This window comes from Eleutherodactylus coqui, chromosome 4, assembly GCF_035609145.1.
Source record: "Eleutherodactylus coqui strain aEleCoq1 chromosome 4, aEleCoq1.hap1, whole genome shotgun sequence".
In the NCBI taxonomy this organism is placed as follows: Eukaryota; Metazoa; Chordata; class Amphibia; order Anura; family Eleutherodactylidae; genus Eleutherodactylus; species Eleutherodactylus coqui.
Window position 1 is genome coordinate 18,911,365 of NC_089840.1, and position 72,089 is coordinate 18,983,453.

At 47.2% G+C, this 72,089-nt stretch overlaps 1 protein-coding gene across 2 annotated transcripts; it reads right to left on the reverse strand.

Moving 5' to 3' along the window:
* Positions 1–5,555: 5,555 nt before the first annotated feature.
* On the reverse strand, positions 5,556–59,524 carry CXADR (CXADR Ig-like cell adhesion molecule). Of its 2 annotated transcripts, XM_066599109.1 has the most exons (8): positions 59,420–59,524; positions 28,412–28,578; positions 25,525–25,723; positions 24,511–24,666; positions 24,267–24,389; positions 23,781–23,919; positions 21,522–21,720; positions 5,556–7,636 (listed from the first exon to the last, which is right to left on the reverse strand). In XM_066599109.1, exons 1-8 carry the CDS (start codon positions 59,463–59,465, stop codon positions 7,613–7,615), a joined length of 1,053 nt encoding a protein of 350 aa, XP_066455206.1. In that variant the 5' UTR covers positions 59,466–59,524; the 3' UTR covers positions 5,556–7,612. The 2 variants fall into 2 exon arrangements, with proteins under 2 accessions (XP_066455206.1, XP_066455205.1); XM_066599108.1 differs by lacking the exon at positions 5,556–7,636 and having other exon boundaries at positions 16,993–21,720.
* Between the last annotated feature and the right edge of the window lie 12,565 nt (positions 59,525–72,089).

Below are 72,089 nucleotides of genomic sequence, written 5' to 3' on the forward strand. Positions count from 1 at the left end.
GGAATGCCTCCTGGGATAAAGACCATTCCCCTGGATCTAAACGCCCCCGGCTGAGGAAGTCTGCTCTTTGATTCAGAGATCCCTTCAAGTGTACTGCCGACAGTGAGATGATGCGGCCCTCCGCCCAGCGAAACATTCTTTGTGTGATACTTTGTAAAGCTGGCGACCTCGTGCCCCCCTGGTGTCGGATATGGGCCACTGCCGTGGTATTGTCCGATAGTACTCGTATGTGTTGGTTTTTTACCGTGTCCCCCAGGTGCTGTAGGGCCATCCAGATCGCTTGTAGCTCCCTGTAGTTCGAGGATTGGTGCTTCGTCTCCAGTGGCCATGGGCCCTGTAGGAGCTGGTCTCCGACGTGCGCCCCCCACCCCCAGGAGCTTGCGTCTGTCGTGACCTGCACCGCCGGGTTCAGTATCCAGTGGACTCCTTTTCCTAGGTTTCTCAGGGACGTCCACCATCGCAAGGATATTTTTACCGAGTTCCTGATTTGCATTTTGCTTTCTAGTGAGGATTGCCTGCTGTCCCATGCTGAGAGGACTGCAGCTTGCAGAGGTCTGGTATGTGCCTGTGCCCATGCTACCCCCGGGATGCATGACGTTAGACTTCCCAGGAGGGACATAGCCTCCCGGATTGTGCATGACCGTCTTCGCATGAAGGATTCCACCATGTGTCGGATTTTCTGCCCTTTTGACTCGGGGAGGAAGGAGCATTGGGCCTCTGAGTCGAGTGTTATGCCTAAAAACACCTTCTCCGTGCTGGGGTTTAGGCTGGACTTCTCCCAATTTATTATCCAACCTAGGAACTGTAATAGGTTGAGCACTGTTGCCACGTTTTCTGCTAGGCGTTCCCTGGACTCGGCTATAATTAGTATGTCGTCCAGGTAGGGGACTATCAGAATCGACCTCTGCCTTAGGTATGCTGCAACCTCCACCATGATTTTCGTGAAGATGCGGGGTGCTGAGGAGATTCCAAAGGGCAGGCATCTGAATTGGAGATGTCTTGTCTTCTTGCCCATCTCCAGCGCGAACCTTAGGTACTTCCTTGAGTCCCTGTGGATAGGTACATGAAAATAGGCGTCTTTCAGGTCGATCAATGCCATGTAGGCACCCTTGGGGATCAACCTTACTGCTGATGTGATGGATTCCATCCTGAACTTTCGATACTTGACGAAGACGTTCAGGGGTTTTAGATTTATTATCATGCGTGAACCTCCACCGGGTTTTTTTTATTAGGAAGAGACTGGAGTAATGCCCCCAGGTCTCCTCTTCCTGTGGCATGAGGGACACTGCTCTTAGGCGTTGTAGGTCCTGTACCGCCTGCTGGAGTGGATGCAGTTGTTGTACTGGACCTCGCGTGGTAATGTATCTCCTCCTGGGGAGGGATACCAGTTCGATTCGGTATCCCTGCTGCAGGATCTCCGGGATCCACGGGCTCCTGCAAATCGAGGCCCACCGATCCGCGAAGCTCTGCAGCCTCGCCCCCACTGGGATGGCGTCAGGGCTTCTGCTTGGCTGGCTCCCCCTGGTGTGGGTTGAAGAGGAAGCTCCTCCCTCTGCCTCCCTTGGGGTAACTCCAGCGGCCAGTCTTGCCTTTGCCTCTATATGGTTCCGGCTGTTGTGCTGGGGCCCGGAAGAAGGTCCTCCCATTACGCTGTTTTTCTTCCGGGAATCCCTTCTTCTTGTCTGACGCTTTTTCTAGGATTTTGTCCAGATCCGGACCAAAGAGAAACTGGCCGTGAAAGGGGAGTGAGCACAGTTTATTCTTTGATGTTAGGTCACCCGACCATGACTTCAGCCACAGGACTCTTCTGGCCGAGTTGGTTAGGGCCGTTGCTTTTGCCGAAAGCTTCACGGACTCCGCTGCTGCGTCTGCCAGGAAGTTGGTGGCCATTTTTAGCATAGGGAGGGAATCTATAATTTGTTCCCTCGGTGTTTTGCTCGAGATATGCAGCTCCAGTTGCTCTAGCCACACTCCCAGGGTTCTGGCGACACACGTGGCTGCCACCCCTGGCCTGAGCGTACTGGCAGCTGCCTCCCAGGATCTTCTTAATAGGCCCTCCGCCTTCCGATCCATTGGGTCTCTAAGCTGTGTGGCGTCTTCAAAGGGCAATGTTGTCCTCCTAGCCACCTTAGCCACTGGGACGTCCACCTTGGGTACTTCCTCCCAATTCGCACATACCCCCTCCTCAAACGGGTAGCGCCTCTTAACCCCCTTAGAAGAGAAGGAGCCCGTGTCGGGTTTCTTCCACTCCTTGAGTATTAATTTGGCTATGTTGCTGTGGACCGGGAATGTATGCTTCCTCCTCTCTCCTAACCCCCCAAAGACCTCGTCCTGCATTGAACGGGGTTCCCTGGGTTCTTCCATTTTTAGTGTGGCTCTAACGGATTTGATCAGTTCCGTTAGGTCTTCTCTATGGAAGAGGTATTTTTGGTATTCCTCTTTCTCTGAGGACTCCTCGAGCACCAGCTCTTCTGGTTCCGATCCCGAACTCTCCTCAGAGTCTGAGTGCTCCTCTGGGCTATGCGCCTTCCTTCGGCGTTTTGCCCCCGATGCCCCCTTGGGTGGCGTTTTAGGAGTAGTCAGTGCTGACCGCACTTCCTGACGTCCTCGAGGAATCCGCCCGATTCCTCCTTGACCAGCTTGGCTATGCATGTTTTGCATTATGGTCTCACATGCGAAGCCGGTAGTCTTGCGCCGCATTCTGCGCACTTTTTAGCTTTAGCTCTGGGAGGGGCATCTCTTTTATCCCCCTGGCAGATAAACAAAATTTCGCGTGTAAGGATGCAACATTCATTAGTAACATATACGAATATGCATGCCTTGTTTTGCCCCACCAGCTACTTACGGTTGCCGCCGCGGTTGAACATTCTGCGACCTCTGGTGCTGGAGCACTCATTGCTTTGTCACTGGTGCTGCAGACACTCCTGGGGCAGTAAGCCAATACTCACTGAATGGCTTCTTCGCTCAGCGCCATCTTCTCTCAGGTTCCTTTTTAAATCCTTTTTTTTTTTTTTTTTTGAATTTTGGCGCCTTTAATTTTTAGCCCCGCCCCCTCCGAGCGCCGGCCGTGCCCTGCGCGGTGACGTCATCGCGCTCGTCACATGAAGCGGCGCCACGCCCCCCCCCCCCACTGCTCGTTAAGGGGAAGCCGGAAGTGCCGCGCACGTTCCTAAGCCGGCGCAGAGGAGAGCTGGAGCCCCGCATTGAACCCCCCATGGGCCGCCGTGGGAGGAACCTGGCCCGGGGGAACCACCCCAAGTGGCGTCCCGGGAGCCGCTCTGCAAGAAGGGAGGACTGGCTGGACCACTGCCCTCCGATCTGCCGGTACGTTCTTCGGGCTGGCGTCTCCACCAGCCCCTCTCGGTGATCCTGCCTCCTGGCAGGACAGGAAAACACTGAGGAGGGGAGCTCCTATGGGAGCTGGACAAAGTAAGTCTTACAGGTGCCTCTATGTAGGCATTGGAAGGCACCCCGAGGATTTTTGCACAGTGAGGGTTTTCTGGGGTGCAACATTTTTTCGTTAAAAACTATGCACCTGGCCGTGTGAATGGATGAGAAACACTAGCCGTGAGCGCGGAAAAAGGTTCATTCATGGCAATAAATAGCTTGGACGTGAAAATGTAAAAACACCTACGCTCGTGTGAAAGAGCCCTTAGGATGTGTTCATGCTGAGCAGGATTGGCTGATCAGCATCCCACAGTGGCAGCCAAGGCCATACCAACATAGAGGTGGAGTATGTGCCTGCTGTAGTGTAAGACGAGATCCGCTGACCTGAGAGGAACCCAAACTCATCCAAATAGTTTCCTCCATGCATCATGGGGATGTATCACATAATGTACATATTATATATATTACTAATTATAACCAGATAGTAAAAAAAATCTACAACTAGAAAATGTTTCTTCTATTGTCTGTCCATGACTATGGGGCGGCCATCTTATCTGAGCTGCCGTTAACAGCATTTAGAGATACGCTTTACAGCAGCTTCATGGGCCTATCACTCACAGTAGTCAAGAGCTGACCCACTGACTTCTATAGGAGAATGCTGTGGGCAGGCTCTGTGACCTGTGCAAGGAGGGGGAGGAGGTGAACTGTGACATAACCTATTGTGAATGGTGGATCCTGTGTTATCTATATGTAGGTCTCACCTCTCAGTGTAATCCTGTCTGTGATGATGAGATGACTACTGAGAAGTGTCAGACAATTGTTAGGCCAAGTGGTCAATGCGAGAACTGCAAGATATTTTTTCCATATAGCTCATGCCATCCAAAATGTAAAGAAAACCACACATTCTTATAAACACGTTTAATAAAAAAAAACAAAAAAAAAAACAATTTACACAAAAAGTAATTTTCTGAGGACAGGTCGTCCCTTTAAGATCAGTTTGCAATTTTGTTTTTCAGTGTATTTTTCATCAGTGCACAAATGTTTCGTACGGTTGAGATTTTTGTTGTACCTTGGATGCTTATTTCACTCCTTTTTATTACTTGTCTCGGGTAGGATTACACGTTCTGGAAAGGCTGCGGATTTTACTGCATTTCACCCAAGAACACAAGTCAGAATCTGCATCATCGGTGCGGAATTTGACAAGAAATCAGCTGCGTTTCCACCTGACCTCCTACTTCTCCGTGTTGTCAGCACGGCGCCGCTGATCAGCCAATACGGTAGTGGCAGATGTCTTAACAAATTCTGCATCAATGGGGCAGATTTTAACTTTGTCTTTTGCGTAAACGCTGCAAATTTGCTGTGGGATTTTCAGTTGTGGAAAATCTGCAGCATCTCCACTACTTATACGGCTGGCTTCACACGGGACGGAATTGCGCGGAATTTCCGTGTGGAATGTCCGCACGGCCATTCTGCCCATGGCTCCTAATCCTGGGATTAGCCAGGAAAGTGGAGATTTAGCAAAACTCTTGTCCACATGCTGTGACCAAGCCGTGCGGAAATTGACATGCTGTGCGGAAAACAAAGACGCAGCACGTCAATCTCTTATTCATTTCCGCAGCGGCCTCTCTATGGGGAAAGCTACCCACAGTGGAGGTGCAGGGTTTGAAGCTGCGCTTATTCCGCAGTTTTTCGGTGTGTCCAAACAGCAAGGTTTCCACGGGATTTCTATCCCGTGAGAACCCAGCCTAAGTAGATCTTAAAATCACATGCAGGTCGGATTCAGATGACGCATTACTGACACATTTGTGCCTATTGACTAAAAGTCACAACATGATGGGTATCTGATGCTGCGAGCGCAGGTCTGTAGTGCGGCAGTCGGGATGGGACACAAAAAGCCGGAGCCAGCGCTATATCTCATACTGGTGCCCTATAGTGAAATAACAATAGCGTACTTGACTAGGAAGACATGGGTGCGTTATATGATGACTTTGTGAAATTGGTTTTCGTTTAAAAAAAATATTGTTTTATTTCTACTCTGATCGGTGTTGGGAACAGCTCAAGTCAGAGACTTGAAAGTAGGAAAGTTTGCAAACTAAGTATGAGGCTTTCTAAATGCATGAGAAGGAAAACTCAATGCAAAAAAATAAATAAAACACACAATTACATCATTTCTTTCTGCAGGCACTTGGTAAGATGTGTGTATTGATATTTCATTCACAACGGTTTCTTGACATTTAATTTACAATCTAATTCCCCTTTGCCAGACTCTAGTATTGGAGGAGGAAACTAAGGGAGCCGAACATACAAATATGACACAACTGTTGTCCACAAAGCCAAGACTCCAGGAACATTGTACGTTATCCACTGCGTGAAGCTTCAGCCACAGCCATGTTTACTCCCATCCATCATAACTGCACCAGAAAACTGAACAGCCCACACCTTAGTGAAAGCGTCTGTAAACTGCACCGAATGGGCCGGTGTGCGTCGGATGTCCAATATTCTAGATAGGATTTTTTTCCATATCCGAAGGCACAAGTTATAAAACAGTTCACAAAAGTGTAACTAAAACTTTAAATAAAATTGTTCATTAGTTATTAGATCCTTCATTGTACTCATGATGGTGAATTAGCTAAAAAAAAAAATCAAAAATATCAAAAAAACAGAAACACCGACCTGAAGGCCGCAATCAGACTGCGTACCGTAGGATCCACATTACCGCCGCGGCACCCTGACTCCCGCATTTCAAGTGTTACTAGTGGAGCATGATGGGCGGCTGGGTCTTGTGACTATACTAGATTATTCTCTAGATCCAGTAGGTTCAGGCACTGCTCACATCTACATTCAAGCTTTCCGTTTCTTCTGTTCCGTTATAAGCGCTGTTTGGGTTTCTGTTTGCCTGCGCTCCATTATAGAAGCAGGAAACCTAAATCCCTGCCTGACCGGATCCATTCCATGACAAAATTAAATGGACCCCATTGACTAAAATAGGGGTCATCCATCCTCCATTAAGTTGTCCAGCATCTTCCTGCATTAAATAGCGCAACAGGCTGCACAATTTCATCCAGTATATTTGTATACATCTGTAGTAGAGGCTTCAAATGGAGCGCTGACGCCGATGTTACATGCGCAAAGAAAACACGCAATCATTATTGAAATGGGCAATTAAGTTAATTACTGTTTATACTCGAATATTAGCCAACCAGAGCATAGGCCGAGTCAATAAGTTTTGCTACAAAAAAAAAAAAACAGGTAAAACTTATTGACTCGAGTATATACTAGGTAAAACCCAAAATACTCACCTCCCAGCCGGGGCCTGTGTTCCTGGCACAATGGTCTCCCCGGCGGTGTGGCAAGCTGCTTGAGAATTCTTCCCTCATCTCCCTGCTCAGCTTTGAATTCCCCCGCTATGTAAGTAAGCGCTGTGATTGGATCGAGCTCCAGCCAATCACAGCCGACACTCGATAAACCAATCACAGCCATTCAGTGATATCATTCACTGAATGACTGAATGATCGAGCGCTGTCAGTGGAGAACGGATGCAAACAAAAACCCATCTGTTATTTGTTCCTTATAATGAATCGGGCTCAGAAGAAAATTAAAAAAAAAAAAAATTGTGTGTAAAAACTGATCAGTTAAAATAAATGCCAAAACTGACCCCAGCAGAACTCATCTGGTCATTTTTGGACCGATTCATCTCTCCATGGGGCATCTAGTTTTTTTGAACCTGCTGCTACAATTGTAAACAGATGTGTTAAAAAATGAAAACCAAAACGCAGATGTTGATAGAGCCTTAGTGATGGAGAGGGGACTACCTTGTTCCCTGCAGGTCAGTGCTGCCTGGACAGCTACAGCAGCTCCTCAGGGGTTGGCCTTACTTTATTCCTCACTTCATAAACCCTTCCAAGCATCGCTCCGATCTCAGCTTCCTGGATGGTCATGTTTTAAGAAGTGTTACGCTGTCGGCATTATACATTAATGTGAAGGATCCGTATGGTGATAATGGGGTTACACCCCCCGAGCTGCAGCTGCTGTTACGGGTCTCTGCATAACTTTCATTGTTCCTTCATCTGTATTTGGAAAGGGACAAGCGGTCCAGTCTTCAAAAACTCCAAAAGGGCAGTCAGGAGGCCATGTACACAAGTCTATGTGCAATGTACATAAAAGTGCATCAGTACGAGGAAATTCATACTTCCCATTCTCTGCTCATACGGGAGGAGATCCGGATTTACACCACGGTTAAGCCATGATACTTGAATGAAGAAAAAAAAAAAAGGACGATGTTAGATGGGGCATGCAGAATGAATGACACAATAGACTGAACGATCAAATGGAGCCGGATTCACCATTAGCCATACAATGAGATGGATTTTCCTGCCTCCATATACTTAACTAAGCAAAATGATGTGCTATAAAGTTTGTGAAGCCCCGCCCCTGCTTAAATTACTCAGAGGCACAGCTTCTAAGCTGACTGAAGATTTTCACTATTGCCTGTGCAGAACAATGGACGAACAAGGTCAGATAAAACCCATCATGCAGTAGCTGCTTTGTGTTCCTCAAAAGTCGAGGCTTGGGCCTCATTCACGCGGAGTTATTTGTGCGTGGATTCCATATCTGAGTCAATCTAGCAGTCCGTGAGGGTAACGGAAATCTACGCTGGATTTTTCCACATGCAGATCTGCAATTGATGGGTGGAATCTTAATAGTTTCTAAAACAGGTGGGGCTAAAACCACATGCGATCGCACACTTCTATTTAGAGCACGGTCTAGATATATCTGCATAGCCACGGCAGAAATAGACCGCTCAGCTGCACGTGGGAAGAGGCGGAACCCAAGTGGAGAAATCTGCGGCAGATTCTGCCGCCTGAACAGACTCTGAGGCGCAGTCTGGAATTCCTATTGCGGATTGTAGGAAATGCCCATCAGATTTTTCCAGTGTGAACGATAACTTAGGCTACGTTCACACCAGTGGATTATGCTGCGGATCGGATGTGGCACTTGTGGGAAATCCACGTCTTCAAAGGCTATCATTCATTAATGAAAATCCACTCCATAGTCAATATGGTGGGTGCAGATTTGCAATCGGCATAGTGGGAAAAAAATGACCTGTCACTTTTTGATATGAAATTCACCCCATTGAATTGAGGCTAATCCACATGCAATCTGTCCTAATGCAAATCCTTGGCAGACAACCGTGCTTCACGTGGCCCTCCAGTCAAAAACTACGGGATGGATACTTGCATTAGTCTAAAACACGACACCTGCCTTGACCAGGACTGCCCCCAGGAGGCGTGCTAGCCAGTCAGAGTAGCATGTAGGGTCTCAGACTACCGCTTCATACTATACATAGTGTGTAGTCAGAGAAGCGGCCATCTTTATTTGCCCAGGACCAATGGGTGACTTTAACCATGTGGCTTTCTGCCGTGGTTTGCAGATACAGCCTTTAATCTCGAGAACAACCCCTTATTTTTCCAAGAAACGGGCGTCAACGGTGAAGATCCAGTCCTGATGATTAAAATATGGAGGTTTTTCGTTTTAAACCAAAGACCAGTTTTCAGAATAGACAGAGAAAACACAAAGACTTGGTTGGACCCTCACAACGCCAAAGGGTTGTCTGGGGACAATGTGTTGTGCAAATAGAAGTAGCCATAGTCACCTGGTGGTCCTACGGCTCCCGCTAGTCTCCCCTTCCAGGCGCAAGGAGCTTGCAATGACATCACAGGCACCAGGGCCATGTGACCACAGCAGCCAATCACCGGCTCACAACAATCAGTGATTAATTTGCAGCCATGGGATGCCCTCGTAAGAGAAGACCAGCAGGAACCGGCGGACCACCAGAAGGTGAGGACGGCTTCCTTTAGGTTTGTAAAATATATTGGGGGTGTATCGCCTATATTTTTTACCAATTAAAACAGATAGTGAAACATTTTCCATTTTTCTAATCTGTTTTTATTTTCTTGTTGCAGATTTTATTGTCCGTCCATGACTACAGGGGCAGCCATCCTGCTTGAGATGCTGTTGACACTATTTACAGATCCTTTACACCACAAATTATGGCCCATAGACACATATGACATGAGGGGACCTGTTGACTTCTATAGGAGAATGCGGTGGGTGCGGTCTGTGGACTGTGCTGGGAGGGGTAGGAGGTAAGCTGTGACATCACCTATCATGAATGGTGGATCTGGTGATATATATATATTATATATATATATGTCACCTCTCAGTGTAATCCTGCCTGTGATAATGAAGTTTTCTCTATTGTGTCAGACTATTATTAGAGGATTAATGGCCAGTGTGGGAACTGCAGGATTTTTAGGATTTATATTTATAGATTGTAACACGGAAAATTTAAGGGAAAAAAAAAAAAAAAAAATTACCAAAATTTCTATAAAACAAACCCATAAAAAATAGATTTAGACCAGGGTTCATTTTCTGATGACACTTTGCCTTTAAGTTCTGCAAGATCAACTGCTGAAGATATCCCTTTAATTCCACCAGGTGGCAGCAACATTTTCAAAATGCATGAAAGCAAAATCCTAAATCGAAATGTGATTCATCCGACATAACGAAGATGTCAGACCCCCGAGCCGCTCCTCGCTCAGTGCAGGGCTCTCATTATCAGAGCATTTACACAGAGCCGCACAGTAACTATTCCATCCGTAGGCTGCGATCAGCACAGCAGAGACCCCCCTGGCTGCCGATACCCCTACATGTTTCTACGTACAGTCCGTTGCAGCGCCGAGGTCGGCTCAGTTCACTTCTTAGTCACTGACTAAACAAGCAGCGCTGATACAATTAATCTACGCTGATAACCTGTCGCCTGTTTACTCATATCTATAATAGCTGGAGACTAAGAGAGGCGTCAACGTCTGTCCTGTAACCTATATATGGAGATTAAGAGGAATGGAGCGCAACTAAATATTCTCCCCTTAAAGGCCCCCCCACATGAGGCAGCGTAACGAGCGACGATCGAGGAGATTGGCTAATCGTCACACAGGTGTATTCAGATACGATGTGGGAAGAGCAACCATTCATGCAATGGTATGTCCCCCATACGGTGTCATGGCTGCCGGCAGCACAGCCCCGGTCACGTGACAAGAACAGCGACGAGCTTTGGTGTCGCATGAAACATCTGATCCCCAAAAAGTGTATTCTCGTTCATCGGATGATTTGAAGAACATTCAAATGGCCTAAAGCTAGGGAAAATCAACCAGTCAATGGAAAAATCTCCTTAAAGGGTTTTTTCTACCAAGATAGATATATATTCTCTACCCAATAGATAGGGGATAATTGTCAGATCGCTGGGTTCCGCATTGATCGCGAGATCTACGCACCCCAAATCCTCCATGACTAAGGAGCAGTGACCACAGCTCCCTGCACTTCTATGGGATGGAGGAAGATTGTTTCCACCGTTTAACTGATTTAATCCCGATATTTCCCATTTTGGTGCAACCACCTCCCCCTGGCCGCACACTTAGTCTTGGGGTCATACTTGACTCGCTGTTTCCTGTTTTTGAACCCTTCTGCAAGAACACTATAAAGGTAGTGCAGTATTTTTGGAGAAACTTGCATTTTATTAGTAGCAGCAACACAGGGTAGGACTACAGGAAGTAGTCCTGGATATTCATGAGCTGCAGGCTAGCTCCACCCACCCCGTCCCTCAGCCACTGCCTGACAGCTGTCTGCCTATTACTGTGCAGAGAGCTGTGCATGGAGGCTAGACAGTGGGATGGTGTGGCCAGTGACATATATAGAATAGGGCCTCATGGAAAAAAGTTAAATGGGTCTCCCTTATTATAGTATCCAGTTTTGCCATCCAGGATTGGTGGGCCTACTGTTTCTCTTTCCCTGCCCTTTAAAGTGACCCTTGGACCAATTATCCACCTCTTTGGCAGAAGGTTCTGCATTACCCAGTAGAAAAACTGAGGGGGCAACCAAACCTAGGGCTCCCTCGTTCCTAATGGCGCATGGAAGTTGCATGGTCTGCCTCTGTGGCAAGTACACCCCTGGGTATGGCTCAGCTGTAGCTCATGAACATGGAGGACTAGTTTTGTGTGTCTGGTAGCTACTAATAAAATGCAAGTTTCTCCCAAACTACGACCCAGATAAACACAGCAGACAACTCAATCTTGTTATTTGTATAGTGTCAACTTATTCCGCAGCGCTTTCAGGTAATTTATCATATACCCCCCACCAAGCTGAGTACTCATTTTACCAACTCAGAAGGATGGAAGCTTTGAGCCTGTTACCTGAACCACGCATGGGATTGAACTTGCAACCTTCAGGCCATGAACAAGAGCTTAGGATAGCATGTCCGCTGCTTTAGCGCACGAGGCTGTATCAGTGTGCATGTCGCTACCTTATGATGCTCTCAGGTGGGGACTGCAAAATGGTGACAGATTTCCTTTTAAAACCTCTCCAGAATTCATTCATTCTTACAGGACAGACAGCTAAAACTCTTACTGTTGGCCAACCCCATTCTTGTCCTAGTCAACTCACTACTGAGCGGTCTGCCACTTACTCCCCTCTCCAATCCATCCCAAACATAGCAGCCAGACAACCTTTCTGTCTAACCATTTCACTGATACCTCCACCCTGCGCCAGTCACTACCCTGCTGCCTCCACCCTGTGCCAGTCACTACCCTGCTGCCTCCACCCTGGTAGTGTTTGCACCACAGAATCCAATTTATCACTCTTATCCATAAAGCTCTCCACAGTGCTGCACCTCCCTATACCTCCTTCTTCATCTCTATCTACCACCCTACCCATGCTCTCCATTCTACCAATGACCTTAGTCTACGTTCTGCCACAGTCTGGACAACCTTACCTCTCTTCTCCAAGACTTTTCTAAGCTGCACCACGGCTCTGGCATGAGTTACCCCCTGATAATCAAGTTAATCCCAAACATCCACAATTTTAAGCGTGCCCTAAAACATCTGTCACTCTACCTCTCTCATCTATCACCCCTACATACAAATGCACTTGTGTACAGATGTAGATACCTGCTCACATAGCATTATTTATACTACCCTGTTTATAGAAGGGCTTCTTCACACAGGCGGGATGTGACCTGTGCCCCTATAGTAACCCGCGGCTCACCTCCTCCAGTGTCTTTCTGCTCTGCGATGTGCCGGCTGGCGCACAGCCACGCATGGGCAAAGCACCGCCGATGAGTCAGTGGTGACGTTTCTGGACGGGCCTCCGCGAGGCTCACACAGAAATAGGACATGCTGCGATTTGTTTACCGTGTGCGTTTTTACGCGGTCAAATCGTGGCTGTCTACATAGGATCGCATAAACCAATGCAATCCTATGGCAGCGTGCATTAGCGGAAATTCTCGCCGCAGAATTTCCGCCCGTGTGCATTCACCCTTATTACTTCTTGATCCATTCTGGTTGTAGAATTGTCTGCTCATGCCTCTTTGTACATAAAGTTTAGTCTAGGCGGGAGCTTCCCTGGATGGGCTGCACACACCAACAAATGACACGCCCAATGGAGTATACATCATGTGCAGCGGCACATGGCCGTGATAAGGTTCCAAATGTCATGATGCCCACATTGCATGCCATTTGGAACATTATGTAGCGCTATGCGCTAATAAGTCCTAAGAGCAGCAGTCTCCCCAGCCAGAACATCAGCAGAGACTTAACGCAAGGGCCAAGGAGATGAATATCCTTTGAGCTACGCGTTTCAGCATCGCCCTGCAGGCATTGGCTGGTCTGTTACGGTGTAACAAAGAAACATTTGACAGAAGCAGCTTTACGCGGCGCTTCTACTGGGTAACAAACAGCCAGATGACAGTTCCGGTTCGGTGCTGAACCATGTAGCTCAAGGAAGGATAGTCTTCAACTCCTGTCCAGCACTCCAAGTCTCCTCTTTAAGTCTCTAATGAATTAAGATTTTCTGTCCATCTACAGCTTATGAGTAATTTTTTTGTCCTCCGATGGTCGAGCAGTGATGTTGGCTTTGCTGGGTTCTTGGAAGGGGGTAATCTTTATTTGTATAGCGCCAACTTACTCCTCAGCGATTTAGGGAACTCTCGTCATCTCAAGACTTCAACTACTGAATCACCAAATAGTGTACACCGCTACAGTCACGCCTTAAAAGTTTGCAAAACTAATGCAGACAAAAAGTATTAAAAAGGAGAGAACTTGCCGAACGTTGGAGCCGCACTGCCAATATACTTTCATGGCTTCTTCTAACAGGTCATCAATGGTTTAAGGGGTGGGCCAGATTTAAATAAAGTTAGGTGATGTCCACATGTTTTTATGGATCAGTTTCTTTTTAAAAAATTCAAAAATTGGTCTCTTTTCACAAATCTGTTTAGCCGATCTGTCAAAACAGATGGTTGGGTTTCTCTTACATCCGTTTCTCATCCATTAGGATCAATCAATTCTTCTTCACCTTGATTTCCAGCTATACATGAGCAGTGAGATGTAACTGGTCCGTTAGACTGAAGCCCAACCCAAACTAAGCTAGATGGTTTATCTTCATTCCAATTGAGTACAACCCCCCCCCCCCCCCCCCCACCCACCCCACCCCACCCCACACCCCCATTCTGTTTGGTTTCCTTTTTTGGATGGAGAACAAGTCCTGTACATCAGTCTTGCAGTCTTGGCTTCAGTTTTCTTTCCGTCAAAAAATAAACCCGATGGAAATGGAAGACGAGTCCCAACTCAACCGACTGGGAATTTTACTGGATCCATTTTTTTTTTTAACATTTTCTGCTCTTAAGATGGAAAAGAAAAAAGGTTAAAAACGAAAAAAAAACAAAAACAAAAACACACCGATGTGCACTCTAGCTCACCGGCAGCCGCTAGTTCACCCTACATCTTTATTTGTACTGCGATAAGAATCCAGCCCGCTGTACGAGTCGGAAACCGAGGATTACATTTAGGTCAAAGTTATTCTCTGGTGTTCACAAACTTATCGCTCACCTAAGGGGCATCACTGCAGCATCGGCTCAAATACCTCCTATATGGATTGTGCCAACCAACATGACTTCGAAGGGCCAGAATTTACAGAGTGGGGAAACAAAAGTGAGAAATGAAGAGCAGGTTGGGGTGAATTCACAGATGGTAATTAGTGCGGGTTTCATTAAAAATAGACTAATTGAATATTTTTTTTGCTCTTATATGGGTTTCTGTTAAAGCTCCAATTTCATTTTTGAGTGGGGAGGAAATAAAAACAAAAAAACACTTTTCTACTCCAGTTCTATTTTACTTTAAAATCAGTCTATTTCAGTTAAAAACTCCCCAGTTTTAAAAGGACTTAAAATGCAGAAGTGAGTTCACCCTCACCTGGTCTGAACCCCCAGAAAGTGAGCAGACAGAGGAGGCTGGAAGCGAGAGGTCACAGACACAACGCTGACAGACAGACGGATTTCAGTCATTTTTATTTTAAAAAGTACAATAATTTCACAAAACTATGAAAGTTTTTTTTTGTTTTACAAGTTTAAAAGCCCTTTGTGTACATAAAAAAGGAAAGAAGCAACACGAACGTGTCACTGGAATTAATTAGGAAAGCTGTATAAAAAGGAGACGCGGCCGGATCTGTAGGAAACGGTCATAAAAACAATGGTCCTAGAGAACGTGAGCGCAGCGGCTGCGGGTGACGACCTCAACGGGAAGCTCCACCTTATATCTGTAAGTCCAACATTCTAATATACATTAGTGGTTCCATTTCCTAAAACAGAGCTCCAAACCACCTGCAAAAAACCTAGAGTCACCGACCTTCTAAGTCCCGACAAGCAAAGATGGCCGAACCTCTTCTCTGACTACCTGATAGACTACCGATGCATGTTGTACAAGGCACTATATGCTGCTCTGACTGGCCGGCACGGCTCATGTGGGCAGCACTAGCCAATCTAAGGTGTAGTGTGTTAGACTGATAACGCAGCAGTGGTGCCGCCATCTTTGGTCAAGCGTCACTTTAAATGATCAGTAACTTTTTAAACAACTTGTGCTTCTATGACGGCCGGGGTGGGAACTAGCAAAACTCATTTACCTAGAACAATGGTTTTGTGCCCAAAAAATATATCTTAAAAGAGCTGCCCACTGGGGATTTTTCTCTAACTTGCAGTTCATTGTCTGTTATGTAAGGTTATCTTTATTACTGGAGATGACAGAATAGCAAAACAGGAAGGGATGAGTCATTGTGCTCATTGTAGTCATTGGAGGGAAAGACGTTCACAGGCATCCTGCTGGATGGAGGTCATGGTGAGTGATTTGCAGCAGCTTATTCACATCTCCACTGCACAGTCCTGCATGACACTGCTGTGTGTTAGACAGTTAGGGATCAGAATGTACCTTTTTCCCCATTTGCAGTATATATAAAAGACATCAGAGGGAAAATGGTGATCAATGTAGGATACAAGTTCCTCATGTACACACAGCAGCTTATGTTTGAGAGTTGAAAAAGTGTACCTGCACTTGCAGATGGCTATGAATGACAGGCACCAGATAAAGTTTAATTTTTCGTGATACTCACGTTCCCCGTGGCCTCTCCTGTCCAGGACTGCCGTTCTGGTCCTCGACAATCTAATCCAAGTGGTGACTGCGGCGGTCAGGTGCCGTTCATCAGTCACACGACTGCTCACCAATTACTTGCTTCATACATGCCCACTAAGGGCAGCGGCTGGTAAGTGGTCACGAGTGATGAATGGAACAAGACCACTGCACTTGCTTATAGGATTGACGTAGAGCAGCATCGCGGGACAGCAGAGGCCACTGGGAAGGATCGAGAGACTTTTTCCTTTATTCTCCACTGTTATCTGCCAGGTCTTCTCTTTTAAACCTCAAATGATAAAAATGTGATGATCGGCGGCCACCACTAGGGGGATGCAGGCGATTTGGATCTCTTATCAGAAAGGCTCATACAATTTTGGACCCATGGTTCCAAAAAGAAAAAAAATTGTATTCACTAGTGGACATTCAGGTAGAGGTCACCACATTGCAACTGGGTCACAGTTTTCACTGCTGCAGGCTCTACAGTCTAGTGACAGTCATGCCTATTTCAGCAGTCCGCCACTTATATTGCAGATTCAGAATATTTTCAGCGAGCCGCAGAGCCGAGTCCGATGCCGCAGCTGAATATTCATGTAGTCACTGCTCACCCCACCCAACCCTACCATGGAGACTAGTCTTTGTATTACCATCAGCAGTGGGGAAGGTGGGTTGAGCATTTAATACATTACTGTCCCCTTTGTGACCGGTCAGTTTAAAGTTCATTAGTGTGGGAAGTTTAACAAAATTAAAAAAAACAAAACACACAACCCAGAACTTTATTTTTCTGGCAGCAGAGCTCTATGAGGGCTCGTATTTTGGGGGAAGAGTTGTAGTTTTTATTTGGTAATATTTTGAGGTAAAACGTGACTTTCGGATTGCTTTTTATAATGTTTTGGGAGGTGAACAAAAGAAAAAAAAAAACAACAAATTCTGGCATTTATTAAAATTTCTTTTATGGCATTTACCATGCAAGTATTTTCATCGTCTGGGTCGTTAAACGTATTACGATGTTTACTATGTGCTTTTTTTTGGTATTTTAATAACAATGGGTGGGGGTGGGGGGCTTGCTTGTTCTCTTTCTTTTGAAGGGGGGGGGGGGGGGGGCGGGGGAGAATGTTACAACTGGACTTCTTTCAGTTAAACCTTATTGCAGCCCGTTGAGCCCTCAAGCCCACGGCCATGTCTGGTTCCGACTGCGAGATTTTCGAACGGAATCAGACCCTGTGCCCGGCCGTGACCCCCGCGTACCTGTCACTCTTCTCTGCAGATGTGCCGGATGGTGTGCTGCCACACAAGCGCAGTGCAGGGAATGGCAAGCCGTTGCGTCGGCAATGACGCAGATCCGCAGCGACTCGCCGTGGGATGGATGGCTTCCATTGACTGCAATGGAAGCTGTCCATATGAGGCTCGCTAAAGAATAGGACATGCTGCGGTTTCCCCCCCCCCCCCACGAGCGGCAAATCGCAGTTAATTCCTGCTTGTGGAAAATTGTTTTCTATGTCATGTCCTATGGGCAGTATTTGCTGCAGGATCCGGAGGCGAACGTCCACTCCAGATCCCGAGGTGCAAATATGGCTGTGGACATTGGGCCCAAAACTCCACAGCAGAAGGGGCCTAAAAGGTCGAGTTGCATGGCACACACTGGCCTTTGTCAGTCTTCCAGCTGCCACAGGAAACCATTGGTACTTTGCAATCGCACTGCCGGGTGCTGGTGGGTGACAGAAAGCCTCCTCCCCGTATTATCTGCTTACATGCTGCAGTTATTGAATATGGCATATAAATGGTTAAACTGCCAGGGTTTGATGTTTCTCCTATCCAGAGCAGGAGCCTGGCTTATCAGTCAGCCAAGCAACCACCTTAAAAGATCTGTGTGCAGGTAGGTAAAAGGCCGTCCTGGCAGGCATGAAGGAGTTAATCAGCTCTGGACTCGTCCCTGCGGACCGCTGTAAGTGTAGAAACATCCGCTTCAGGTGATTTGGAAAGCCATCGATTGAAATAGACATCACTACACTGTAAAAGCCCAAATACAAAGTTTTCAGATAAATTAGGCAAAAAACTGTGACCTCATTGCGATGAGCCGATAATCGCCATCATGGGCGGCGACCATTTAATAAAGCTGCTGCTCGCTATCCGCGGCTTCCTTGTCGGGATGACATTAAAGCAGATCCGACGATGATTGATCTCGTATTTACAGATTGTACTTTGGGCGTTCAGCAATCAGGTCTTCCGATTTTTTTTTCACTATCCTAACAAATTTACAATTTGAGAAACATTTGTAACAGAAGAAAAAAAATCGTTGAAAGAAAACAGCGAAAATCAGACATTTACCCAATTACACTTTAGAAAAAGTTTGGCACAGTCCAACATGTATCTATAGAAACGAAATAGTGGAGCCGATCCATCGCCGATAGTGGCGCCATTTTGGGAAATATACATACAACATCCAGTGAAGCGCTGGAAACTTAAAGGTCAACGCAGAGGAACAAAGTGGGTGTAGGGAAAAAAAAGCTGCAAAGCTACGCAGACGCCCCGCTAATCAGTGGGCATGACCAATTCTCTTTAGAGGGGCACTAACTTTTCAGACAACTTCTGCCCATCCACCGGCTTATGTTGCTCATCATTTCTGTAATATATTTGCATTTAAAAGGTTGTTCCTTTACCGCTGTAAATCATGTTTGAAGTGGCTGCCACTAGGGGTCTCCCTTCCAGCTTTCCTACTATCTACGATGTTGGGAAGCGGACTTTCATAGTAATAAGGACATAGCACTATGTTCACAGGCAGCTTCCCTGCACTTACAGGTTGCATACTGACAGATCTGAAGACACTGTGATAACAATCTCCACAATTTCTGCCTCTCCTGGGGGTCAGTGCCTGTCTACGCGCACATTAAAGTGGATTTACTAGCCATATGGCCAGAATGTCTCTAATTGCCTGATCATTCTGGAAAAGCAGAGGAGTGGGCATTCAGATACTTCCTCCCCCTTCTGATTGGACCAGGAACAATGCAATGCAGCATGGGAATTCAGGGCAAGAAAATCAGGACAGTGAACTACTGAAAATTGATAGCAAAACAGAAAAATGGGGAAGACCACCTGAAAATCATAACTAACAGACATGAAAGAGGGTGCAAACAACAGCATGTTAGGAAAACCTGGTGTATCTAAGAAAACTTGTTTAAAGCGTATTAGAGTTTGAGATGCTGATTGTGTCACACCTAGATGTGAATGTGTGTTTAAATATCCCAAAATGGCTACCACCACTTTTTGTAGTAAACTTTACACTTTAATGATGAACTGTGCCAAAATAGCAGGAAAAAAAAAAAAAAAAAAAAAAACATACTAAAGCCATTGCCATACTCCAAAAGAGCTATAAAAGTGGTTTGAAGCCAATAGGAGGCACCGTCCTCCCTGTGCAGTCACGTAGTTTAATACCTGGGTATGAAAACGGCTTTACAAGAAGAATCAAAGAAAGGTGATCTCCCATCTTAAGACCGTGCCCTCACATTTAAAGTACCCGAGAAAGACAAATGTAGGCACAAGTGTGGTCAGAGTTACATTCCTGCATAAGGTTCATGTTAATTAAAAAGGCACCATCTGAGGGAGACAGCAAGACAGAAGATCTGGAGCAGACGGAGAACTGGGTTTATACGGCAGAGACAAAAACCCAGAAACAGACAAAGATAAAAAAAATACCCAACATTTGTGGTGGCACTTCCTAAAAAAGGTCTGTGGTGATATTGGGGCAACCCCGACAATATTTACAAAAATTCATGTACGAGCCTTCATACAGAATAGGCTAACCGACCTTCACTCCCAGCCGAACCAACTCGGAAGTAAACTAATAATGGTCAACCTCATAGACCGCAACTGCATCACAGTGACGTAAAGATGGTCACTGGGAGTGAGAACTCCACACAAACCTGACAAATTTCAGATATGGTAAAATTTAACTTCAAGACTTAACTTTGTGCCACAGTTTATTTGCCCTTTTAATTGCTTTACACCGCCTTAATATTTTGTCCCCAGTCATGAAACTTTGCCAAATCTGTATGTCCTAATGCAGTCTTGAAGACCACAGTTGAGGAGGGGGTGAATGCTTACCATAACTATAAGGACAGCCGTCCATGGACATCAATGCATGGACTTGCAGCCTAGTGGCACTGCCCAGTCCCAAGTTACCATCCTCAGTCCTAAAGCACTATTGGTGGTCTCCAACCCAATGCAAACTGAATTCTCCATTAAGCAATGATTATCAATACATCAAGGTTACCCGCTGGGTTGATGATGGAAAGATGCTATTTGTTCAGGACAAGCCGATTGAACAACCCAGCACGAATGACCAAGGAAGCCCAAGAGTATCTCAGGGGCTTTCCAGACAAACTATTGAAGATCTATTCTCAGGATAAGTCACCAACACCAAATCAGCAGGGGTCCATCTCCCCGAAAAAACTGGTGATGATTAGATGCTGCAGACTGTAGCAGTGGTCCTGTTATTGCATATCTCATTGACTTAGACAGGAGAGCGCTGCGATACCAAGACTGGGCCACCGCCAAACGGGCGCCATTCTGAGCATGCTGGCAGTCCGCAGCATCTTCTCATAAGCTAATTGGTGGAGGTCCTTAGCGGTGAACCCCTGCCAACCTACTATTGTTGACCTAGCTAGAGAATAGACCATTGATAGTTTTTCCTTGGAAAACTCAAGGAACTTTTGCATTGTAGGAACTTTCTTGCCCAGTTATCAGGCAAACACACTTGTCTGATCAGGTTGCCATCGATCAGCCAACAAGTCATCAAGCGCTCGTTCTTCGGGTGACCACTTCAACACGGCACAAATTATCCTCATCGCCAGCACATCTTCCTGTGTGAATAGCATTCTATTCCCAACAGTGATGAAGTTCTATGGGGGACGAACAATCGATGGTCCCTTAAGAGTCTGAAATCGATTCATATGAAGGCCAGAAGCTAAAATTTTCATGCTAGGACATCCTATGTCACCACAAAAACAAAGAGACACTTTAATGTTCACTTACTAACTGATAGCGTTGAAGCAAAATAAATAAGAACGCAACAAGCATCACTCCTGCACTTACACCGACTCCGATAAGTCATGGTCAAAGGCTTCTTTTTTTTTAGAAAACGAGATAATTTTTTTTGTACACTACAATTCATCGAAAAAACAAAAATTATACAACTATACATGAAAATGCTAATACTCAACTGGTACCTCCCGTGAGAGAAAGATGGAAATCTGGGACACACTGTCTCGCTTCTGTCGAGTTGTGTGTCCCCGACCCCCGTAGACCTTAAATTGGTTCAGAGAGTTTCCTGACTACAAAAAAAGAAACTAGCTCCATGTGATATGTCTATAAAACAGCAGAAGTGTGCAGAACCAGCCGTGTGACTGTACAAAAAGAGCAGACTTGTCTGTCCATAAAAAACGAAGCGTGGGGCGTCCTCTATGGAATGTAGGGGGAAGGAACACGACCAACGAAAAGTCTGAAGGACGCCGTGACGACCGCTTATCGTTCGTGAGCTCAAGAGACGACTTAAACTATTGAGCCATCCTTGCTTTGCGCTGGAATCATGACAGGGATGGCTCCCATTCTACTAAGATTTGGACCGGCTACCTTGGGCGGTACGTAGTTTGGCGTTTGGCTTGATGGCCTCTCCGTCTCTTCGCTGGGTACATGGTTGTATCGAGCCTTGGTGTAACCATCCATATTCGACGGGGACAAAGAGCCCAATGATGAGTGATTGCTTCCTATGTTGCTTCCAATGTAGCTACGTGCCGTTGAAGTGCGACTTTTGGGGGGCGCCACGTCTTCTCTGTATAAAAAGAAAAAAAAAGAGTTATGTAGTAAAGTAAGTTTTATCAGTACGTCAAAATCCCATCTGTAGAGATTTAGAAATAGTCGCAAAAATCTGTTTTCTTGCGACGATATCGCGATTGTGTCGCTACAAAGTTGTGCATCTTTGTAGCGCTCTTTTGCTGGGGAGCGTAAAATATAAGCCCTATCTGCATCAGAAAAACACAATACCTAACAGGCGCTGTCTGCTCCACCGTGCATCTCCGCCAGACTTGCATTTAGTTTTCAGCCAGCACTCCTGATTGGAAGGTTCAAAATCCCTGCCTCCAGGAAGCGTTAGCTGTGATTTGTTAGAGCGCCGTGGCTCAGCCAATCACTGCAGTGCTCGATGTACCAATCACAGCCATGGCATTGAATAGCTGTGATTGGTTCTCGAGCACTGCGGCTCAGCCAATCAGAGCCAGTGCTTCTTAGAGCCGGGGATTTTAAAACTTTAAACAGGAAGCGCTGACTGAAAACTACAAACAGGTCTGCCAGATGTGCAGAGGAGACACGGCGGAGCCGGCAGCGCCTGATCGGTAATGTATTATGGTTTTTGTATGCAGATAGGCCTTAGTTTAGGGCTTTTACAATAGGATTTCCTACTTAAAGTTGCATCGCACGAAAACGACGTTTTTGTGCGATGCAATAGAAACGACAGCTTTATAGGGAAACATGACTACGAAACCTCGCAAATCGCAGCAATATTCAGCAACCATCCCAATGTGAAGGAACCCATTGGAAAGCACAGGCTTCACATACATGCGATTTGTAACAATGTCACATCACGAGAAAGATCACACGATTTTGTCACCCGTGTGAAACGGCCTACAGGTTTATCCCATGAAAGCAAGTTATTCCCATCAGCAGAATAGAAGAGAACTTGCTGATTAGAGGGGGACTGACCACGGTTAGCCATAACAATCCAAAGAACAGGGAATCCCTGAAGTAATGGAATAGTGACTGCATATACGTGCTACATTTCAGTGGGACTGCCAAAAATAAGAGCGTCCACCATCTCCTGCAGTCCCATTGAAGCAAGTTGAAAGGCAGCGTGTATGTGCAACTGATGCTGGACACCAAATAGCCATTCTCAGGATTAGCGGAGGTCCCAGTGGTCAGACCCTACTGATCAGAAAGTTATCCCCCCATTATAATGGATTTCCAACCACAGAGCTGCGGAACCCCGATGTGTTAAAGCACCAAAGATGGAGATTTTTAGATTTTTTTAAAGCTTTTTTTGTATGTGTGCCCCAAGGTAATTTTTTTTTATACACCAGGGGTGTCGCAAGCCTAAAATGTCTGAGAAACGCTGCTCTATCCTGTGGGAGTTGTGAATAACTGACTTTCATGGAACAATCCCCTTAAAGGATTTAGCATTAATATGGAAGGACCCTCAACCACCAGTCTGGGTAGAGTGTGGCTACAAAAAGCCTTCACAGGAGCAGCCATCCTGGCCGTGCGTTACACAGGAACTAGAATACCGCTGCTGCAGAGCCCATGATCAGCTTATGGCCAGGGACCCTTCTAACAAAATGACCTTTGACTAACATGGACAACCCCTTTAAGGCCATGGTGAAAAGTAGTCATGCACAAACGTCTTTATTTGGCAAGAACCTTTGCAAGATTCGCCCTCTATACTCAACCATAAGTAAAGGCCCTTTAAATGATAGTCAGTGTAAACACGGCCAACGATTAGCAAACGAATTATCGTTCATTTCATGCAAGCATAATTGTTGGCTCATTCGCTAATCGTTCTAATTCACTTGTACAGCGAAAGTAACCGGCTGAACGATTTCTCGTTTGATCGCGCCAATGTGCCTGAGAAAACAAGCCAGCGATGACTTCATTCTCATTCGCTCAAACTATAGTGGTTTGCTGTAAACTGACCCTAAAAGCACCATTAAACTAATGTTCGTTATCTGATTCTATGGATGTCAATGAATGTCCTGTGAAACAAGCATCCAATTAGCCGCCCGCTGACCCTTGCGGGCTCTCAGCAGCGCCCCCACCCTCCCACTCCCCGCTCCCAACACTTACCTGATTTCATGCTGGATTTCCTTCTCGTACTTTTTCTCCTTCTGTTTTCTACAGCAGAAAAAGATTAAAATCCCCAGTACAATAAGGAACAGTAGCGTCCCGATGATCGCGCCGGCGATAATTCCTGCGGTATTGGCAGCTGGGAAAGTAAAGGGATAGCGGTTGTTAAACGTATGATTTATCCTCATATGCCGGCATGGTCGTCTCCCATCCGTGTAATCCCCCCCATCGGCATCGCGGTAACCCATCCCCATCTAAGCCGGCAGCTCTGCACGGGAGGGGGGAGCTATGACTATGACACATGGATGCACTCCAAGTTGCCACTAAGTGGTCATCAGCCAAATCCACTTAAGCACATCTGCTATGAGGCGACACGTTCTGCCTAATAACACACGATTGGCCAAATCCAAATCTGGTGGCGAGGCCGCATTAAGGCAAAATGTATTAAAAAGGTAAGGGAAAAAAAAAAAGAAGTGTAATACTTACGAGGTACGACATTGAGGATGACGAGGCATTCGTCGGTTCCGATGCGGTTTTTGGACGTGCACCTGTACGTGCCGCTGAACTCGTGAGAAGCGTTTTTTATGTTCAGTGTCCCTCCAGTTGCGTCTGAATGAAGCAAAGTAGAATAAAGTCAACAGCTTTCGATATCTGCATATCCCGAAGCGGTATACAGTGCGACGACAGATGCCGAGCCAAAAAGGACCGGTTCTTATGAAGACGGACTTACCAGCAACCGCATTTGGCGGGAGTTTTTCCAGACCGCTGATTTTTTGCCAGGTGTAGGTGAGCGGGGAGGACCCTTCCTTCGCATTACACTTCAGGCTAAGATCTTGGCCGATCTCCTGCCTTCCTTCGGTGTAGCACCGCGTGTTCGCGGGCTTGACTGTCAAAACACAAAAACGACACCTTCACATCGGAGGCCAGCAGGAATCATTAATTGCTTGGCAGTTCGAGGGTTGGGCGTGTTAAGATGGGTCGTCCAGGGAGGCGAGATTCGTCACTGAACTTAACAGCGGTGAAGTCTCCACTTCTGGTCCACAGAGTGTGCAATCTCTCTGTATCTGCAGCATCATCGCAGAGGCGAAAAGATACACATGTCCATCCAGTACAGCCCATTACCCTACAATGGTGATCCAGAAGAAGGCACATAGATATTTCTTCTTGACTCCCATCTGGCAATACAATTAAACTTCGTAAAATGAGACAAATAGGTTAAAATACTAAAACAAAGGGTACTTTATTCTTATAGCCCTGTGATGCAGCACCGCCATTCTGCTGGTCTTGGTAGTCATCTGACTACTGCCTGCCAATCAGAGCTCCTGTTATGGCACCCAGGATGTGAGCACGGATGCCAGGAGAACAGTCAGCGACGCTGTGGCCTCTGACAGCAGAAGTTAGGTGAATGCCACTTGCCTGAGACCAGGAGAATCAATCAGCCGACCAATGATCAGCTGGTGAAGGAGCGTTCATTCACTTGTGGGCTGTTATTGACAAGCATACACATGCTCCCTGCTCCGCTATATAAACTGTTTATCTCATTGTGTAACCATGGAGACGTTCAGTTAGCTTTATGGGGACAAAATTGCTGCAACAACCGTCCACCCCCATATTAAAGATTCTTGGCCCATGTAAAAGAATTGTAACTACAGCTCGTTACATCGGGCCGAGAACAGTCTGATGTAAAGAAATGACCCTTACACGCAGTATCCGTTATTGTCCTGTAGAGGTCGGCCTCACTTACTGTAGACGTTGAGAATCACTTTATCGTTTCTCACCCCCGGCAACTTCTTTACTTTGCACTGATAAGAACCAGAATCTGATGCCTTCAAGTTAGAGATGATGATGGAAGCATCCCCGTCTTCAGGAGTGGGAGATACAAAGTCAACTCTGCCCTGCAGCGGACTCCCCAGGGGATATGATTTACCGCTGTAGACAATTATCTGAAATAAAAAAGGGGGAAAAAAGGAATTTAGAAAATCAAATAAAAACTGCAGATGTTTATACGAGTCAATACAGAAAAGCGTAATCTACCTATGAGTGTATACCGCCTACTACTGTCAGAGACTGGAAGGTGGGCTTGGTGGGGTAGTATGCAGCGCATGAATATGGAAGACTACTTCTGTGTGGCCGCTACTTGCAAAAAGCTGGCGACAGATTCCCTTCACCTAGCAGATAATGGTCCACAAGGACGCCCCCAGACCCCACGACGTCACCTTATTTCTCCCCACATTTCCAGCAAGTTGCAGTGCGAGGGAGAAAATGGAGGACATGGATCAAAAGACTGAAGCCTTGAGCGTATATGTATTAGAGACAGGCCAAAGAGACGGCAACAGCGGAATCCATGAGTTAGACCCCCATGAGGAGCTAGGCTATAAAGGGCATTAGTTTTTCGTTTGAAGGTCTCTGGACCTCACCCGCATGTAGAGCTCCTGTCTCACCACCCAGTTAAAGTACCATAAAAATTGCCTTCCTTAGTACATTACAAGCGAGGAGTAAGAAAAATAATTTTATAATTTTAATAAAATTATATATATATATATATATATATATATATATATATATATATATATATATATATATATATATATATATTTTTTTTTTTTTTTAAATAGCTTTTTGATGTCATCTTTTTCTGATCACGGGGCTGTATGGGGCTCATTTTTGTGAGGTGACCCTTAGCTTATATTGATACCATTTTGAGATACACACAACCTTTTAGTCATTTTTATTTTTGGAGTCAGGGTGACCAAAGAAAAAAAAAAAAAAAAAAAGAAGAGAACTCTGGCACTGCATATCATTTTCCGACGACGTTCGCCATGCAGGATTAACAACGTGATATTTTACTGGTTTTTCGCAGACACAGTGGGACCGTTTTTTTCTCTTTATTTGTTGAATGCAAAAAAGGAGAAGTTTAAAAAAAACAAAAAAAAAAAACAAACTTTTACTACTTTTGTCTAATAAATTAAAAATGTAAATCAAAAAAAGCAAAACAAAAAAAACAGAAAATGTATTTATCTTTTAGTCCCCAGAGAGAACTTGAACTTGCTATTACTTGTCTGATCACTTATATAGTCTTGCATTCTATCTACAGTGTTGTGCCAGGGTTCTTAACAGGCGATCAGTTGTGGCAGAACTGGGGGCCTTCAGATGGCCGCAGGCTTCCATGGCAACCAGACAGCACCAATGCCCAATGATTCCTTCCCTCGCCTCCTTACCTGCCTGGTCTCCAAGCAACCCGAGAAGTATCTGCCTAGAAATTCGCAATGCATCCGCGCTGAACTGATGAATTGCGGATTGAGTGCTACCATAGAGAGCAATGGAGCCCGTCAGCGCAGAATCCTCGCCAAAACAGAGAATGCTGCGATTTATTTTCCGCTTGCAGTATTCGCAAATCAGATATGCACATTTGCATATAAATAAAGGGGGGGGGGGGGGCTGTCAGCTTTAACATCCTGTCCGAACTGCAGGCAGCATGTTGTAGAGCAGGAGGGGCTGAGCAGATTGATATATGGTTTTATGGGGAAAGTGTCAGTATAACTTGTGGTTCATTCATTTATATCCTAAATAAGTGAGATGGAATAAATCCTCCACAGCGCCACCTATTGAAGGCGGCATTCTTTCAAGCCAAAGTCAGACTTTTTATACAAGCCTTGTAGCAATAACCGGGAATTAAAAGCAAAGCCAGACTCCATGTACATACAGTTGTTTCAGGCCTCATGTCCACAGGGAAAATCAGGCCCGCCGTGGATTCTTCATGCAGAATCCCACAGCGGGTCCCTCCTTTCCCGCGGAAGTGAGGCCTTAAAAGAATTACTTACCTGTCCGGACGCTGCAGTCTTCCCTCTATCGCGGCCGGATCTTCTTTCTGCAGCCGCGCGCATGCGCCGTGCACTTTTTTTTGGAATTCCTGCTCTCCCATGCCAGAGAGCAGGAATTCAGCTGTGGGTGTGCCGCGGATCCGGACGGCTTCCATAGGCCTCAGGGGTAAATGACATCCGCAAGTATTTACTTACCTGCGGGTGTTTAAAGCATCCCTATGGGGCGCGGATCACGCGTGCGGGTGATCTGCTCCGGATTCTAAATGTTATTTTAACCGTGGAAATGAGGCCTCAGGGTTTTTGCCCTTCATCAGTGTACAGTAGGAGTCTGGCTTTGCTAGTGAGAGGCCTGGGACGGGGGTCAGAAACACCATCTTTAATAAGTCCATCTCCCTTATTTGCATATTACCCATATGCATATTATTTGCATGGCCATTTGAGTCTCCTCACTCACCGTCTAGGTGCTCTCCCTAAGGAGAAAAGATAGCGTTTCTGACCCCCATTTATATCCCTGCTTATTCTGAGCTGAAGAGTCCAGTGGGCGGAGCCATGTTTTAGCTGACAATAGTTTTATATTTTGCACCAGTTACCAAGTGGCATACCTCTGTTCTGTGGGTCAGTACATACTCCTTTCACGCAAGAAACAAACATCTAAATTGCATCAACACTTTCTGAGAGTCTAACAGGCTTCTGTTGATTGGTTTCTATGGCAGTTGGAGCCACAGCAATGGTCTCCCATCACCATCCGGCGTCGCGGGAGGCAGATAGATATATATGAGCTAGCTGTCAGCCTATGTCTCGTGTACGTACCGGTTTATCCGCTTGTTGGTTATCAGGAGCCACTAGGAACCACTCGATATCCAGCGTTCCCGTATCTTCCGGCGCCAGAGTAAACTTGCAATCCAGAACGATTTTATCACCTTGAATTCCTTCATACTTCTTTCCCAATGAAAGTAGTTCTAAAGCGTTCAACAAGGCTGAAAAACAGAATGCAGGTCACGTCAGACGTACACCCATGAGGAAGGCCTATCGACAGGAGAGGCACTTATGTAAACAGCAAGTAAACAGCTCGCGCTCTTTGATGAACTTTCAGGCAGTGTTCAGACTAGAGGGGTTCTCCACTTCTGACAATTCCTTGCCCCCGAAGATAAGTTGATCCTGAAGTGTCCCCCAGTGATCCGCTGTGATCAGTGGTGAAACCAAGCAGTAAAAGGTCAATTTCCCTGCAGCGCCACCACAGGGGAAGTTAAAGCATTACACCCTACCCATTCATATCAGTGTGTGCGATACAGGACATGTCCTCCAGAACTAGAGACACTCTTTGTAACCCTATAAAAGGAGTCTTCAAACCAGCGCCATTCATAGTGTCAGTAATATACACTATCCTACCAAAAGTAATATGACACCTGAGCGAAAACCACTAGTATTTATTTCCATATGGTAATACTTAGTGGGGCTCCTTTGGCCCGAATGATCAGATACTCTCCGTGGCATACTTTCTATTAACATCTAACATATTTCAGCTGGTACTTCCCTCCATTCATCCTGCAAATGTCTTTAGAGTACTTGTAAATAACTTAGTTGTCCAATTACATTTGGTAGGATAGTGTACGTCAATCGTGTCACCGCGGAGGTCCTGCCGCCTCGGAGATCTCCACTTACATATAAACAGATTGGAAAGATGTATATTTAAAATCAGATGAAGTATTTTCCATTTCCTTTAAGGTGAACAAGGTCACGTGATTATGAAGGTTTGTCTCATTTTAGAAGTGGGACACTAAATAGGACAACAGAAGGAGGCAAAAAGACTGACCAGTGCCAAGAAAGATGGAAGCCATTACAGAAAACATGGAGTCCGAAGACCAGAGAGATTCCTTACTTCTATTTATGCCCCTATATACCCCATGATCGTATATGGGTGTGTGATAAAGCAGATCTCGCCATCCTGGGAGACAACTTCTGTAAGGACTCTCTCATGCAAACCTATCGTTATAGCATATTTCGCGCGAAACCCGCTGTATCAGTCAGCCATGAGCTGCCATATTGGCGCTCACACAAATTGAGAGAAATACAGGCTGAAGAAAAAAAAAAAAAACATTTAATTTTTTTTTTAAAAACTGCATTTTGCATCTTGGCACATATTCCTCACGCATACATGCCAAGGTAGTGCATGGTGATTGGCGGTCTGCAGCAAGTAGGCAATGTGATTGCAGTCTTGTTGCGTGGCACGAGTCTCCCGGGTGGCCACCAGCGAATCCTGGCCATCTGAGCCGGCGTACATCAGCGGCTGCCAACACCCATAGAAAACATTGAGACGTCTCTATTTGTTATTTTGAGTCCCCGATTATGTACACTGAAAGCAGTGAATGAGAAGATCTGGGTAATAGCAGGTGACCTGTATAATACACAATACACCCCAGGCCGAGTACAAGCAGTACAATACAGGTGCAAGAATATATAGTACAAGGCTTAGAAAAAAGAAACAGTAGACCCCCATAGACGTTTCACTAGAGAAATCTAGATATGAAGCTTGGGGCTTTCCCCTTACAATGTGGTGAACCTATGTAGTAAACAAAACCATTCCTCACGAGACTCATGAAGGGGTCATCAGGGATGTTCATTCAAAAAGCAGCTCTGCCTGCTATTCAAAAACTAACGATACTCGCCTCCTTCCCCGTCAGCCATTACTACTGCCGATCCCCGCTTCTGGGTGCATACGGCCAGTGATCATTGGCTGCAGTGGTCGGACGGCCCCAATGTTAATCCCCAGCTCTCTTCAGCCGTTGATTAGCTGCCGCGGTCAGCAACTCCGGTGTCGATGGCATCATCGCCGGAAGTGAAGACCAGCAGGAACCAGGTGTTAGTGACTCAGCAGCGGCAGAAGAGCGGAGAAGTAAAGTATGAGCGGTTTTCGGTGCAGACACTATTGACGCAGATTTTGCCCTATCAATTGAAAGGCGAAGTCTGCTGCCGATCTGCGGCACAATCTGTGACACTAGGTCGTTTATGTGGAATCTCCGCTACATGTAAAATACCCTTAAACTGTTTCTACTCAAGATCCCTGCTGTCACTCATTCAGCCTACAGCGATTCCCTCAGACGTTGACTTCTAATGGGAGTCACCTTCCAACAGGTGGCGCTGCAGAGGTGTTGTACCACCTCCCATGAGTTTCTAAGGGGAGCATTACAAGGCCTACAAGTCTCCTTAAAGGGGTTGTCCCGTGCCGAAACGGGTTTTTTTTTTTTCCAACCCCCCCCGTTCGGCGCGAGACAACCCCGATGCAGGGACTGAAAAAAAGAACAGCACAGAGCTTACCTGAATCCCCGCGCTCCGGTGACTTCTATACTTACCGGTTGAAGATGGCCGCTGGTATCTTCTCCCTCCGTGGACCGCAGCTCTTCTGTGCGGTCCATTGCCGATTCCAGCCTCCTGATTGGCTGGAATCGGCACGTGACGGGGCGGAGCTACACGGAGCCCCATTGAGAAGATAAGACGACCCGGACTGCGCAAGCGCGTCTAATTTGGCCATTCGACCATTTTAGACGGCGAAAATTAGACGGCAACCATAGAGACGAGGACGCCAGCAACGGAGCAGGTAAGTGAAAAACGTTTTATAACTTCTGTATGGCTCATAATTAATGCACAATGTATATTACAAAGTGCATTATTATGGCCATACAGAAGTGTATAGACCCACTTGCTGCCGCGGGACAACCCCTTTAATCCCATCTAGTAGTAGCAGTATCCTCCCGCTGAATGGCGGGGGCGAACCGGAGATATTGGCAATTTAGTAAACCTCTTTAAAATGTAATTTCCCTTTAAATAGCACTTGAGTTTACGCAGAGCATGAAACAGAGCCAGGCTTATCTGGAAAGGCACTGAACACCCACATGTTAGTTTTTGAAGCGAGTCGTAAAAAGATTTGCGCAAGGACTCCAGATCTCCATTATCAGAGCAGTAAAGTGAACACAACAGGCGCTCAAGTTAACTGGAACAGGAATAGTTTCAGCAATGAATCACATTAATCCCGTACTTAAAGCAGAGCCTAAAAGTTTTACTAGCTCAAGTAATCTTAACTCCTTCTCCTCCAGAGAAGCAAATGCACTCGCAGTTTTCACTTTCCGATATCTACTAGATCTTCGTGGTTCAGAGGCGACTTCACTGTGAGAAGACAAAAATCACTGACGGCAGAAAAGAGTGGCGAACAAAAAAAGAAAATATACCAATACACTGGTAACTAAAGGGTTAAAACTGCTCATCTACTATCAATGACCTAAAAAAAGGCCTCACAAAAAAGTTAAGATGTCTCTAAGGCCTCCTTCACACGGAGCGTTTCATACAGCGTTTAGCGCTGCCTTTTCAGTCCAGCGCTAAACGCTGTACAAGGCTCCCATTCATTTCAATGGGGCCGCTCACACAGGGCTGAAAACGCAGCGCCTCCCAATGCTGCGCTTTGACAGCGATGCAAGTTCTATTTTGGGGCGTTTTCAGCCCTGCGTCGCCCATTGAAATGAATGGGCAGCGGTTTCAGTACTGCTAAAAACGCGGCAACACTTGGTGCCGCGTTTTTGGCAGCGTTAACCGCTCGCCGATTTTCGGGGTGAGGGTTTGTAATAGAAGCCCTACCCCGAAAATCTGCCCCAGCTAGGTAGAGAGAAAAAAAAAGAAAGTAATACTCACCTAGCCGCTGCAGTCCGGGGCGCGGCCGCTGGTCTCGGCCGCTGATCCGGGCTTCCCCTGCATTCACAAGTCTATTGCCCTAGGCCAGGTTTGAGAACCCCGCCTCTGGCAATAGAGTGCTGTGATTGGGCATAGACCGTGCCGATAACCAATCACAGCCCTTCATTGACTGTCTCAGCCAATCAGCGCTGGCAAGCTCTGATTGGCTGAGACAGTCAATGAAGGGCTGTGATTGGGCATTGAGCAAGCACCGACAACCAATCACAGCACTATTGCCGGAGGCCGGGATCTCAAACCTGGCCTCCGGCAATAGACTTGGGAGTGCCGAGGAAGCCCGGATCAGCGGCAGAGACCAGCGGCCGCGACCCGGACTGCAGCGGCTAGGTGAGTATTACTTTTTTTTTTTTCTTTTCAGCATTCTTGGCTGCGTTTTCAGCCGAGCTGAAAACGCAGCCAAAACGCTGGCATAAAGTATGCCAGCGCTGCTGAAACGGGGCGGAATCTGCAGTAACGCAGCGTTGAAAAACGCTGCGTTTCTGCAAACGCCCTGTGTGAGGGAGGCCTAAGGAGTTTTCTGGGAACGAAAACATTTCTATGAACAGAGATTGATTGAAACCAATAAACATTAAGCTATCCTCCTCGTATGCGCCCCCCCCCCCCCCCCGGTCCAGCGCAGTACTTCTGGTACCCGCCTCTAATCTTTCCTTCTATGACAGAATCAGCGACTGGGTTGATCAGGGGAATGCGGTGGATATAGTATATCTTTACTTCAGTAAAGCATTTGACAAAGTATCTCGTACCATACTTATTGAAAAAAAATGACCAAATCTGGGATTGACAAGGCAACTGTTAGGTGGATTCACAACTGGCTGAGTGATCGTACTCAGAGTGGTCATAAATGGCTGCACATCCAAGTAGGAGAATGTATCAAGTGGGGACCACAAGGCTCGGTCCTAGGCCCAGTGTTGGTCAACATTTTATAAATGATCTGCAGGAGGGAATTGATGGGAAACTGATAAAATTTGCTGATGACACAAAGCTAGGAAGGATAGCCAACACTAGGAAAGAGAAGATTCAAAAAGATCTAGAAAAGCTTGGACAGGGGGCAGCGACTAACAGAATGGTATTTAACAAGGAGAAATGCAAAGTCCTACATCTGGGCAAGAAAAATGAAAAGAAGCCCATACAGAATGGGAGGAATTGGGCTAAGCAGCACATGTGAAAAAGACTTGGGTATACTAATAGATCATAGACTGAACATGAGTCAACAATGTGATGCAGCAACCAAAAAGGCGCAAATAATTCTGGGATGCATTAAAAGCAGCATCAAGTCTAGACCACATGAAGTAATTATCCCCCTTTACTCTTCCTTCCTTTGTCAGACTTCAATACTCCAGGTCTGGGCACCATAATTAAAAACACAATCTCATCGACAAACTGGAGCAAGTTCAGAGAAAAGTTACCAGGATGGTGAGCGGTCTGCAAATCATGTCCTATGAGGAACGGTTAAAGGATCTGGGAATGTTTAGCTTGCAGAAGAGAAGGCTGAGAGGAGACTTAAAGGGGTTGTCCCGCGCCGAAACAGGTTTTTTTTTTTTTTTTTAACCCCCCCCCCCCCGTTCGGCGCGAGACAACCCCGATGCAGGGGTTAAAAAAACAACCCGCACAGCGCTTACCTGAATCCCGGCGGTCCGGCGTCTTCATACTTACCTGCTGAAGATGGCCGCCGGGATCCTCTGTCTCCGTGGACCGCAGGGCTTCTGTGCGGTCCATTGCCGATTCCAGCCTCCTGATTGGCTGGAATCGGCACGTGACGGGGCGGAGCTACACGGAGCCCCATTGAGAAGATAAGACGACCCGGACTGCGCAAGCGCGGCTAATTTGGCCATCGGAGGGCGAAAATTAGTCGGCTCCATGGGAACGAGGACGCTAGCAACGGAGCAGGTAAGTATAAAACTTTTTATAACTTCTGTATGGCTCATAATTAATGCACAATGTACATTACAAAGTGCATTAATATGGCCATACAGAAGTGTATAGACCCACTTGCTGCCGCGGGACAACCCCTTTAATAGCTGTCTACAAATATCTGACGGGCTCTCACAGTGCAGAGGGATCAGCCCTATTCTCATCTGCACAAGGAAAGACTAGAAGCAATGGGATGAAACTGAAAGGGAGGAGACACAGATTAGATATTAGACAGTGAGGGTGATCAATGAGTGGAACAGGTTACCACGGGAGGTGGGGAGTTCTCCTTCAATAGAAGTGTTCAAACAAAGGCTGGACAAATATCTGTCTGGGATGATTTAGTGATCCTGCACTGAGCGGGGGATTGGACCAGATGACCCTGAAGGACCCTTCTAACACTGATTCAGATTTTGTGGCGCATTTCCTCTCAGAAATGTAAGTTTTTAAAATGTATTCACCAAAGCCCCCATTTATACTGAATATATTTTATGCTCTGAATAGCTTGATTTTATCACTTGGTTATGAAAACCCCGAGATTACCATTTTAATACAGTAAACTTATCACTGAAAAAACATGAGTCACTGTCAAAACCGAGCCCTCCGCTTCACATGAAACTGATTGTTACACTGATAGAAGGGACTACAATGAGAGAAAAAGCGTCATTTATTGTGGGAAACTGACCCCTTGTAGGGAGGCTCTAGTATCTAGTTGTACCACCTCTAGCTTGGATACAAGATGTGATCCAGGCAGGTATGGAGGCTCCAGTACCCTGTTGTACTGCCTCTAGCTTGGATACAAGATGTGATACAGGCAGGCATGGAGGCTCTAGTACTTTGTTGTACCGCCTCTAGCTTGGATACAAGATGTGATACAGGCAGGCATGGAGGCTCTAGTACTTTGTTGTACCACCTCTAGCTTGGATACAAGATGTGATACGGGTAGGCATGGAGGCTCTAGTACCCTGTTGTACCACCTCTAGCTTGGATACAAGATGTGATACGGGCAGGCATGGAGGGTCTAGTACCCTGTTGTACCACCTCTAGCTTGGATACAAGATGTGATATGGACAGGCATGGAGGCTCTAGTACCCTGTTGTACCACCTCTAGCTTGGATACAAGATGTGATCCAGGCAGGTATGGAGGCTCTAGTACCCTGTTGTACCACCTCTAGCTTGGATACAAGATGTGATATGGACAGGCATGGAGGCTCTACTACCCTGTTGTACCACCTCTAGCTTAAATACTAGATCTAATATAGGCAAGCATGGAGGCTCTAGTACCCTGTTGTACCACCTCTAGCTTGGATACAAGATGTGATCCAGGCAGGTATGGAGGCTCTAGTACCCTGTTGTACCACGTCTAGCTTAAATACTAGATCTAATATAGGCAAGCATGGAGGCTCTAGTACCCTGTTGTACCGCCTCTAGCTTGGATACAAGATGTGATACGGGTGGGCATGGAGGCTCTAGTACCCTGTTGTACCACCTCTAGCTTGGATACAAGATGTGATCCAGGCAGGTATGGAGGCTCTAGTACCCTGTTGTACCATCTCTAGCTTAAATACTAGATCTAATATAGGCAAGCATGGAGGCTCTAGTACGCTGCTGTATCACCAATAGCTTGGGTACAAGATATGCTACAGATGGGGGATGGACAAAAACGTCTCTTGGAAGCTGCCATGAGGTGGAACACGTGGCTGCAGGATGTCCTGAACAGATCGTTCAGTTGTCATTGTTCCTGATACCATGACTAAAGGCGACAAACTGTCATAGGAAACAGACACCCAGACAGTCACACCAGCAGGGGGCAGTGTACCGCTCCACAGCAAAGGCAGGATCGAGGCGATCACCCCGAGGTCTCCAGACATAAATGCAGCCGTCAGTGCCCAAACTAAACCTGGATTCGTTGCTGAAAACCATCCGTTCCCACTCCACAGCAGTACAGTTTTTTTATTCACTACACCAAGGCGATGATGGGTGGGTGTCAACGGTAGCACACGTTATGGGTGCCATGAGACCAGATATCCTTCAGCCAAGTGCCTGAAATTGTTTTTCAGGGGTGTAACAATGGCCCCTGGATGTTTATGGATGGACAAGACAGTTGGAGCTGCTGGTGCTTGTCAGATGATCAGACGCTCCTCTACTGGTGGTCTGTAGGGGGGTCCTGACCCCAGTTACCTTGTGTGCCCCCATCCACTGGTCCCAACACCTTTTAACAGTCTGGTCAGATGCTCCTCTACTGGTGGTCTGTAGGGGGCGTCCTGAGCCTGGTCACCTTGTGTGCCCTCACACATCCACTAGTCCCAACACCTCCTAACAGTCTGGTCAGACGCTCCTCTCTACTGGTGGTCTGTAGGGGGCGTCCTGAGCCTGGTCACCTTGTGTGCCCTCACACATCCACTAGTCCCAACACCTCCTAACAGTCTGGTCAGAACGGCCGGTGGGGGACAATTCATCAATACGACCATCCAGCTCCTCACATCCCAATAATGCGCCCCTCTCAGACTCTGGCAACGGGGTGAAATCTCTTCTCTGTGTGGTAGAGGCGTCTAGTGGTCAACAAGCTCTACACAAGCGGAAGAGGAGGTCACTACACACAAGGAGCCTCCGAGAGCCTCTTATAGGCCAAGGGGGAACCACTTATAGGGTCTCCGGTGACAAGACCGTCCATCTAATCACCACAACTCATCATTTACAGATCTCCCTGAGATGGAACTGCAGGACGAGGTTTGTAGCAAAATGGCAACTCATGAGGCGGATTGTTTGACAGAGTGTGTATGAAGGAGTCGGGAGTCAGAGTCTGGAAAAATAGAGGAGTACGGCTGCCTTCACATCTTTGTTGGGGATTCAGTTTTCCTGCTCCATTCGGGGAGCAGTAAAGGGGAGTCCCTTGGCCGATCTGGTCCGTCTTATGACAGAACTGAACAGCAGTGAATGAACCCCATTGACTATATTGGGGTCCACGCAGCATTTTACCAGAAGAAAAAGCCTGCATGCATATATATTTTGTGCCGGACCCTCTGTTTCAGTTTAGATGTGAAAGCAGCCCAAGGCCGGGCTCACAGGGGCGGATTGGAATCTGCAGGAAACCACGTGCAATGAAAGGCCTGCATTTTTGCTTGTCTGTTCACAATCGCGGATACAAAAATCGGAGAAGAAAAATCGCAGCATGCTCTATTTTACCACAGAATCCGTGCAGAAAGCCTCATGTCAATGGAGGCCGCCTGACCCGCAGCCCATACGCAATTCACGTTGTATATGGGCTGCATCATCACCAAGCGACATAGCGGGAAATACAAACAAAAAATAAAATAAACTGCACTGTGCGTGACCGCTAGCGAGCCGCCATGGTCGTTCGCCACACAGTAATAGCAGGGTTGCCAGTCGCACAGCTGGAATCCGCGGCAGACCTCCCGCATGAACCTGGCCTTAGAGGTTTGGCTTACCAACACCACAGCCCTGGTTTCTTTAACTTAGCCCCCAGTTTCATAACATTGCAACACAGTTTCAAGTACTTCAACACTGTCTGTCGGCCATTTTGGAATAAAGTTTCAGTCTCCATCACAGGCTTTATCCCTGGCATGACTGCGGACACTCAGCACGTCCCTCAATGGTAAGCACTGGGTTTCTACGGTGTAAAGGCCCATTTACACGGAGCAATGATCGCTTAAACAGCTTGAGTGATAGTTTTGAGCGATCATCTTTGCTTTAATTAGCTACTTAAGAGTTATGCAGGCGGAGCGGGATACCGCCACGATAGTTCAGAGAACAAAGCAGTTGCTTTGTATATGCAAACAGCTGCATTGTTCTCAGCACTTTCAGCTGATGTCCCGCAGAAAAGTGTGAGCGGGATTTCAGCTGAAAGAATACTATAAGCGCCGCTGGCTGAGATCAGCGTGCCGCACTGATAAGGCTCATCACTCATTTTTAGCTGGCTAGAAATGAGCGATGAACGAACAGTGCATGATGGCCCTGCCTTTAGACAACGATTATCGATTATAATTTGTTGTGTCTCAATGGGCCTTTGGGCTCTGACAGTTCAGCGTGTCAGTGACCGGAGCTACTGCTGCTCGACAGGCTAGGCATTTCATTTCCCATTAGGAGGCTCCAGGCATATAACCAAGCTGCACCATAACTCCCACAGCAGGCTCTTGTGACTCACAACTTGGCCAAACTGATTACACCAACCGCTAGGCTTGCTTGTCACTTACTTCTTTAAGTTCCACATTCCTCTTTATACCCAACCAGTCACAACCCTGCAGGCAAGACGTGCCCCATCATCCGTCCATTAGATGCATATGCCTCCCTCAGTGAGCTGGTGGTGTACACCTTCCAATGGCCACCAGATGTGGGAAAGAAACAGCTTCTCCAATGTCCAGACGGGCCACGATAGAGACCGATACAATACTCAGTTGTACCTTATACATTAGCAACGCACAATGTTACAGATGTATGTCTAATAGCTAAACGGTGCCGGCTAGAAAGTCTTAGCAAGTATACAGCATATTACCCTTCATCCATCAGCTCCTCCACAACGTATACTTGTATTCTATGCCAGACCTTGATGTTTTTCCTCCTGGGCTTTATGAAGGATAACAGCGGTAATAAAAGCATTCACAAACTTATCGAAATTTAAGAAGTGAGCGCAATACTATTATGTTGCGTTTTGAAAGAATACATTAAGCCACGACCCCCTACTTATTGCAGAGCAAGTAATGGGATATCCGTATGCTTCACTGGGAGCCAAGAGGTGAGCAGACGCCCCAGTGCCGCGGCTCGATGGGAGTCACGTTTAGCCGCTCTCTAGGTTTCTAGGCAACAAGTAGAGGGATGGACCCCCCCCCCGGCGGCGGGATCACAGCAGTCAGCCAGTACAATAGTAGAGCAGACGGCGGCGGCTGACACCGAGAACTGCACGTACGGCTGAGGAATCCACAATACTGTGTATACCGCACATGACCAAGACACTATGTACTCCCCAGCAGCAGCACACGCGTGTTCTGCGACACGCCATGGGCAGATTTACGGTGCACACTGAACACCGCTGCATCAAGAAGAGCGAACCGCAAGAAAACTTATGCATCTGTTCGCACACGCTGGTGGACTCGGCGCCTGCCGACAGACGAAAAGGACCAAGGTGTCCTGGGAAGAGACCCGATGATCGCTTTAAAAAGGACTTCTAACATAAAATTGGTGGCAGCAGGAATAATCCATGCTTGAACTCTACGACCGCACACAGCACTAAAAAACAAGGTGCATTTCTGCATCAGTTCCAGCCACAATTATGCCAATGATTAATAGACTAATTGTTCATAGCGCCACCTACTGGGAGGTACCTACCCTGTAAGTCACTATCCAACCTTTTTATAGGTCTTGCAGTATGACTTGATGAATGCTAAAAACTAGAGGCCACTATTGTTTCTGCTTGTGGAGACCACAGTAGAAACTCCCTCCCAGCAGGGGGCACTCATTAGCATACAATGGCCTCTCAGGACTCACATGGGAGGATTTGAGAAGCTTGTATTGGCATTATACGCAACAATGAATCCCACTTGCTTGGCATTGGGGTACAGAGACAAGGGTCACAATGGAGAGAAAACATTGCATGCCCTATTATGATGCGCATTATGCACTAAAATAGCCCATTGAAGTCAATGGGACTGCGTGAGTACGCACAACACTCATTCACTGCGTATTTACCCTTGAAATCAATGAGTTTTTTCTTTTTAATGCACATAAATACGCAAAAAAAAAAAAGCCACAATGTGTGAAATACGCCATGAATATGCAAAGTTTTGGCTCGTGCATGCAGTGTATTCGCAGGCTGAAACCCGCATACGCCCCCGTGTGAAGACCCTGCACTCCGGGAGAAGCATCCCTCTCCCATAAAGATGGTCAGGACTCATCAGTGCAGTTTATACCACAGAGAAAGGCCTTTAGTTACTGGAAACCTGACGACATCCTGATCAGACCCGATTGTCAGAGGATTCCAGTAACGGAGCCAAAGGGGAGGTTAGAGGTCGGCTCTGCGCTCAGACCGTCCGGTACGAGTCCACGGAGTTACTATATGGATTTTAGGGGGGAGCAGAGTTTGCTGCTATCTAAATGACATGATTGGATAAGGTACATAGATTTGCGTCACTCCCTCCTTACAATGAGTCCGAACCCTGTATACTACATTAGAGGGGTTGTCCGGGCGAACAATGTTAACTATAGCAGCGTGTGTGTCATAAAGCAAGAGCAGCGCTACTTACCTGTCCCCCAGGTGATCCAGCGCCGCCTTCTGACGGGTTTTTTTTGGTTTAAAGGAACCGCTACCATTCTCTTGGCATCACGGCTGCCAGCATCTGAGCGGCAATGCCAGGAAGACGAGACATGCCTGCAGGTCCGGGCGGACCGCTGAGCTGCTGCGCTGATCGCCGCAGACGGGTACGTAACCCTTATTTTGTCATTTTAACACATTTGTAGCTGTAAATAAAAATAAAATTGTTTAACTGGACAATCCCTTTAAGGTGATGTCCGCAAGCGGCGCAAATGTTGAGAACGTCCGCAACATTTACAGTACAAGCCATGCGGGTGATACGTAGCAAGTCTCATTCCCAGTGAATACCCCCCAGGTGACGGTACCATCAGGGCATCTTCACACGGACGGTGCCCACAGCCTGCAGAAGGCTTCCTGCCGCAGACATGCCTTGTAGACCCGCATGCGGCTGTAGCTGATTGAAGAGAGGGCTAATCTACGTACAGCCTCCCAGCTGCCCATTCAATGTGGATTCAGCGCAGAATCCGCATTAATATAGGACAAGCTGCGTTTTTTGGGAAAACCAGCATGCAAATCAATGGTTTCGGTTCTTTATATCGCACGTGTAATACGGAGCGCTGGGACCCCATTGGTTTGCATTTGGGTATTCAGAACAGTCTTTCACGTGTGTGAAAACACAGTCCCAGCAGGTCCTATTAGGTTTGGTATTATGGACCGCAATAGACCATTAAAAGTTAACGAGATCATGCAATATGCATCATACATGCGTGTTTCCATATATGCAATCAATGGGGCCTTCTAAAAAAAAGGTTTACACCCATGAAATACGCAATAAGCATGGAATACACAGTCTCAGCCCGTGAAAACGCTGCATATTTCACAAGCCGAAACCTAATGAGTCCGTGTGAACGAGCCCGCAGTGTGATGCTGGAATTAGAAAGCAATATGGCACATATAGCGGCATCATGCCAAGAATTCATGCGGTCGGGTGAGGTGCCATGTGACTGCAGTAGTGTGGTAGGAAGGAGGGGGGAGCGGACTGTCCAACGGTTAGGGCAGGATGATGGCGTAGTCCTCTATATACCACCGGCACGTCTACATCAAGTCTCTAACTGGCCCCACTTCAGAGATACAAGACAATCTGTTTGCATCTGAAGACAGCCGCGCGGCGGACGGCCAGCCGATTCGCTCTAGTTACATAACAATGAACCCAACGATTTGTTAGCAAGAACCGTGAACGGCACCAGATGCACCTCCAGAAGAGCTAATGGACCGGTGTGCCAGGAGGAGCAACCGCAGCGTCTCTATGGTCCCAGAGGGTCTAAGGAATATACGGAGCAACTGCATAACAAAAGGGGGAAATAGTGTTTCCCCAAAAGAGGCGCTAGGTCTTATTATACTCACCTAGCAGGCTCAGTCCAGGTCCCTGCCGCTGCTCTCCGGAGCTCTGATGCTTGAGCCGCGCCAATGATTGGCCAATTTATAAATCCTACCTCCACACCGCGATGGCTGTGATTGGTTCTTTGACCACTACTCAGCCAATCAATGCAGCGCTCGATGAACCAATCACAGCCAGCGCATTGGTTTGAGCACTGCATTGATTTGCTGAGCAGCCCTCGAGAACCAATCATAGCCATTGTTTCCTGGAGGTTGGATTTATGAATCCCGTAACCAGGAAGAGATCTTCTGTGGGCAGCCGAGGACTTCAAGAAGCCTGCCAGAGCTCCGGGGAGCAGCGGGTGGGACCTGGACGGAGCCTGCTAAGTAAATTTTTTATGTAATGCAGCTAGGGCTTATTTTAAGGGGAACAGGGTAGTACATGTACACTGAGTGGTCCTTTATTAGGAGACCCATCTAGTGGCGCGTTGGACTCCTTTAACCTTCAGAACTGCAGGATTTCGCAGTGACGTAGATTCCACTAGATGAAGAAGTCGTTCTGCAAGAATGTTGGCCCCTGCGGACAAGAAGCTGCTTGTAGTTGCTGGAGATTAGATGGAGGTGCTGACATGCCTTGATCAGCTGACAGGAAGGGGTCAGCGATTCATGCTGCTTGTGCCAAATTCTGACCTCCCATCAGCACGGGGCAACAGAAATCCAGATTCATCTGAACAGAAGATGTTATTCCGCTCCTCTGTGATATAAGTGTTTCCCGCTGGAGTCTCAACCTTGTTTCTTTTAGATACTTTTAGACAGTAATGGTGCTGAAATGATTGTCTGCGGTTATAACCCATCTGTGCTAAGGGATGTTCGGACACGTTAGCTGGAGCCCCAGCCTTGTATTCGGCGGCTGCTCACTATGCAACGTCTGTTCATCTGAGCAATTCCTGACATCCTCCTCTGACCCCTTTCGGTGACTAGTTGTTTCCATCCACAGGATCCCCTTTTCCACTCAGATCGCTGGATCTTCCCATCTAATGTGGATTCACACCGAAACTAATCTACAGATTTTATGCTGCACTGCGGGGTCACGGGGAGAATTACTATACAGGAAAGCGCCAACCATGAGAGGGCCGCGGCTCTAATAAAGGGGTCAGTGTGGGTAAGTGAAAATATAAAAGTTTAGGTAGTTTTGTTTTCTTTTAATAAACATTCAAGACGCTGCTTACAAGGTCCAGTGATTCCTGGCGGGGTACATGACGGGCGTTTTGGGCAACAATGTCAAGAAAAAAAGTTAAAGCACATTGATACAACATGGACCCGCTCCACCACAATCAGCGCACTGTTCACTATAGGAGCGCGCACACCAGCTACAGACACTGGGTCCGCCCGCCAACTTACCAGACCGACAGTGAGAACGGGGAGCCAGACAAGTATAAAAACTACCGCAGCCCCTTCTACATAAAAACTTACTTCATGGTGCTTATAGGTGATAACAGGTTCCCTTTATCCACCTAGAATAACCAAGTGCACACATTGGGGCCCATTTCCAATTCAAAATACGATACGTTTTCTGGCACAAATTACGCCAACCGTGTTACATACTTGGGCCACATCTATCAGGTCTAAAGACACTTTCAGACATTTTTTCTGACTCATTTGGAAAAAAAAGAAAAGGCGTGGCGTGCTTCGTGCCGAAGTTTGGGTGCAACTTTGGGCATCATCTAAGCCAACTACCCGGTGGTCTAAGACTAAACAGATACAATTCAGTGGATTTATCATTTAGTGATAGGTCGGGCACATTTTAGGACTGTCTAGTCCAAGTTTGCACCGTCTAACTTTTAGGACCCTAGTATTAAAAAAGAAGGGCCAATACACAAAGGCTCTCACATTTTCTACTAAACATTTGAAATCGACCAATTAAAAAAAAAAAAAAAAAAAAAAAAAAAAAAAAAGAAAAACCCAGAACATTAGTGCGACAGAGAAAGGCAGTGAGACCAGCCTTCCGGCCCGATGCTTGTCCATGAGGTGCAGGAAGCCGCGCCGGATGTCTGTGAGGAGTGATGATGAACATTTCCCCATGCAGCACAGGTGATGCCTGACCCCAAACACTAATAACCTGTGGGATAAGCCAACTAGGAATATTCGCACTGTCCGCGCTATAAATCCATCAGCACCGATTTGACCTCAAGCTAAAATGCCATTGTATTTGTCTCCAAAAATCACAGGACTCGTCCAATCAGGACACTCCGGCCCGTTCGCCCCACGCAACTCCCCACCAGAGGCAAAGCCACGTACAGGCAGCGGCTCGTCCTCTAGCAGGCTTGGGGCGTCCATGTATTAACAGAATATCTGAACGGTGGCCATGTACTTACACTATACCGCCACTGCAGCATGGGGGGGCGTGGGAGCTGGCCACAGACCGCCCCGGCAGTCATGTCAGTCTCAGGAGCTGGATACAAAGGGACTGCCATGTTAAAGGGCTTGTGTAAAGCTGCCAGTACACCTTAGAAGTGGACTGTTTTGCAGACGCAGCCGTACCCAGTTTAGTCCACAATGGCCCAGAAACTTGTTTAAAGTGGCCGCCCATGTTCAATGACCCGGGCGGATGATCCTACTGCGAGCGCACTGGCAAAAAATGATCTTGAAGGAAAGATGGAAGCAAGATCTTTTTGCTCTAGCAAACGAAAAGTCAAGCAAAGATGACAAAGTTTGTTCCAGGACCAGCGAGCGCCCCACCTCCGCGGCCCCCGGCCCCACCTCCGCGGCCCCCGTCCCCACCGACTCCTGAACCCCTTGTTCTTCCAAGGCGTTGGCCCCAATTTTCAGACTACCTACACGCTGCAGCTGCTGATTGATATGTAGCTGATTCATAATCAAAATCATTGCTGCGGACAGTTTTTGATGCAGGGGGCGGACGCATCAATGCTTCCCTACAAACGACCGGCTCATTACTTCCAGCAATCATGTGTTACAAGACAGGAAGGGGAGTCGTGGCTCCTCACATGATGGGGATCTAATCACTGCTGCTCCAGCAAATATAAGCCTGCAGTGCCCAGCCGGACGCTTATCTTCTAGCAAAGACTAATGAAAGGACAAAGCTGTGACTAACCGGTCCGCTGTGGTGCAAACACACATACAGCAGCCGCAGATGCCAACTTATGGCTTTACTTTTGTAGCATGCTGGGAGTTGTAGTTTTGCTATTGCTGGAGAGGCACTGCCGGCTCTCATATTACAGGGTTGCTTCTTATGAGACAACCAAGCATAAGGAGCCGTGTATTTCCCTTTATTCATCCTGCAAACGGCTGGGGAGTTCTCTCAATGATGCATGAAGCGTCATTACACAGTTGAGCAAAGTACGTACATTCTATGGAGTGATGAATCGCATACTAGGACATACGTGGTTGTGGAAGATGACTGAGGAACACCTTCTGCGCTAACAGTTAAGTACGGTGGAGGGTCCGTTATGGTCTGAGGATGTGTTATATGCCATGGTCTCGGTCCGTTGGCTGTAGTGACAAGAACCATCAACACGGAGGAGTACCCTGACATTCCAGACAATAATGTGCTGCCGACTATGTGGTAATACTCTGGGAATGGTCGGCCATACTTCCAACAAGAATGCGCCTAGTCACAAAGCCAGCACTGGTTTTATGTTGGTTTGAAGATATGGATGTTCCACGACTGGACCGGCTGCACCCGGTCCTGAATATCTTTGGACTACATTGCGTTGCGGAGTCCTGACCTAAACACCTTTGGACAAACTGGAACGTCGGGCGAGGAAATATAAACACTGCCCATCTTCTTTGAGGAAACTCACCAGACGTTTGCAGGATGAATGGAAGGAATTACTAGCTGAAGTGTAGCAGACATTAGTAGGAAGAATCCAATGTCATTAGGGCAAAAGAGCCCCACTAAGTATTACCATACAGAAATAACTACTACTTTTAATTCTTGCTTAGATGCCCAATTACTTTTAGTAGGACAGTATTCCATTACAGACAAGATGTAAGTGGCTATAATACCCCGATTGCACCCGCGGTTCCTTAAAGGGGTTGTCCCGCGCCGAAACAGTTTTTTCTTTTTTTGCATAGGCCCCCCGTTCAGCGCAGGACAAACCCAAGGGATGTGGTGAAATAAAAAAAAATTTTACTTACCTGAATCCCCTCTCTGCATCATCTTCTTTCTTTTTCTCCAAGATGGCCGCCGGGATCTTCACCCACGATGCACCGCGGGTCTTCTCCCATGGTGCACCGTGGGCTCTGTGCAGTCCATTGCCGATTCCAGCCTCCTGATTGGCTGGAATCGGCACATGACGGGGCGGAGCTACACGATGAGGCGTAGAAGGGGGTGGAGCCAGAACGCCACTCGTGCCCGGACCGTCCAGAAGGGAGAAGACCCTTCTGCGCAAGCGTGTCTAATCGGGCGATTAGACGCTGAAATTAGACGGAGCCATGGAGACGGGGACGCCAGCGCAGGGAAGGTAAGTGAATAACTTCTGTATGGCTCATATTTAATGCACGATGTACATTACAAAGTGCATTAATATGGCCATACAGAAGTGCTTACCCCCACTTGCTGCCGCGAGACAACCCCTTTAATGCAGCACTGAAACCATATGCACGCATGTCTAGAGAGGCTACTTCAGCTTATTTGGACAATTCTGGAGAACCCCTTCAACCAATGTTCAGGGTGGAAGCTTCAGGCTCAGTGAATGTTTGGCCGGGCAATGCCAGGGTCACCATTATTCTGCCCCAGAACTTCCAGGGACATGGCATCCTGTAGCACAACATGCAGCAGAAATGATGAGGACACAAGCTCCATGTGCCCCTATGAGAGAGTCAAGGAAAAGTGCAGGTAGAGCCGATGACCGCCAAGTGCGTCATGATGGGAGGACAGATGGGCGTCATTAAAGAAACCATTTAAAGAACAAAATAAGAGAACTCTTCCTTGTTTCATTTGTGTGTCGGACAACTTGTGAGAAGCGGGTGAAAGTACACAGATCAGCCATAAACAGCCTGCAGTCTTGCCAACACTAATGCCAAGCTGGCCAAACGCCAGCAGCCAGGTAGCAAACACAGCCGGAAACTTCCTGCAGACAAGCTAGTTTTGTTTGCTCCGTCTGATGGGCACTCAGGGCCCTCTTACACGGGCAGATTAATTGTTCAGATTCCGCATCCAGCGTGCCCCGACCGGACGACGAACGAGAATTGGTCCGCTTCTCTATCATTCCATCACGTGCAGAAAACTGGACAGATTAGTCACTGCTGTGCTTTTACACGGACCAATGATGGGATGACCTGCCTGCACCCGACTGGTCGGCCCGTATACAAGGGCCAAATGTTCACACCCTTCTATCTCCTGCTTTCTAAAACTCAACATTGAGCAAGTTAGACTCATCATCTCCGCTGCATCGCACTCAGCAGCCCCATCAGGCCCATCACAGCCAAGGGCTCTATGGTTTCTCCAGTCTCACAAGTCTGCTGCGTTGGCCTCACCTTTGATTTCACCCTGTCCTTCAAACAGCACAGCCAGGCCCTCACCACTTCACATACATCTCCCAACACCAAATCGCTTCTCAACTTTGAGTCAACAAACCCGCTAGTACATATGCCCTGATCACCTCCCACCAGGACTACTGCAACATCCTTCACCGTGGCCTTCCATCCAACACTAATACCTGCTGTCTGGATAATGGATTTCTCCCATCTTTCAATCCCTCCGCTGGCTGCCCTTTGCCCGTACACCTCTGACAATCTCAAGTCTCCGGACACAACCTCCGGCCCTTGCAAGACTTCTGCTCCTCAGAGTTTCTAAGATCTCCCCCATGTGTCACAGTCTGGAGTTAGATTTCAAGTTATTTTACACGACTTGTTAAAAGGTCTGTCATTGACTTGCAGGAATGCTGCCTTGCAATAGGTGGCGCTGTAGAGGCATTGCTCCATCTTCTATTTGACATTTCCCAGAGGAGCATGCATGGCCTTATAGGTTTCCTCACACCTTCTAGGGCCGAATGCCCACGAACAGATTTGCGCCGCGAAATACGCGGTCAGAATCCCGCAGTAATGTCCATCCATAGACATGCTGTGGCCCACGAGCGGGAGTCAATTGCGATTGTCCACTCACGGGAGAATCGCAGCATGTTCTATTCTGTGCGGAAAATCGCGCGGACGGCTTCTATCGCAGTCAATTTTGCCGGGCGAGAAACTCGCCACAGATACAGACAGGCGAGTGCAGGGCCTCTGAGGGCGCCGGGTGTGATTTTGCATGTGGAATCTGACCCGGCTGCGGGCACGAGGCCTAAGACGCCATACCCTTCCTGCCCCATGTTGGAAACTACTGCACACTAATGAGGGGCAAAATCCCCAATACAGTCTGTCTGTACAGGGCGATTGTTTCCTTCTGGGGAAGGCTCCGGCTTTTGCTTATATTTCCAGTCATTGTTACAAAGCTTGTTAAAAAGTAGTGAATTGCAGGAACGCTGCCATCCAATAGGTGGCACCGCAGAGGCCTTGTTCCATCTTCCCAGTCACAGTCTAGAGATCACTACCCCCAAAATGATGGCTGTTCCGCCTTCAAAACAAATCTGAAACCCACCTACCCAGGGAAGCCTACAACCTACAGTATGGGCACCTTTAACGCTCATGTCTCCTTCCCTTGTAGATTGCAAGCTCTTGAGGCAGCGTCCTCGCCCCCTCTGTAGTCAGTCACTTTAGTCAGGTTTATTGCTCTGTTTGATCTCAGTTATGTCCCGAAACCCTTGATTTTATTTTCAGGTTCCTGGAATTAATGATGCTTTGAAAACAAACAATTGCGCGGGGAATAAAAAGCCATCGGTGATGGAAGTTGACAAAATGTTGCCCAATCCAAAGACACCGCTACTTGTACACGGGGCGACTATCGGATGCTTACAGTATATACCCAACAGCTGCCCCAGCGACCATCCTTCCTCCACTTCCACCAATCGCTCACTGAAGTGCGCAGAGATCTCTTCCAGCGGCTCACCTCCATTCACAGTGAACAGGCAGTCGCTCAGATGAACAACTGCCTGTCCACACGGGCCGATAATAGCTTGCTTTTTAGGCGAGCTGAAAACCAGGCAACTCCCACAAGTTGCCGATCATCGCTCTTTTGAGCAATTTCTCGGGCGCCTGTCATCCCGCGTAAAAATACCCTTAGGCAAAGTTCACACCGGCGAGAGCAATAAGGGGCCGCGAATCACAGCCCCACATTACGCTCAGCGCGCATGTGAATTCCCCATGGATGCGAGGCGTTCATGCCTAAAAAGCCTTGCATCATTTTGGTGAAGAAGGGATCCCCTGGTGCGCTTGACAGCCATGGCGACGGACTCCCCCACAATTGTTTACAACGGGAGACCTCACATCGCATTGCGTGCAGCCAGCATGTGGCGTGATGCCGCCGCTGGCCACATTGAAAACCCTTGGCGCTGCGATACCAGAGCACGCTGCAAGATAGAACATGCCACAATCTGTTTACCGCCCTGCAGTGCCAGCTGTGAAAACATTGCACAAATCTCACATGCGTATGAGCATCTTGCAACGCACAAATCTTGCGCAATTTTCTCGCCCGTGAAGCCGGCCTTAGGGTCCTTTTAGACAAGTCTATTGTTTCAATGAGTGACGTCACCGCAGCCGGTATAGGCTGGCAGATGCATCGTTGGCCCGTTCAGTCCCTGTATGAGCGAACAACTGAGCGTTGTTTAAACCGAACGATAGGCCAACGATTGTCCGCCTGCGCAAAACGGACGAATGAACAGCGACGGTTCTCACTGTGGTTCCGCTATTGGCTCGCGTTTAGACTGAACGGTTATCTCGGTCACTTGCGCTCTTATGGAGCGATTTCATTTTTAATTCTATCCCTTCCATCTAACGTCGCCTTCATTTAGTTGCCAATGTGACAACTTGAGGGACCGCTGATACTTTCCACTATCTGAGCACCATCCACAGCCAGCTTCAGTTGGACAAAGGTCTCGGAGGGGTGTTATGGCGGACCGCCCACAGGCGCCTCCGTAGATCCCTATTGTTGAAGGGCTCCTCGTTGTGTGATGTTTCGCTGTCCCCAGGGTATTCAGCGGCAGCGAGGAGGATCATTTGCATTTGAAGATGCTGGAAGCTTCTAGTCCAAATTCTTGGCAGGTATCATCAAAGCGGGATATGGAGATAGGAAGACGTCTTCCAGCTGACATCAGCGGAGCGGCGGGTTGTCAGGACACTGAAAATCAACAGATGCCCACTCACTGGTAGATAAGCTGCGAGGACAAAGGGCGGCAGAGGGAGGGGTAGGGGGTGGAGGGGAGCGCGGCCGACACCGAAACTATTACACAATAGAAACGTCATGTAGCAGACAATACCAGCGGGCGCCCAACGGCCCGCCACTACTGTGCAGGACCCTCACATCACATCTGCAGTAGAGCTTCTGCTCTGTTACTTTGTGTCGTCCACCAGATCCTGAGCAGACAGTATTTTCCTTAGGCCGCCCTCAGAGGTTTTACCACGGCGTTTTGAATCACGGTACAACGCTCCCATTGGCTTCAATGGAGCCTCGCAGACATGCGCTCGACCGCTGAACGGCGCTTTCTAGTGCCACGGTTTTCAAGTGCTGTCTGCTCTATTTTTCAGCTTTAGCGCACCTCATCACCCCTGCGGCCAAAAATGAAAGTGAAGTAGCGGCATTTTGCCAACGTCATGTGCGAGGGTGGCCTTAGGCCACTCACACGGGCGCTTGGCAAAACGCTGCGAATTCGATCGCGGTGCTGTGATTTTACTTTAGTTTTCAGCCAGCGCCACGAACGAACGCATGTCTGTGAGGCCCCATTAATATCAATGGGAGCGTTCTACTGCGATTACTTCGGCACTCAAAAGGCCGTGGGAATCTCGATAAAATAAAAACGGATGTTTGAGTGGCCTTAATCTGCTACTACAACAGAGCAGAAGAATGGAAAGTTATAACGGCAGTAAGCACTGACACAAACGAGCCCTTACCTGATTTATCTGTGCGGCCAAGAGAGATTTGGAGCATAAAATCCACACATCCTACAACAGAGGTCGGACAACAGCTTCCAAGAGGTCCCCCTTATATGGGCTGATCATCAAGGCCGGCTACTCCGACGAATGGTTGCCCGACAATCAGGCCGGACGATCGTGGTGTAAACAGAGATCAACGAGCGCTGTGTGCGGACCATCGTCCCCCAGAGCAGATCTCCCAATGTATAGGGAGGGAACAAGCGCAGACCGACGTACTCATTGCCGGTCATGGCCATCAGCAGTTGGTGTAGAAGGACTTTTAGGCTGTTACCTTATAGCCGTTGTGACCGGCCAGCAGTTTTTTGCTGAGATGGACATGACTGCGGTCATTCAGCGCCCAACTAAAGTTTCTTCAGCCTGGCACACCGACGCCTGGCATCAAGGCTGAGGCGCTGGACACCGTGGACGATACCACAGAACTACGGGATCACTTCTGGCGTCAGTCTGAAGGCCAAACATATTCCAATCTGGTTTTAAAATGGAATCTGTCAGATTGATTTAGACCACCAAGCCACTACTAGCCTGTTAGGGCCCATTCACACCTGCATTAGGGCCCATGTACACCTTCAGCCTCTGTTCCATTTTCGGAGCAGAGGAATGGAATTAAACTTTTTTTTAAACCCATTGAACTAATGGTGGGTAGGTGTGTGTGTGTGTGTGTGGGGGGGGGGGGGGGGGCGCTGTGTTTCTGACACCGGGTGCCTTGTTCCTGTGCGGTGTTTTCAGAGCTCGACTGAGCGCACAGAACTCTGGAATGAGTCCGGATGTGTTCACGCTGCAACTTCACGAGGACAGGGCACCCCGCAAGTATGAAAACCCCTCAGTCTCCACCCTTTCGAGCCCCATAATGTAGTTTATGGGGCTGTAATATAATGACTGGTTCCCTTTAATTCTGAAGCAGGACAACAGAACACACAATGTAAAGAAATACCAGTTTTCAGCCACACGTAACATTTTGCCGCTGGATGCGCCCCGTATACCCGAGCCACTGACCGTAACAAACTGGGTGCCAAAACCTTACTTTACACTAGAGACAGACCGGTGCAGAACAAGTCACTTATATAAAGCTTTAAATAGATTGTAACCAAAAAACAAATCCTGAAATCCTGCAGTTCTTCCACTGACCACTAAACCCAGTAATCTAACACTTCCTGATCTTCTCAACTGTCCTCTCTTTATCACAGTCAGGATTACACTGAGGTGATACCTATATATAGATAACACCCACCATTCAAAGTAGGTGATGTCACAGCTCACCTCCTCCCCATCCCTGCACCCTGACCACTAAGCTTAATAGCCTAACACTTCCTGATCTCTAGAGAACTTATCAGTCGTCATTTCATCATCACAGACAGGATTACACTGAGCGATGATACCGATATAGAAACATAGTATCCACCATAGGTAATGGTCATAGCTCACCTCCTCCCCCTCCCTGCACAAGTCAGAGAGCATGCCTACACCCCTCTCCCATACAAGTCAATGAGCCTCTCCTCCCCAGTGTGAATGCCCATGAAGCTGCTGTAAAGCATATCACTAAATGCTGTTAAAGTGGTTGTACCAAGATTACAAGTTATCCCCTATCCACTTCCCAGACCCCAGGAGTCACAAGAACGGAACTTCTCCCACCCTAGTGACATCAGAATGAATGAAGCGCTGTCCAAGTATGCGTGGTCAGCGCTCCATTTCAAGGCGCTGACCGAAATACCTCAATACCTACCTCCGCAGTCCCACTGAAAGTGAATGAAGCACCAGCACTCCATTCATTCTCCTCCTCACTGCAGGGAAGAGGATGGAGGACATGGGAGTCCTGTTCGAGATTGGTGGTGGTCTCAGGAGCGAGACCCTCACCGACCAGCAAGTTATCCTTTACCTGTGTATAGGGGGATGACTTGTAGTCTTGGTACAACTCCTCTAACCCTCATGCGGTCAGAGCCTTGTTCATTGGAAACCTGCACTTTGAAGTCGGTACCCCACAAGGGTTAAGTGCAGCTCAGGCAAGATGGCCGCCCACATTGTAGGGTTTATTTTAATTGTCTGTAAAGGACTATCAGAAAATAAGCACATTAGAAAATTGGGAGGGGGGGGGGGGGGAGGTGTTTCACTGTCTGATAGAAGGACCTTTAGGCAATGCATTCCCTTTAACAGGTGACAGTAGTGATCGGTATTCTGCATTACAGACAAACCACATATAATCTTTGGTATTCACCACGGTGTCCCAATTTGATGGTCTGCAATTTTTGGAGATGGTGATAAAAAAGTTGGCGGCACGGCCAGCGAGCGCTACAATACAGACACATTCCGGCGTGGAGACTTCACATAACGTTTCAAGGGACACTTGTGGCCGCGGATTATCTCCAAGGGAACAAAGGATCAGGCATATATATGTTGGTGCGGCACACAGCGATATCAGTCACGTCAGCCCGGAGGACGAGGGGCGGCTCATGGATGTGTAGCCCCGCAGTGGCCCTCTGGTAGAACACAATGGTGAAGGGCGCACAGATCTCATCCAGGGCCGTGGAGTTGGTAGAAACGTACAGACTCCGGTTAGAGAAAATATATATATTTTCTAAATCCAGTTCTTCATTCAATGGGGAATGTGTTACATGTTTCCTTGTATAGAATTTTCGTAAAGTTTTGAAGTGTTCTGTAAATATATACTCATCTAAAAACATTGATAATGAAGATGCAGAAAAAGCAAGTTAGAAAAAAAAAATCATTTAGACTTCTTTCCTTATGCTGCTTCTTCAAGGCCTTTTGCGGAGACGAGTCTGCGCTGCACCATCTGCACATGCTCAGTAGTGAAGCTCCTCCTCCCCAGACCACAGGAAGGTGGCATGAGGCGGTGGGCATGCCCACCGCCCCATGAGTTATATATGATAGGGTTGGAGTTTGGCTTTCCGACTCCACAGCGGCTGAATAGTGTGTAGAAGTTGTAGTCGATGCCAACTTTTGCACTTTGCAGGTAAGAAACCCACAGCAACCTCGGTCAGAGTCACAGGTATTTTGGGACCGTCAGGCAGATTATACACGCAGGTGGAAACGAAGCATTTTATAGAGCTAGTCCAGGGATTGGAGCTCCAGGATGGCAATTTGCATATTTTCCCAGTGCATTCTGGGAAGAGTCACTGTGAGTGGAACAACAGCTGGGTTTAACTGCTTGGACAGAAAAAAAAACCTGACAGTGAAGCCAGTTTCACATGGGTGATAGTAAAAGTATCCAATAGGTGGCGCTTTCACAGGCACTGTACCATATCCCACTTGCACAGCATGACCTACATGTCTCTACGCCTACTAGGCGCTCTCCACAAGGAGAAACTATGCTCTTCTGATATACAGAATGGTTTTCTATATCAGGTCTTATGCAGGGGGAAAGCAGAGACGACTTAAGATCAGTGTTCCTAGCGCCTTAATATAATATCCCCCAGGGCACAATGCGCCTATGTCTATGCCGGCCTCCTGCTGGCGTAGATGTCTAACTCGTTTCTGGCACAAGTTACACAAATGAGATGGTCTGACGACCACGTCCCCGTTTGAGAAAGCGGTGTAGAGCGGCTAACTGCTCAAAAAGTCGCCCAACTTTTGTATAAGTGCAAAATGGTGCAAGCTTTATAACACCAAAAATCTGTGGCATCCCCCCTTATGTTCCCATGAACAGCCGCCCACCTGGCTCCCCAGCCTGCTCCACATTGCTTTTGCTGATCTGAATGTCTATGGCGGCAGCGACCTCTAACTGGCGACTTTCCAACTGATGCAAATTCTGCCGTAAGGACACGATGGGAGTTGTAGTTCTGGAGCAGCCGCAGAGCCTCAGGTTGCACATGAAGGGTTAAAGGTCCGTGGTGAGAAAAAAATAATAAAAAACAAGGCTAATGAAATAAAGGATTCTGTGTTCTTGCTGATGACAGATCGCTCCTCGGTGACAAGTTCAGGGACTACAGGAGTCCCATGGAGAAACAAGAAACCCTGAAGAGCACTTACCAGAGCGGGCGGGGTGGGTAGAGGAGGGTAAACAGCAGCAGTGGATCAATAATTCACTGTGCCAGCTGGGAGGAGACGCAGGTCAACAAACACCGACATATACCGTATGTACAGTACTTGCATCACACAACCTGCTGGACTCGCAGGCCTGCAGTCGGCTGTCTATCAATACTGCTCAGCTCCTCCTTGGATAGACGACTTGTTAGAAGGGGAAGCATCTACCGATGCAGCTCCCATGGGGGCGCTACTCAGCTCTCCTGGGGTACTGAATGGAATATTTACAAGACTAAAGTGATATTCGTCTCTGGCGGATAATCGGCCGTGTGTATAAATCACAGGAGCGACTATCGCTGGGACTAATGGGCGCTTCTGCACCAGACAATCGCCCTTCCTTGTGGGAAGACATTCAGAGCACTTTTACTGCAATGGTCAACAAGCCGAGTTGCAACTTTCCCCCCCTCTTCCATAGCAAAAAAACAGATGATGCTGCGAGTCTCAGTGATGCCGCTATATTACAGCCTTTTCCAGCAGGAAGCCCTCATCTAATTATCGGCTCTACGGCCGCGCAAACAGAAGACGCTAAATTACTGAGCGACTCCTGCTTACCGTGAATGGTCGGAACGATCCGCACAGCTCTCCGCCTCCATTCACCTCAATGACCAGCGCTCCTGAACGATAGTTGGCCAGTAGTTCGCCCCGTGCAGCAGTCATTACATGGAGACGTGCGGCTGAACAGCGAGCATTTTTAGGCTCCCCTAACCACCACAATCAGGGGAGAACAAGAGTCTCTCATTCATCGGCTTACGTTTATCCTTTCACATGACCTCTTCATCAGGCGAATGAGCGTTCATAGGAATTCACGGATCTGATAACAGCCCATGAGATGTGGGGTACGGCCCACCTATAAACAACTGGGGGTCTGTACTGTTCCTCTGAGTCTGCAATGCTTGTAAACAAAGTTAGGGTCCATTCATGTTGGCACCAGAGGATCCATTCTGATCCACCGCAAAACCAGAACACTAAAGAAAAGTCCGGCATGTAGAACCTCTCTGGTAAAACGCCGGACGGGAACCAAACTCACCGCATTATAGAGTTATTGGGTCCAATCAGTTCTGTCATAAAACAGCCGTTTGGCGGGGGGCTTCTGTTTCCCTGCTCTCATGAAAAGAGCAGAAAAATGGAATCCCCAACGCAGAGGTGAGCAGAGCCCAACATGCCGCATTACGGGGTTATTGTACCATATTAGCAGGGGGCACACAGACCCCAACTCTCCATTTTCTCTTGCAGCTCCCTCCCCCAAATCTTCTTTGAAGTTCTGAATGAAATAACACCTTCGGGCACATTATTACTGGCCAGCATTCTGGTGTAACGCGCTCCTTCTTTGGCGCAGTTTAGACAAGTTTACCACTTATTTTGCACCAAATCAATGTTATATTTTGCACCCCATTTCCCCCAAAGCGTCTGGGGTGGGCTTTCAGTGGAGTGAGGTTTTTAGGCAGGATTTCAGATTCACAGGGGTAGTTATTAACAGCCGCATTTTAGACACATCTTAAAGTGACCCTCTAGACCTGGACAGACACCTCTCTGACTACCTGATGCGCACTGTATTAGTCTAAAGGTACCTTTACACGGGCCGATAGTCTCCTGAGTACATCGCCAAACGAGCGGTGATCGCCGGCCCGTGTAAACACAGCCCAACAGCAAGAAGTCGCTCAGTTGTAACTAGTTGTTCCGTCCGTTTTAGCTTCCTGAAAAGGTACGACTGCCGAGCGGCTTCTCGATGTCAACAGCAGGACAACCTACCAGCGACTCCCGTTTACCGTGGATGAAGGCGGCTGGATCGATCCCCGGCAGCTCCACCTGCACTCGCCTGAACGACTATCTCTACCGTGTAAAAGCCCAGCAGCGAGGGTCACTGCCCTGTCAGGCTTCTGGATGTCCCCTCCATGACTTTATAAAGATGCAGTTAGTTGCACGGCCGCCCCAGGCGCGGCACCAGCGGCCGCACATCTCTGGGCGGATTTAAAGATCGGACTTTTTTGACATTTGATACTTTTAATGAATTTTAAACTGGAGAAGAGGAAAAAAAAAAAGACAAGCTGCTGGAAAAGTGGAGAGAAAGATCCCTGTAATGATAAAGCCCACCCAGCCGGGCCCCCCTCATCCCCGGTCGGGTCACATCTGAGCTCCCCCAGGAGGATGTATAGGACGGTGTTGGTTCTGGTACCGCCATCCCATGTCGCACCTCACTATCTATACAGAGCCTTGTTACACGCAGGGAAATAATTGATACATTGTCTCAGCGAGGTGAAGCAGCAGACAGCAGGCTTCTCAGCCCAGCCGCCCCCCTCCCCACACCTCCTGTTAAGACCCCTCTTATTGTCTAATTGGATCAGGTCTCCATCCCCATCCCCCAACGTAACCCCCCACCCCCATGATGAGAGAAAAAGAAGAAAGCACATGGAGGAGGGCACCAACTTTCAGCTAAGAAAACAAACAGCACCTCAGGGCAGAACTGCATACAATACAGTTATCAGAGACCCTCCAGCAGGTTACATGGGGGGGGGTTACCTGACAAATATCACCACTTTGTGCAGGATACAGCCGTGACAGGACTGTACCTCATTATAGGTGGGTTTACGGCACCATGCCGTTCCCTGCCGGAGACCTCAATATGAACTGCAGTATTAGGATACACAGACCCCCCCCCATACAGGACCCCGCCGTTAGCCACAGAAGAGCCTCTGCGCAGCCGGGCATACACTGGTTTCCATAAAGATCATCGCACCCACAGGAGGTCCACAAGACAGACCCCCGAGAAACGTCGTCCTAACACTGGATTCACACAGGTGATTTGCAGCCCACAAAAAAATTAAAAAAGTATTTGAAAAAAAAAAAAGTCTTATTTTTGGCCGCTCTTCTGACAAAAAGCCATCAAAGTCCAAGTCCATGGGTGTGTGGGCGAAAAAAAAAGACTGCCCTGGCATAACGCACGCGGGATCCGTCTTTCACGCACAACCAAGAGGCCCAGAAGAAAAGAGAGATTTAAGAACCCGTGCAAAGCCAAAAAAAAACAAGTTTCCAAGCCATGTACACATGCGGGGGAATCAGTCATGGTCATATATATGCATCCTCTACAGGTAGGGGCGCACCTCTAGGGGGCAGTTTTAGCCCTTCATGCCTCTGGAGGGGATACAAAAAAAAAATTGACTTTTGGTTCACAAAGTTTGAAAAGTGACTGTCTAAAGGGTTAACCATCAAAGGCGCACCCCCCCCCCCCCAACCTTATATGTGATCGCTGCAGGGGTAGTTTTGATTACACACAATTTCCATTTAAGTGCGATCTGGAGGGAACGTAATGGGTTAATTCACCGTATTTTTGGGACCACAAAAGGCACTGCAGGTTTAGACAACAGAAAAAGATACACGTTCCTGGGGGTCCTACAATGTGGAGGGGCTACCATCACTAACTTTGGTGTAGAAAAGGGGGTTAACAGTCAGCCGCTAGTAAACCTAGAGCAAGGATAATACACATACAGCTCTGCTACATCCACACCCCCCTGCAGCTGGCACAGCCGTGTAGTAATACAGGACCCCCTCCCGCTGGTGATGACATCATCCGCAGTCCCGCTGCGAGCCCTCTGATCTCGGCTGTTGTCTGTACAGAGGAGCACCTGCAGGGGGGGGGGGGGTGATCTCCAGCGCTATCAGGGAGAGGGAGGACTGGGACCAGCCGCTAGAGTTCTGATGATCCATCATCCCGGCAGGAGTCTCTGGATCTGTCAGACCCCCCTGCCTCTAGTTGATAAGGCACAGACGATCTCCAGCAAGGTAGAACTGCGTCTTATCATAAAAATGGCGCACATCACACGGCACGCACATGAGATTTTTTATAGTTACTATTGGAAAAAATGTGCAATTTTATCGCACGTAGAAATCACAAGTAGAGCGGAGGTCGTGAAGAAACGGATCACACAAAGCAAAAAAGAAAAAGGCGTTTAAACTCCTACACATCCGGGAAATTAGTCATTTTCAGTCTTTTGTCTAAAAAATAAATTAAATAAAAAAGGTGCGTTTCACGGCAGATGTTGCCTAGACACGTAACCCCCCCTCCACGTAGCAGCTGCGCTCCATCCCAGCGCCAAACCATCACAGTCATCACCGCACGGTCTAACTTCTGTCCATCGCTCTACATAAGAGGCCACCTAGAAGACCCCAAACCAAGAAGCCCCCCAGCATGGAGGACCGTACTTACTGCCCCCTACACTGACAGCTGCTGTAAGTACAGGCTATTTATGGGGTAAAAACTGAAGATTTTGGTTCCTGAAACTTTATAATAAAAGGAGTCTGCGCCACATTTACTACGAGCCGCTGTGAGGTTGCGCCATATTTACCAGCGGTCGTGTAGCGGCGCACATGAGGCGCTGCGGGGACCGCACGGCTACAGGATGAAGGAGAAGTCCCAGACAGAACAAGCAGGAGTCACCGAGGCGGCAGGTACTTACCGCAGCTGAGGCTGAGCACCGCGAGCCGCACCAGTGAGCGCGCCATCCCGCCGAGCTGTGAGCCACACAGGACCGCTGCGTCTCCTCCTCACAGCGCTGCTGCCTCCCGGCTCTGCCCAGCCAGCAGCAGGTGAACGCTGACGTCACTTCCGGCCGGACACTCCCCGCCCGCGTAACCCAGGGCGACGGGAGAACGGGCAGCGCCTGTCACGTGACTCCGGTGCTTACCTGGCCCCCCCCCCCCCGAACTACAAGTCCCAGCATCCCCTGAGGCAAAGAGCAGCACTACCTGTGGGGCTCCCAGAACAGGTGGCATGCCACAGGTGCAGAAGGCACATACAGACTGGCAGGGAATGCTGGGTCTTGTAGTTCTTCATCTATTTCACAGTTACCTAACTCTGCCTAATTGTTACAACTATTATTATTTTTTCTGATACCTTTGCATCGGAAAATTGTATACGGCAGCTAAAACGCCAATGTGAAGAAACACGGAGCCGCCATTCGCATCAGCGTTATGTATCAATTATGAAAGGTTGCCTGGCAGCCATTCTTGCCTATTAAACTCAACATATCGACACAAATGATAATAAAATGGTACCGATACCCCTGAGACTCCATCTTTAGCCATAGGAAGGCATCCCGCGGCATATGGTAATTACGGTAGACGCAGACCCTCCTGTAGGCGGTTCGCTTCTGTCAGAGTTTGGACTCGCTCCCCCCTCTTCTGCTAACCTCCCTTCTATGTTGATGACCATCTCTATCTCGGCTTGCTGGAGACGTTATACGTTCCATGTGCGATGTACCGGCGCTGAGCAGAGAATGGCGCACGCATGTGACGTCATTCCTTCGGATAACGCATTGGGCCAGCTTCACAGAAGCGCAATTGTGCATGCCTTAGCGCAACCTTTTTTTGCGCTATGAACAGGCTTTTTTGCACGTGTGTCGGGCATCCTACCGCACTTTTTCTGCCCGCAGGGCACGTTTCTTTTGTTGCACGCTGGACGCAAACACTGATTAAAAATGTCTAATTAGTCCAACGAGTTACAGATGTGTTCCATTTCCAGTGGAATTACGCAGTGTTTCACACATTTCCTTGCGTATTCCGCCTACATTTGCGCAACCCCCATTGACTTCTTTTGGGGACCATTGATGCTCAAATATGCGGACACATAGAACATGTTCTATCTTTTTTTGCGCAACCCAAATGCACGTTCAAAAATACGCAAATGTGAACAAACCTAATAACATCAATGGGATCTATTCTCTGCGTATGGCGCACGTAAATACGTCCCTGTGAGACCGGCCTTAGAGCGGCGCTGCTACATTGTACGTGGAACGCATAACATCTTCAGCAGCCGGAGATGTCCATCAGCATAGAAGGAGGCGTTGTTAGCTGAAGAGACCGCCGGCGGGTGTGAGACGCCCATCGGGGCTGATTAACATACGGCGCAGGACGCCTCTCTGCGCTTTATCTAGGGATGGAGTCGCAGTGCAGAGGTAATGGTGCTGGTATGAAGGGAACCCATCACGTTCCCGTAAACTAAGTTATGGCGCTGTTAGGGGGCATGACAGGGAGCCAGTGAGGTATTTCTTAAACTCCCGCGATCCAGCGCTGTCGTGCTCCAAAGATCGCGCGGCGCTGGAAGATCTGCCTCTTTTCAGAGCGCGCTCTACTATACAAGTCTATGGGAGACGCGTGCGCACGGGGCTCTGAAAAGAGTCAGATTTTCCGGCGCCGCATGATCTTCGGAGGACGACCGCACTGGATCGCGATGAGCAGGTGAGTATAAAGCAATGCATGACCCAGCTCCCCGTCACCGCCATCACTTAGTTTATAGCGCCGCGGCACGTGGCGGCTTCCCTTCACTCATCACCCAGTCGCTCATGAGTCAGCACCTTGAGTTTAATAGGCAACAATTAGCCGACAGACGGCCTTTAATAGAGATCCTATAAAATTATAGCAAACTGATGAGAAATGGATGCGGAACCCAAGATCTAAGGAGCGTTCGCACTGCGGTCTTCACTGCGTCAGGTGGGGGGGCAAAAACAGTACAGTGATGGAACCCCTAACAGAACATTCACTGTCTTTAGTGGAATGGACGCTACTCTGGGGTCTGTTTGAGAAGAGCTCCAAGCGCTGCGGAATACCTTGGCGCCATACAAATTATTATTTGTTTCTTTCATATTTGGCGTACTTCTGGTTGGCCGCGATATTCTCTACTCCAAGTATAGCGGAAACTAATGTCAAGTGGCCGTGCAAGTCGTGTCTGTTTTACTAAGAGTGAAGGGTTTCGTTTGTTCCCTTCGGGGTTCTATCACTGAACTGTTTTTGGCAGCTGTGACGAAACCTGCAGACGGAATATTATAGCGAGGTGAAAAACGCTGTGCGAACGCTCCCAGATCCATCAATAAAATTGACACTTTATTCTCCGTTTGTTTCCACTATGCTTCTGTTTCTCGTCAGTTCGTGATGGATCCACTGATTATACTCTGTCTGCATGCGTGGAGTTGGGAAAAACAGATCCGTTAAATGGGATAAAAAACGGAGAGAAACGGAAACCATTAGCAAACGTTTCCCACTGACATCGGTGTAAAAAAAAAAAGAGTCACTCTCTCCGTCGCGGTTCCGTTATTTTGTACAGAAGAAATAGTTCTGCAAAATGAAGTGAAAAGAAAAGATTTGTTTCCCCACTGAAATCGATGGGACCTTTTAACAATAAACTCTTGTGCTCCCCTATTTCCTCATAGACTGTAAGCTCTTGTGTCCCCCTATTTCCTCATAGACTGTAAGCTCTTGTGTCCTCTTATTTTATCACAGACTGTAAGCTCTTGTGTCCCCCTTATTTTCTTATAGACTGTAAGCTCTTGTGTCCCGCTATTTCCTCATAGACTGTAAGCTCTTGTGTCCCCCTTATTTCATCATAGACTGTAAGCTTTTGTGTCCCCCTTATCTCTTCATAGACTGTAAGCTCTTGTGTCCCCCTATTTCATCATAGACTGTAAGCTCTTGTGTCCCCCCTATTTCCTCGTAGACTGTAAGCTCATGTGTCTCCTATTCCCTCATAGACTGTAAGCTCTTGTGTCCCCTATTTCCTCATAGATTGTAAGCTCTTGTGTCCCCCTTATTTCATCATAGACTGTAAGCTCTTGTGTCCCCCTTATTTCATCATAGACTGTAAGCTTTTCTGTCCCCCTTATTTCCTCATAGACTGTAACCTTTTGTGTCCCCCTATTTCCTCATAGACTGTAAGCTCTTGTGTCCCCCTATGTCCTCATAGACTGTAAGCTCTTGTGTCCCCCCTATTTCCTTATAGACTGTAAGCTCTTGTGTCCCCCTATTTCCTTATAGACTGTAAGCTCTTGTGTCCCTCTATTTCCTCATAGACTGTGAGCTCTTGTGTCACCCTATTTCCTCATAGACTGTAAGCTCTTGTGTCCCCCTATTTCATCATAGATTGTAAGCTCTTGGGTCCCCCTACTTCCTCATAGATTGTCAGCTCTTGCGTCCCTCTATGTCCTTATAGACTGTAAGCTCTTGTGTCCCCCTATTCCCTCATAGACTGTAAGCTCTTGTGTCCCTCTATTTCCTCATAGACTGTAAGCTCTTGTGTCCCCCTATTCCCTCATAGACTGTAAGCTCTTGTGTCCCCCTATTTCCTCATAGACTGTAAGCTCTTGTGTCCCCCTATTCCCTCATAGACTGTAAGCTCTTGTATCCCCCTATTCCCTCATAGACTGTAAGCTCTTGTGTCTCCTATTCCCTTATAGACTGTAAACTCTTGTGTCCCCCTATTTCCTCATAGACTGTAAGCTCTTGTGCCCCCCTATTTCCTCATAGACTGTAAGCTCTTGTGCCCCCCTATTTCCTCATAGACTGTAAGCTCTTGTGTCCCCCTATTTCCTCATAGACTGTAAGCTCTTGTGTCCCCCTATTTCCTCATAGACTGTAAACTCTTGTGCCCCCCTATTTCCTCATAGACTGTAAGCCCTTGTGTCCCCCTATTTCCTCATAGACTGTAAGCTCTTGTGTCCCCCTATTCCCTCATAGACTGTAAGCTCTTGTGTCCCCCTATTCCCTCATAGATTGTAAGCTCTTGTATCCCCCTATTTCCTCATAGACTGTAAGCTCTTGTATCCCCCTATTTCCTCATAGACTGTAAGCTCTTGTGTCCCTTATTCCCTCATAGACTGTAAGCTCTTGTGTCCCCCTATTTCCTCATAGACTGTAAGCTTTTGTGTCCTCCCTATTTCCTCATAGATTGTAAGCTCTTGTGTCCCCCTATTTCCTCATAGACTGTAAGCTCCTGTGTCCCCCTATTTCCTCATAGACTGTAAGCTCTTGTGTCCCCCTATTTCCTCTTAGACTGTAAGCTCTTGTGTCCCCCTATTTCCTTATAGACTGTAAGCTCCTGTGTCCCCCTATTTCCTTATAGACTGTAAGCTCTTGTGTCCCCCTATTTCCTCATAGACTGTAAGCTCTTGTGTCCCCCTATTTCCTCATAGATTGTAAGCTCCTGTGTCCCCCTATTTCCTCATAGATGGTAAGCTCTTGTGTCCCCCTATTCCCTCATAGACTGTAAGCTCTTGTGTCCTCCTATTTCCCCATAGACTGTAAGCTCTTGTGTCCCCCTATTCCCTCTTAGACTGTAAGCTCTTGTGTCCCCCTATTTCCTCATAGACTGTAAGCTCTTGTGTCCCCCTATTCCCTCATAGACTGTAAGCTCTTGTATCCCCCTATTTCCCCATAGACTGTAAGCTCTTGTGTCCCCCTATTCCCTTATAGACTGTAAGCTCTTGTGTCCCCTTATTTCCTCATAGACTGTAAGCTCTTGTGTCTCTCCTATTCCCTCATAGACTGTAAGCTCTTGTGTCCCCCTATTTCCTCATAGACTGTCAGCTCTTGTGTCCCCCTATTTCCTCATAGACTGTAAGTTCTTGTGTCCCCCTATTTCCTCATAGACTGTAAGCTCTTGTGTCCTCCTATTTCCCCATAGACTGTAAGCTCTTGTGTCCCCCTATTTCCTCATAGACTGTAACCTTTTGTGTCCCCCTATTTCCTCATAGACTGTAAGCTCTTGTGTCCCCCTATGTCCTCATAGACTGTAAGCTCTTGTGTCCCCCTATTTGATTAGCTGGATAGGACAGGACAAGTGAGCAGCTGCAGTTAGAGGGGACATCTCCTGCGCTCACCACATATAACGCTCCTGTCATCACGCCTGCAGCTTGCGGTGCGCCCCTGTAGAGCTACCATCTATGGTCACTGTATGGGGCTGATATAGTGTTCATTTCAGTCACCACGTGTCGGTATAATGTGCTCACGGTCTGGCCATATTATTTGGCCCTCATATAGTGTTATTATTGGTCATTATCAGTATGGTGGTCGTCCATCATCTAAACTTCCAGGGCTGGTAAATGTTCAAAGGGGGCTGCAATCAAAATGTTGCATTGGGCCCCCAGTTTTTGTAGTTCCGCCCTTGATTGTGAAGTAGTATTTGCATAGGACTGTAGAGTAAGTCGCTCGTGTGATCGCTTTTCGCACGTTTTATTTTTAGCCGCACCCTGACAAACGATCCAGCTTCACAGTAGACTAAACTGCGCGGCTTACCATGCGGGGGTGGGGGGGTTTGAGAAATATCACAGGCGGCGTGATTTGTTAGGAAACTTTACCGATGCGCTGACTGTTTAATTCGCGGTTTCTGTCGCCTCGGGCTTTTCTGTTCGGGTTATTATTTTGTACTATAATTTATACAGCAAGAACAAGCGATACACATCACTCCGGATAATTACACTGCGCGGCACAGCGAGGCTCAGCCACTTACCGGCCCCGCCAGCGAACACGGAATTCAATTGTTTTTGTATCCAAAGTGGAATAAAAAATAAGTTATATTAATTCCCTATACTTCTACAGATAAAATGACTACTTCCCATTATCTGTGTTGCTGCAAAGCATCATGGTCCTTAAAGGCGGTGTATCACCTATTGTTTTTTTTACTAATTAAAACCAGATAGTGAAACATTGTTTCATTTTCGAATCTGTTTTTTTTTCTCTAATTGTAGATTTTTTTATTCTATTGTCTGTCCATGACTATGGGGGCGGCCGTCCTGCCTGAACTGCAGTTAACAGCAGTAGAGATGTACTTTACAACAGCCTCATGGGCCATAAAAGCCATGGATGCAGGATAGGATCCATTGACTTCTGTAGGGAAGGATTGTGGGCATGCTCTGTGACCTGTGCAAGGAGGAGGAGGAGGTGAACTGTGACATCGCATATTGAGAATGGTGGATCCTGCGTTATCTATATCAAGGGGTCACCTCTCAGTGTAATCCTGCCTGAGATGATAATGGAATGGCAGCTAAGGAGTTTTCTCCCCAGAACAGGAAGAGCCGAATTAGTTTTAGGCCTAGTGGTCACTGTGAGAACTGCAGGATTTTAAAAAAAATATAAATTGCAAAATATATAGACTGTAAGCTCTTGTGTCTCCCTATATCCTCATAGACTGTAAGCTCCTATGTCCCCCCATTTCCTTATAGATTGTGAGCTCTTGTGTCCCCCCTATTTCCTCATAGACTGTAAGCTCTTGTGTCCCCCTATTTCCTCATAGACTGTAAGCTCTTGTGCCCCCCTATTTCCCCATAGACTGTAAGCTCTTGTGTCCCCTATTTCCCCATAGACTGTAAGCTCTTGTGTCCCCTATTTCCTCATAGACTGTAAGCTCTTGTGCCCCCCTTTTTCCTCATAGACTGTAAGCTCTTGTGTCCCCCTATTTCCTCATAGACTGTAAGCTCTTGTGTCCCCCTATGTCCTCATAGACTGTAAGCTCTTGTGTCACCCTATTTCCTCATAGACTGTAAGCTCTTGTGTCCCCCTATTTCCTCATAGACTGTAAGCTCTTGTGTCCCCCTATTTCCTCATAGACTGTAACCTTTTGTGTCCCCCTATTTCCTCATAGACTGTAAGCTCTTGTGTCCCCCTATTTCCTCATAGACTGTAAGCTCTTGTGTCCCCCTATTTCCTCATAGACTGTAAGCTCTTGTGTCCCCCTATTTCCTCATAGACTGTAAGCTCTTGTGTCCCCCTATTTCCTCATAGACTGTAAGCTCTTGTGTCCCCCTATTTCCTCATAGACTGTAAGCTGCTGTGTCCCCCTATTTCCTCATAGACTGTAAGCTCTTGTGTCCCCCTATGTCCTCATAGACTGTAAGCTCTTGTGTCCCCCTATTTCCTCATAGACTGTAAGCTCTTGTGTCCCCCTATTTCCTCATAGACTGTAAGCTCTTGTGTCCCCCTATTTCCTCATAGACTGTAAGCTCTTGTGCCCCCCTATTTCCTCATAGACTGTAAGCTCTTGTGCCCCCCTATTTCCTCATAGACTGTAAGCTCTTGTGTCTCCTATTTCCTCATAGACTGTAAGCTCTTCTGTCCCCTATTTCCTCATAGACTGTAAGCTCTTCTGTCCCCTATTTCCTCATAGACTGTAAGCTCTTGTGTCCCCCCTATTTCCTCATAGACTGTAAGCTCTTGTGTCCCCTGTTTCCTTATAGACAGTATAAATAATAGTAAAGCTTATTATTAGTTACTTCCTGTCTACATACAGCACAATGTTCGGCTTCTCATGACACATTGTCTTATCTTTGTACAGATCCTGGACTTTACTGACTTCCTAATTTCATGTGGTTAATAATCAGCTGACGGTGAGCAGTGCCGACCGACTGCCGACATAACGGCGATGCAGCGGGGTGCGACACTTCATAGTTTGGATGGTGTTTTAGAACTTTCCGCCCTCGGACGCTGGGCTCTCGGAGCAGGGGGCTCCCCAGCTCTGGGCATCAGGGTTCATGTTTTCTGACAGATCGCGCAGTCATGTTTTTTCTGCTAACAAAATGATGAGCGGCGACGGATTAGCGCTCAGAGCAAATCTTTGTTGCTCCAAACCCCTTAGTCAGCTGGATGATTGTAAAGGGAAATAATGCTCTCTTGTTAGAGAACGGCTAAAGTCTTCCCTTCTGTCTGTCATAATAACTTCCTGTAATTGGATAAGACGTATCTAATTGAAGTGCAGATACATTTCATTGTCTGAAGGTTAAGTGGTTGCAGATTCTCAGGAAAAATGGGAAATATATTACATTATATTGTATCATCCGAGAGGAAATACAGTAAACGAGACTGACATTCCAGCTTCTCATGTTGTCCTGTAGGTGCAGGAGATGCCAACTGTCCTTGTAATGTTTTTAGAAGTGGCAGCAGACCATATGGCTGCCATGGGGCCCATTGGGCAGGGGTCCAGGGATGTATCGCCCGTCTCCTCCACCAATAACTTACTGGGCCCCCTTTACTATCTTAACTACTGCGAGAGGATCATAACTCGACTCCTACGCTTTCTTCAAAGGGTATATTCACACATAGCGGAAACACTGTGGATTTTTGGCAACAAAGTTTGCAGCATTTCTGCATTTACAAAAGGTGTCAAAATACGCACGATTGTTGGGGATTTTCACTAGGAATCAGCTGAATATTGGCAGCTGATATCAGCATCCACAGCACTCCTCTCACCTTGGTATACTTCAGGCCAGCAGGACACCCCATCACCTAGCGGCCGCCAATGAGCACCACGCCACTGGTCAGGTGATGCAGCGGTCCTCACTTACGGATGCTGGATGACAGAGTATATTGGCAGCACAAAGTACTGCGAGGAGAGGGGAGCGCTGTAGATGCTAAAATCAGCTGCAGATGCACAGCTGATTCCTATGCAAAATCCACACTAATTGTGCAGATTTTGATGCTTTTTATGCAGAAATGCTGCAGATTTTCTCTATGTGTGAACATACCCTTAGTGCACTGAAAGCAGTAAATGGGAGGAGGGGGCAAAGAGCAGGACACTGTGTAATGGGGTGTGCCCATGTTTCATACAGTACTTGCGGGAATCTTCTCAGGAATCTCTTGGACCATTTAGTCATTGTATCCGCATTCCTTTACTCACTAATATCCCACTAAGGGCACCTACCCACGGGCGTTTTTTTTCCTGCGATGCTAAATTGCGTTTTGCGTTTTTTCTGAAGAGCAATTAGTATAGAATGTGTTCTTGTCCATTGGGGGGTTTTTTTTCCGGTCCGTTGCAATTTTTAACATAGGAACTGTCAGTTGCATATGTCTCCTTATTTTTCTCTTAATGCACCCATGATTGTCAATGGAAATTAACGAAAAAGCCGCGAAAAATGCGCGGAAAACGCCGCAGAAAACGCTGCGTTTTTCACGCACGAAAATCAGCAACGCCAGTGGGTAGGCGCCCTTACATGGAAAAGCTGTTTTCTAAAGGAGCGCACAAACTGGTGATGATGTCACCGCTAGTTGTAAGCGCTCATGTAGAATGTTAAGGCAGGCAGATCATCGCTGAGAATCACTAACTTTTTGCTCAGTGCTTCACATTTTATGTGTAACATTAGGCAGGGAGCGTTAAGACATAGCGAGAAGTCAGCGAACCATTTTTATGCAGTGTGAAACAAACGAAAACCAAACAGATAGTGCAAGATGACTTCACATTTAGACATAACGATATTCGCGCATTTTTATTCGCTTGAACGAAATTTTCACAATAGTTTTTACTTGTAAATGGCCCTTAAGACTTTGTAATGATTTGATACTTTCTACGGCATTGTCCTCCGTGACTGGACACTATACTTTTCATTGTTCTGTTTTGTACGATAAAGATAACACTGGGCTGGTCAACTCAGAAAGAGCACAGTGGTGACTTCACAGAGTCGATGTCTCTTGTTCTTTCTCTAATGAGTATTGCTAATTAATTTGGGCACATGAGAGAACCCAGATCCCGGTAACCTTATTGCTAATTCTAAATTTAAAGGAGGACTCTAACTCAAGCAATATGTGGAACCGGCAAGAATATCTGCATGCTACTTTTCTGGCCAATGTGTACAATGGTGTCCAGGGACAGGGAGTACAACCGTTTCCTCCTAGCCTCAACTGGGAATCAGCTGGCTTCAAGCCTCTTGTCCCCACCATCTCAACCAGGATTTACTCTCAGCCTGAGGTACAGAGGCTTAACCCTAAGGGTTCTGACTCCTCTCTTACAACTATAACTTGGGACAGCAAAGATGGGGACAATATAACTGAGGGGAATCAAAGAGCATGACACTATAAGGTGGGGGATACTACAACCCTAATTCTAAAAAGTTGAGATGCTGCGTAAAATGTAAATAAATATAAAGAATAAAAGAAATCAAAGATTAAGAAATCTCACGCAACCATATTTTTATTCACAGTAGAACACAGAACAGATATCAGAAGATGAAAGGGAGACATTTTTCTGCCTCCTTTAAAAAAAATTAACTCATTTATAAATTGATGGCAGCAACACATCTCACAAATGCTGGGCGGGGCCATGTCTACTAATGTGTAGCATCCCCTCTTCTTTTTACAACAGTCTGTAAATGTCCGGGAAGTGACAACAGTTGCTGGAGTTTTGGGAGAGGAATGTTGTCCCGTTCTTCTCTGATGTAGGGTTCTAGCTGTTGGACAGTCCTCGGTTGTCTTTGCTGGATTTTTAATCTCATAATGTGCAAAATGTTTTCTATTGGTGAAAGGTCCGGACTGCAGGCGGCCGGTTCAGCACCCGGACTCTTCTTCTAGTAAGCCATGCTGTAGTGATGGGTGCAGTATGTGGTTTAGTCTGTTTTATTGTAGTGACGCATGAGGGCCCGTAGATCTCCAGCATCCAATATTGATCGTTGGCCTTGTCCTTTGTGCACATTCATTTCTCCAGATTCTCTGAGTATTTTGATGATATTTTGCACTGTAGATGGTGTGATAGTCAACATCTTCACAATTTTACATTGAGGAATATTTTTCTGAAATTCTTCCACAATTTTTAGACACAGTTTTTCACAGACTGGTGAACCTCTGACCATCTTTGCTGCTGAGAGACCCTGCCTCTCGAACATACTATTTTTATACACAGTCAAGTGAATTAGTAGAAAATTGACTCTCCAGCTGCTTTTCATTCGTACCACTTACTTTTCCAGTATTTTGTTACCTCTGTCCCAAATTTTGAGATGCCATCAATTTTTAAATTAGTTATTTTTTAATGAAAAATTACTTTCACATTCTGATATTTGTTCTATGTTCTTTTTTTGGAGAAAATATAGTTATATGAGATTTCCAAATCATTGCATTCCTTTTTTCTTTACATTTATTTACATAGGCAGGTGGGGGGATTGTCACAGCTCAGCTCCAACTAATTGATTTATGATGGTGCCTAAATAATCTTAACTCTTTAGTTTCCTGACTCCCACTTATTAAATGAAGTCCAGCATAACTACCCATTCTTAAATTAACTGGTAGTTTGAACAGTTACTCTTAACTTGCAGGTAAAGTACTTCTATTCTGTAGTGCCAGTCCAGGTCACTACAGCTCCATTCAAAGTTTGTTACCCTGATGGATGGTGACGGTTCCAATGGACGGACCCCCACCAATCTAGCATGGCATGTGTTACGTCTGCTCGGCACACTAAAGTGTCACGCCTCCGTGTGGATGCAGGATTGTGTCCTTTTAAAACTGCAATCACACACATAGTATTGCAAGGACCAATTGCACCTCTCCAGGCAATGATGGAAGGACCCCTGTCCCTTACTAGCCAGGGAAAGTGGGGAACCCCTGCCTAAAAGCAGGGTAATCATCCCAAATGAGGTCAGCCCCACTGTCTTCATCTGGGACCTAGCTATCCCTGATCAGGAACCTGGAAAAGATGCACTAAACACACATGGTTGGACACAACACTGTTCACACACACTGAACACAGAACATGACTGCACATAGAGAACATCTGGCAACTTGCACAGACATAACATACGTCACTGTTCACACCAAAATACAGAGTAACACAAACTACATAGAACAGGACTGCACATAGAACACGTCTGGCCACCTACACAGACATATCAAACAGGTCACTGTTCACACCTATATACTAGGTTGTGCAAACAACATGTAACAGGAACCCCACCCAGAGCTCACATGCATACAGATGGTAAACGATAGCCAGTCCGAGTGTCCTCACACCAGGGGAATAGAGAGTCAGCCACCGTGCTGACATAGGGAACAGTGTCAGGCATCACCCATCTGACACACACATAGGACATCAGACGTCTGGAGGCCGCACCTGCCCAGGGATAGGGAGAAATCTGCTGGCCGTCTGCACATGTGTGGTCACCATAACACACACTACACATTGTACACACCCCAGAACGCAAGAAGGGGAGGGACAGCAGGTGTCCAGACCGTCTTCAGGGGAGGAGAGATGGACACTAAGGACAAGCATGCAAAAACACCAGCTCTGAGTGGTATTAACACAGGGTACAACAGTAAAGCACTAAAATGACCAGCAATCTCTCCAGAAAAATTGCTGGTATTTATCTGCTGCAGGCAAGGGGGATAGTTTGGTGGAGAATACCACACCCAGCCAGCTCAATTACCCCCTACCTGTGAAGGTGTGCACAAGGAAACCCATAGAACCACAGGTTCATGTGCACAACCTTAACAGCATGTACCACCTATGCAGTAGAAAGTGATACATTCTTCTGGCAGGGATACCATTTTAACCAGACAGTGGAAAATTTTTCATTTTGAATCTGTTTTCATTTTCTGATTGTAGATTTTTTT

What these genes read in the sequence shown, in the direction of transcription:
- CXADR (XM_066599108.1), bottom strand. Translation starts at nt 59,465, where the DNA reads ATGGCGCGCTCACTGGTGCGGCTCGCGGTGCTCAGCCTCAGCTGCG. An exon ending in ACCAACAAGCGGATAAACCG is followed by an intron (nt 25,724 to 28,411) that starts GTACGTACACGA and finishes TTTTTATTTCAG; the next exon opens with ATAATTGTCTACAGCGGTAA. An exon ending in AGTGATTCTCAACGTCTACA is followed by an intron (nt 24,667 to 25,524) that starts GTAAGTGAGGCC and finishes GTGTTTTGACAG; the next exon opens with TCAAGCCCGCGAACACGCGG.